The following is a 67,149-nucleotide window of genomic DNA, read 5'->3' as shown; positions in this document are numbered from 1 at the left end:
TAAAAGAGAATCATACCATGGATTACAGAAAAGTATGCCAGCTTTAATAAGGTGCTGTAAAAAGATGCAAGCCTTACAATTACTCCCAGCTGGCAACTTTCAGTTTGTCAAAAAACGTTTATCATTCTCCACTTGCCATTCTAAATTCCCAGTCACACATTGTCAGTGTTCTCATTCATCTCTTTGTTTAGCAATTATCCAGATTAGCAATTTGACCTGTTATAATTTCTCTGAAAGTTGTAACACATAAAATGTAGTCATTGAGTCAGATAGCATATGACTGTAATCTATTGCTGCCCTTATTCACTACAGAATCCTCAGGTCCACACTCTCTTCTTTTTCAGTTGATCTTAGTTGGCCACAGGATACCAAGGAATCCTTATGTGGTTATTTACTTAGTAGATATTACCAACTTTATGTCCACATGCCCAAATATAATTCCTTGACTCAAAACACCAAACTCTTCCAGAAGGTTTTATTAAATGCCATGTATGCATTTGGTCAACAGCCATATTTGTGAACAGCACCAATGATCTACTCATATATTTCTCTAATGCTGCTTTTTGAGAAATTAAGAGCACAGCTAGCCCAGTTTTAGGGTTTTCAATTTACAGGCAAAAAATGTTAAAAAAGGCACTGTCTTCCAGCTTCTTTGATATTTGTCTCAACACAAAACAACATTTTCGATTGAGCTGAACATTGTCATCTTAAAAACGCAGTTTAGGAACAAAGGGTGCTGCAAAATTTCACATGATGTACCAAATGTATTCAGGGAAATAGGGAACAAAAGTAGTAAAAGATTAGCAACTCACAAATCATGCTGTCAGCGCAGAGAGATGCTGCATTAGGGTTAGTAATCTGCCTATTTATATTTTTGCTCACATTTAACTGAATAGGTGTACAAAATCTGGATTTTTGACAGAATATTCTTACATTAAACAAGTTTAAAAAAAAAAAAAACAACAGAAAATATTGTATTTCTTAACTGCACCACTATGCCTGGAGTGAGTATATCCCTGACTGGAGGCTTGGCAATTTGTTCACCTCAAATACAGTTTATTATGCAACAAAATACTCTCTCATTAACCTCTCAGCCTCATTCTCTATTTATATTTCTGCCAGTAGACCTTTCCCCAGCTCATGCCACCACTCTGACCAGAGCAGATAATTAACAGTAACCGACCTTTAAACCACACCTAGGAGACTTAGCAATCCCAAGAATCATTTCTGGCCTCAGGAATAACCATGGGGTTACTTTGACCATCCTACCTGACCTCCTCAAGCATCTCTTCCTGCAATTCATTCTTCATGGCTGCTAGACGTCCTGCTCTCTGTAACATGCAAGGTTCTTCTTCATTTAGGCAACAAACATTTGAAGAGTTAGATTGTTTTGTCTGTACCTCTCTCTTAATATAACACCTAAATAGAAATTACTTCCTGAACATCATTTTCCCACTGAGTTGTAGAGGGTAAAGTGTAAATACCTTGAATTTTATTTTATGTTTTGGAGATATTGTGTGAGTTTAGACAGTATAGCCTCAGTAACAGAAATCAGTAAAAAGTGCAGGACATTGGGTAAATAGTTTTTTGCAAATTTTGTTAAAAAAAACAAACTTACAATATTCCATGAACATGTTTTTTATTCCTTTGTTCTCCCTAATTGTATTTCCTGCTGCATCATTAATCTTTATTATTACAATGAGAAAGATCTTGCCTGAAGAAAGGGCCTGAGCTGCTTTGAAAGCTTGCATACTGTAATCTTTTTAGTTAGCCAATAAAAGGTGTCATTTTGCTTGACTCTTCATAAAAAGTCCTTCTGTGAAAGAAAGGATTTTAGTTTAGAAATTTGCCTCAGTTGGTAAAAACCAGACTTTACTTAGTGATGACTTGAAGATGATACCTAGGTTTCTGATATCATTATGAATCATTGCTGTAAAGGAGCCTAACTGCGTGCCAATTTCAACTGCAGATGTGGAAGGACCGAAAATAATGACCTCTGTTTTATTTTCGTGTAACTGTAAGAAATTTTGTGCCATCCGATATTTAATATCCTCAAAGCATTTAAACTGCTTTTTTACAAATTAAGTGATGTCAGGACTAACTTTGAGGTACAGCTGCATATCATTAGCATAACAATGATATGCAACATCATGTTTGTAAAAGATGGCCCTCAAGGGGAGCAGATAAAGGGAAAATAGAAGGGTAGCCAGGATAAAGCCTTGTGGGAGAGGAGCTGGCTGAGAGAAATTCCCATCTATGTTAACTGACATAGATCTACCTTTAAGCTCCAAATAGGGAAAGCTTGGCGGAGTGGTGGCTCTGAGGCTAAGGATCTGCGCTGGTATCCAAAAGGTTGCCGGTTCGAATCCCCGTCACTGCCAAAAGAGATCCTACTCTGCTGGGCCCTTGAGCAAGGCCCTTAACCTGTAATTGCTCCAGGGGCGCTGTACAATGGCTGACCCTGCGCTCTGACCCCAAGGGGTATGCGAAAACTAACAAATTCCTAATACAAGAAATTGTAAAAGGCGAAATAAAGAACAAAAAAAAAAATATGACAGCTGCATCAGAGAGTAGTAAATTACTATCCATATAAAAGTAGTTGATTCTTGAGTAACTATGATGAACTGATGAAAAGAAAAGTATAGTTTCTCCAACTTGAGTACACAAATCTTCATTGGTCAAACAGACTGTGATCAAAAATAAATTGGATTATTGTCATCCCAGTTTTAGATGTTGTAGTTTCAATTGTCATAGACCTATTTAAGTCTGACTAAAAATATAATTAAAGTTTCCAGCCATTATAAGTTTTTAAGTGTTCATACTAGGAACTAATGCAAATACCTAAAACATTAATTCTCTGTTGTCTGAATTCTGTGCATATATGTCAGCCAGAATTACCTTAGATACATACAGGTTCCACAATGATTTTCTCTTTACTAAATAGTCAGTTGAAGCTCAGAATGATTTGAAGGTTCATTTATTTACACAGTTATCTTAAGAAGGTTAAAAGCTGAATTGAACAGTACTGAAGTGCATGAGCATTTATAATTCTTTGACATCCTATGGAACTACATACAATATGTAGTGTAGATCACAGTCAGTAAAACTTTTAGCTGTCATCTTCATTTTTTCATTTCATATTTATGTCATGTGTTGAAAAGCAGTAATAACAAAGAAAGCAGCAGACAATTTAAACATCTTCCACATTTAGCTATTGTGTTAGCCGCCCTAACCCGACACAGACAGACAGACACAAGTTCCAGTAGATAGATAGATAGATAGATACTTTATTAATCCCAAGGGGAAATTCACATACTCCAGAATTACCTGGAATCACTCCCACTTGTGGTGTAAGTCCACTATAGGTCTCTGCAGCTCCCCATGGTACCCACCAAGGAATCCAACAGGATTGTACCAAACTCCAGCTCCCGGTGTGCCCTGCGGGAATCCGTGGTGCCACAGCCACCCAGGAGGGCTGCCCTCGCACAGGGGAGGTATTGCCTCATCAATGCTCTTTCCCCTGGTCCTTCCATTCCATTGGCACCCCGGCCAGGTAATGGCTGTGGCCCTCCGCCACACTATGTTTTTAGAGAAGACCCGGAATATGAACTATGAAACCAAATGAGTTGTACATTAAATTAAAAAAAATGCTGACTCTAAACTAGCTGTTTCAGTTCATATCATTTAATATGGTTGCTCAATGTTTGAAATAATTATTGGCTTAAGAATGATAGAGCGCATCTGGAGCGCATTTCCTGAAAACAATGAATCTCATAGATTAATGAGCAACATTTTTACACATGTACATAACGATTAAGCTATGTTTTCTTGCATTTCCCTAAATATTTCTTAATCTATCTCTTTATGGGTGACTGCAAAGTAGTACTTTATGAAATCCTCAGCTAATGCTGTGTACAAAAAAACATCTCAGACCAATTGAAAAATGATTAACAATAGTTTGCTTATATCATGATGTTTTTGGTACTTCAGTGGGATGAAATAAAGTTGCAAAAACTAATATGAAGTAAGCATGACATCATAGTCTAATAAACAAAACAATATAAAAAGGCAGCGGCACGGTGGCACAGCAGTATTGTTGCTGCCTCGCAGTAAGGAGACCCGGGTTCACTTCCTGGATCCTCCCTGTGTGGAGTTTGCATGTTCTTCCCGTGTTTGCATGGGTTTCCTCCGGGTGCTCCAGTTTCCTCCTACAGTCCAAAGACATGCAGGTTAGGTGCATTGGAGATTCTAAATTGTCCCTAGTGCATGCTTGGTTTGTATGTGTGAGTGTGTGTGTGTGCACGCCCTGCGGTGGGCTGGTGCCCTGCCCTGGGTTTGTTTCCTGCCTTGTGCCCTGTGTTGGCTGGGATTGGCTCCAGCAGACCCCCGTGACCCTGTGTTCGGATTCAGCGGGTTGGAAGATGGATGGATGGATGGATATTGGATGGATGGATATAAATAGGCAGAATATTGGACACCTGTTGTTCTAAGATGAACACAAATTAAACGATTGGACACATGCTGTATAAGAAAATTACACATTTCTAAAGAAGAGCTTTTTCTTCTTTTAGATGACAACAGCATGTTATTGTTGAATAAGGGACATGGCAGCCTTTGTAGCAGTGTGAGGAAACAGAAGTGGAAAGAGGTAGCAAACAGAAGAAATGCCAACACATCACAAGCAAACTTTCTTCTCAGAAACACAGATGGCACCTGGAAATCCTAGAGGCAGTTGGCAAATGGTGTATATATTTAATTTATATAATCTTTTTCTTCTTCCACAATTTTTAATTGAAGATGAGTAAATAAATTCCATTATGTGTTAAAAATCTTTAAACTTCTTTGGACTATGTATGGACTATGTATGTGTTTATTTCTCAAATATATAATATACAGTATCTCAAGTACAATGAAAAGCAAACTGATGAATAAAACAATATAACAATACATAACATAATATATACAGTATATAATTAAATAAAAAAAGTAGTGATGATGTCCTGCCAAGCCTATCTTACAATCTCTACACAAAGATCAGAAATGTTGATGTTTTCGACCTGTAGCCCATCTTCGTTTATTCCATTTATCTTCTGACACACTGCTGTACTGGCCTAGATGACAGCAACATTGGTTTTTCCAGGCTGCTACAAAATAAATAAAAGTCACCTGTATATTCAAGGCTGAGAATCTTTACATCAAGTGTAAATAAACTCAAAGAGGCTAGGAAAATGAATGGGTGTAAGTTATAATCCATTGTTTTAATTTAGGGGTTTGGTGCTTTCTGGTGGTTGTAGACAGAGACAGAGAACACAACGGGTATTATTCTGAATAAGTTTTCTTCATTGCAGACATACTATCCTTCCCCAAATATACTAACCCCCAATATTTGTTTTCCCTTCTAACTTCCAATTTGTGTCCTTCCCTTTTGTTTCTTCCCTCTCCTTTGCATAACCAATTATAATGCAAAAATTACTTTTGCCACAGTAAAGCTAGCTACAATTTTATAATACAGCTTCAAGATTTTTAAATATATTATCAATTTCTAAATACCTAATTAATAATAATCACAATCATTTAAATGAACTTGACAGTTTCTAGAGTATGAGTCTACAAGTGCATTACTGCATTTCATCATGGAAATGACATATATCATATAGTTAAGTATGAATCTTAGTATTTAAAACTTTCAGGGGATTGTCATGAAGTGATTTTAAGGTGCTTTGGCTGACAGCCACTGTCTATGGCCACTGTTGATATGAGATTTAGCTGCTTTAACAAACACATACCAATTGACTAGTGAGTCAAGGATCACATAGTTTACAAAGGATTTACTTTTGTACTTTATTAATGATAGGTTTTGAGAAACACTTGTGAAATAACAAATTAATGCTAAGGTGGAGTTTATGATCTTCTCAGTGTTAAAATGATTTCAGACATGGCACGCCTAATTTCAAGTCTTTGGAATACCATACCACACCACACCATTTTCCCAACCCACTGAATCCTAACACAGGGTCACGGGGGTCTACTGGAGCCAATCCCTGCCAACACAGGGCACAAGGCAGAAACAAACCCTGGGCAGGGTGCCAGCCCACAGCAAAGCACACACAACAATTTAGAACCGCCAATACACCTAAGATGCATGTGTTTGGACTGTGGGAGGAAACCCACAAAGACATGTGGAGAACATGCAAACTCCACGCTGGGAGGACCCGGGAAGCGAACCCGGGTCTCCTAACTGCGAGGCAACAGTGCTACCACTGCACCACCGTGCCGTCCTTCTTTGGAATATGGAATGTTAATTTAGTTTTATCTAAAAACAAGCAAACTAAACACCCTTCACAGCAATCATTAAGCAAGCTCAGCTGCCATAAGCCCTTTAACCGCATAATTTTTTACTACTACTTTTAAATATACTCTTTTCCACTTTAGCTCCTTTTCTCCTGTTTATGGGGGAAGGAGTGATTAAATATGGTTGTTGCATGATGTTGATGCACTGAATTGTAATACATGTTGTGAGAGATTGCCGGCCATATATTCCGGCCAACACCTCCAGGCCGCCAGGTGGAGCTCTTCCAACAGCATGGAGGTTCCCCGAATTCCAGCAGGGCCTTATAGACCTTGTAGTTTGTATGCGCAGCCATGCTGGTTACCATGGGGACCACCGGGAGTCGCTGTGGGGAGGCTCTCAGACTGCTATGTGCCCTATAACCCGGAAGTCCGTCATGAACACATGACCGGAAGGAACGACGTGCTTCTGGGGTGAAGAAATGGAGTTGTTATATGACCTGAAAGTGTTCCTAGTCACGTGGACAGAGAGGGCGAAACACTTCCAGGTCAAGGACTATAAAAGGACTATGGGAAATCCCAGACGTCGAGCTGAGCTGGGTTGAAGGGTGGCAACGCGTCTGGGCAAGGAGGATTGGTGAATTGATTATTGTATTGATTAGAGAGTATTGTATGTGTAGTGTGCACGTTATTATTATAAAATAAAGAAGTCTTGGACTTTTACCCGGTGTTTGGAGTGGTACCTGAGGGTTCAAGGGAGCTCTAGCGCCCCCTACTGCTACAATGTATAGCATTAATATATTACAATTAATAAAAAAGTCATCAATTAATTTAGTCATATGTTTGAAATGTGAAAGAAACTGCAGTTCATACTTTAAATAAAGAAAAAATCTAACACAAAGCTCACATTCCATCCAACCGCTCTTTCTGTACAGTGGATTACTATTAATATTATTCATTTTTATTTTTTTTTCTTGAGCTTTACTGTGGTGCCCTAGTCAATGTGTAATGTGGACTTTGCATATTCTTCAACACATACATGTGGGTTTTCCCTAAGTACCCTTTCCCAACCACATTCGAAATGTGTACTTATTAGGTTACTTGGTGTCTTGACAATAAGGCTGGTTATATTGACTTTGTAATTGTGTGTTAAGTATGTTCTGTGATCATCTGGGCATCCACCCTAGAAGCATCAGAGGACAGCTAGATGGACATTATTGACATTAAGAAGTCTCTGTTTTCCCAAGAAAAAAATAACTAATGTCAAATCATTTGAAATAATTGTTTAACACAGATTTTTTATTTAAATAGTAGTAAACCCTTTGTCATCCTAATTACATTATAATGATGTTCACTTTTGGAAAGTTGATTTTTATAAGCTGCTGATACTATACTGGAAAATGTTATCTTTTCATAAGGGCTTTTTTGGTATTCTTCTCGGGCTTAAATATAATAATGTAAAATTTTGGAGCAAATATTGCAATAAGAAGACCAAAACTAGATGCTAAGATGGCAAACACTTCTACAGCCACTGTGTGTTTTCCAGGAGAGCTGACATAGGCAGGGACAAAAGTTATCCAAACTGCACAGAAGATAAGCATGCTGAATGTGATGAATTTGGCTTCATTAAATGTGTCTGGCAATTTTCTAGCGAGAAAAGCCAACACAAAGCAAATGGAAGCCAATAGTCCAATATATCCAAGAAGAGAGCTAAATCCAATTACTGATCCAACGTCACACTCTAATATGATTTTTTCATTTTGATCTTTTGTGTTTTTAGTTGGATTTGGTGGAGCTGTGGACAACCATAAAATACATATTATGAACTGAATCAAGGTGAAAAGGACAACAGTGCCTCTTTGATGGGAAACACCAAACCATTTCATCATGTTATTAGTGGGCTGTCTGGCTTTAAATGCCATTATTACCACAATGGTTTTCACAAGAATGCAAGAAATGCATAGCACAAAGCTAACACCAAACACTAGGTGTCTGAGCATGCATGTTGCATAGGATGGCTGCCCAATGAAACACAATGAGCAAAGGAAACATAAAGTAAGGGATACTAGCAAAATGAAACTCAGCTCAGAATTGTTGGCTTTAACTACTGGGGTGTTTCTGTGATAAATAAACACTGCTAATGCCACGACTGAAAGGCATGCCCCAAATGATGCTATTGTTACTAAGGTAATTCCCATCGCATCCATGTATGACAAAAACTCAGTTTCTTTCATTATACATTGGTTTCTTTCATGGTTGGACCAAAAGTCTTGAGGACACTTGACACATTCAACAGAATCTGTAAAAAAAAGAAAAAAAAAGAAAAGAAAAAAGTGAATGACAATTGCTTTTATAAGTAGGATTAAGAATTATTAAAAGACAAAAATAATACTTTATGCTTATTTCTGAACAAGCATGCAGGTCATTTTTTATCCTATATAAATAATTTTATTTAATGTGGCATGCAACATATAATAAACAGCAAATGCCTTGGAAAAATGAACAATTCTTCTGTATTTGTCTACTGCAAAGTATTATCAGGTGGATTTTTGAAAACATGACAAGGTGTCACCATACTGTAAACAGGCTTTGTTGGAGAATGCTTTCTCATCCACCATTTAATACCATCATACACCAATTGAAACCTAGGAGTCCAATGCAACACACTTTTCCCAGACACCAAGCTCTTTTGAAAGAAGTTGAGAAAAGAATGGTGCCGTTAGTGTAAAAGAAAAAAAAAGTTATCTCTTCATATTCCACAGCATACATCAATGTATACTTACACTTTAAGATGTTAGACAAAATTCAGTCAGTTTAAAGCACCTACCAATATGACTGCTGATTTCCCCATCTGCACATGGCACACAATCAAAACAACAGATTGGCTCTCCTTTCCTTGTGGCTTTCCTTGTCCCGAGCATACAGCTTTTAGTGCAGATGGATATAGGAACCTAAAAATGATTACAATATTTCAAAAAGTAAGGAGTGCGATTTTGTCTAGAAGTCTGATCCAAGTATTCTAATAACATTTTACTTCCACAGTTCTAAGCAAAAAAAAAAAAAACAAAATCTGTAGATGAAACCAAAATGAAGGAAACCTTATGGTGAAGATGTTATCTTAGTTTGTAATGTGCAGACAGTGGTGGACTGGAGTCCAGTGCAATGTTGATTACTTTCAATGGTCTAGCACCCCGTGTAGGGTTAGTCCCTGACTTGTGTCCTGTTATTGGTACAGCTCTGTGCCCTTGGAACTATGAATTAAATTAAGAGGGCTTGGGAATTTCATGATTAGAGCCAGCTAAATCATTTAAATGAAAAAAAGAATACAAGTACAGTAAAAAAGAGACATTATTTAGAGACTCACAATTAAAGAAAAAAAAAACATGACAGGTAATATACATTTTTTAATTTTGAAGATAGAGCAATAAATCATTTGCTAAAATGTCCATTTTCCATGTACATTGTATTTACTCATCAAGTAATCTGTGTTCTTGCTTCTGAAAAAAAAATGTGATCTAACATCTTTCATGCTGAAATCTGTATCAAAAATCTTAAAGTGAAAATTAAAAAAAAAAGCTAAAACATAGAATGTATTAGGGATGCACAAATTGCTTATTAGTTTTTGCATTGCAATTTATAGTGGATAGTACTGAAGATTGTTTGGTTTTGCACTATTACAAATATTTGTATAACTGTTCATTTTATGATATATAAATTGTTTTTTATATTAGTTATTTTCAGAATGTATAAATGCAAATGCTGTTTTTCTCCATCTATAAATTGGAATTAGGCATCTGCTTTTCATGAGGCTAAAGTTTTGTATTAGAATTTTAAAGGAAACATAGTCCTTGAAATTCCTTATTAACCCTAAATGAATAAAACATGTGTACTAAACAGACGGCAGTTCCTACAAATTCTAGTGTTGAGCTTCGTGGGGGAAGTGTCCTGATTGCTTAATTTTTGGAGTTTAAATTATTAGACTGACCTATCCCAACCACAAATACTAACCTTAAAGTTAGTGGGGGTGGAGCATAGTTGCCTTTAGGTCCCTAATGTTAATGTCCCCTTTGGGTGCCTAATCTTAAAAATGAAAATCCAATTTGCGTCACGATAATAGAAAAGGGTACTAGCTGTCCATGCTGTCCGTTTAGTACACAAGTACCAAAACATGTTTCCTTTAGGAAGGGTCATTGTCTCCTTATTTTATGAATGTAAACAATTTGATATACAGTAATTATATTTGAAATATTTTCCTTACAGCTCCTGATTTAAAATTCCAAAAGATTTCATCTTCATTAATTTTAACTTCTTCTCCAGCTGCTGCTGATTCATCAAAAAAGCCAATGGTTTTGATTGTCACACCTCCGTCATCTGATTTTTGCCAGTTGACAATGTCATAGATTCCAAGAGCATCCCCATTTTCATTAAAAGCCACTCTTTCTCCCAACTTGTTTGTGAAATTCACGTTCTTCAGATAATGCAAGAGCTTTAAGAAGAGAAAATTTGTAATATATACTGTATTTTATTAAATGACAGTGAACTTTTTTCTGAGGACAGTTTTTAAAACTAAAAAGGCAACTACAAAAGGTGTCTACTATTAAACATCTTTAGAGCTCAACTAGATTATGATCACTGGGAAAAGAGTCATATATATAATATACATTTCTATTAATCAGAAATTTTACATTTTTATAATAATTTTGCTAAAAACCTTAAAGCAAATCATATATTTTGCTTCTCACAGAAGTTAAAAACAGTCATAATTTTAAAAATATTTTCATATGAGAACATGCTTACTTGCCAAGGCTGTAAAAGTGTTATGTTAGCACAAGTATTGTTTATAAATGGCCCTTTTCCACTTTCACAGAATATTAAGTTATGCAGGGCATGTGCAATGGCGTAAACTGCTTTGTAAACGTTGTATGATGACCTCAATTTTGTTACATCACTATATGCTGTTTTAGCAAGTTTAATATCTTCAGATCCTGTGCATAATCTAATGGCAGGTAAAACAGAAAGATTCTGCCTTTTTATTGTTTCTGGAAATTTGCAATTAAATAAGGTTTCCCAAAATTCTATTGCCAGGTTATTCTGGGGATTGTGATCTGGTTGCACTTGAAGAAGGAAATTTTGTAATCCAGGAATGTCTCCTCTGCGAATAGCAGTACCAATTGTTCCCCCAAAACAATCAAAGTTTTCTTTACTGGACAATAAATTAGAGGTACTCCAAGCTTCACTTGCAATCCACTGCCTGCCAGTAACATTTTGGAGAACAATTTCTTTAAATAAATTACTTAATTTTCCTTCCCCAGAAAAAGCAACAATGACCTTAGCAGTAGATTTCTCGATAATATTCACTATTTGAAAAATTCTGTTTTTAGAAGGAACAGCTGATATTGATTCACTAAAAGAAATGCAGCCAAATTTGTTAACCTCTTCAGTAAAGCTCTTGACAGCATTTTGTCCATAATCATCATCACTTGCTATTACACCTACCCAGAGCCAGCCAAAATGTTTAATGATATGAATAATAGCCTTTACTTGAAACGCATCACTTGGTATTGTCCTCAGGAATGATGGAAATTCTTGTTTATTACTTAAGCAGGAGCATGTTGCATAATGACTGACCTAGTAGGTAGGAGATAAGTAAAAATACTAATTTTTGCATTATCAAATGAAATACCTTTTGGTGTTAATTTTGTACTGAATTATAAAAGCAGCATTTAACAAAAGTATAAAAAAGGCAAATATATTTTGCTGATTAGTGTAGTTTTCAGAATATAATCAGAAGAAAATAATCTCATATTTCGGAACATTACCAGAATATGTTCTTTTATTAAGAAAAAAATAAAACAAGGGCAGCAACAAAGAAGAAATCAATGAATGAGTGGATAAATTAATGAGAATTCACTGCATAAGGATTTAAATGCTAAAACACTGAAATTCTATAAAATACATGCTCCTTGACATAGTAGAGCTATTTGATCAAATGTTTCTTAAACAGTTTTTCCTTACCATAGGAATGAGAAAAAGACTCATGATCCTTGACATGGCAATTGAATGTGAGGATAAAGGATTGCCCACAATGGCAAGAAGAGGTGGACGCCCTTTGCAGTCATCATTAAATAGAACACTATCAAGTCCACTTAACAGGGTGACTGCAGCTCTTAGGGCTATTGGAAGATTAACACAACTGTCAAAAATCCTGTAGCCAAGGGTTATGTTAGGAAGAATGTGTTGATCATTGTTTATTTCATGAATTGCAAAAATCATTGTTTGAACCCTCTGATATTCTGAAACTTCAAAGCTGTCAGAAAATACATTTTACATTAGCAAGAGATGTTATTGAAAGTCTGCATAAATTTAACATGATTATTGTCTTTGTAAAATAATTTGAAAGGCATTAAACTGCATCCTGTAGAAAGTATGTTTGTGAAGAGAAAAATGTATACCACTCCTGCTATAATATTAAAAAATTTCCATTCATACACTAGGTAAAAATCATTATAGAATCCATTCAATAAAGTAAGGGGTAATAACGTTAGTAGCGTTTACTCACCCATCACATTTCCATTGTCCTGGATCATGTGTAAAAGACAGGTCTGGTGCTGTTGTTTTGTAATTCAATGCAAAAATGCCTCCTAAAATAATGTCTCCACTTTGGTATAACCCATTGAGTTGAAATGTTTGCTGAATTCTGCACATTAGCTCAGAAGGTTTTGAAACTACAAAACTCTGGAGAACAAGAATACATATGATTAACTTCATTGCTACACATCACACAGACAGTTGCAGGTTATCCAGCAGTAAATCATTTTTTTATAGTGAAAATACTCTCTCTCGAGACTTCTGTGGTAAACAGAATGCAATCATTGTATATTTGCAGCAAATCCCTTAACTGGATCATTTGACCCAAGTGAATTAAAAGCTATTTCATCTTGCATAATGCAGCAATATGCAAAACTGACTGCAGTATACAACTTTTCCTTAAATCTTATTTGTCAGTCTGTCCTAAACAGACTATTGTTCTGTCATCCTTGGGTGCATTTCCCACAAGCATCTAAACACTACGTACCTCATTATCTCATTTTTACGATCATTGCTTAATTAGAGAGTATTTATTGAAACCATTCGTAACTAAAGTAGTATTTAATTTTGTTTGTAAATTAATACCCCATTTGTTAAATTTAATGTTGTTCTTTATTTGGGCTTTTGCCTGCAAGTTCGCCTTAAGTAGATCACAAAAAACACTGGCACTCTTATTTGGACAAATATCACAACAACAATAACAATAATAATAACAATATGTTGATGTTGCAACATAAATATAAAATTATAATGTTTAGAAAATGGATGGGTGGGTAATGTAGGCTGTAGATTAGTGTAAAATGACTTTTTGTAGATTTAACACCTGAACATAATTTGTGTGCGAGTTAAAAGGTCAAACTCGCTATCAGTCACTTCCTTCAAAGTTGGAAGGCAAATCACCATTTAGTACCAGCAACAACAATGGCATCTGTCCATTAGAATCATGCCAACTCAACCAGAAATGCCTTTTGAGGCAGTTCTGTCCAAGAAGTCAAGTCCTAGGTCTCAGTCTCTCCTGTGGGCAGACCTGAATCCTGTTGTTCCACCTCAGTAACCAGGTACCTGTAAATTAAAGCTCCCCAGGACTGAAATACTAAACCTTCTTAGTCAGGTCCACGATGATTTGGAATGAGGAACCCACTGGTATTTTCCTCAGTCCTACCTGCAGTTGCTAAACATTCTCCATTAAAATGCATGATCTGGCAGATCACTACTGATGCACATGGCTTCAGCAAGACTGCTGTGTCCAAATCTGGGTATGCAGGAACCAGATTACTATTACAATATGCACACAACAAAACCTGATGTTGTGGGCTTAAACAACAATTTATTAGCACTATGTGACTATGACGAAGTCACTTCACTGTCCTGAGCTTCAAATATAAAAGCAAATGAAATGTAATCAACTGTGGGTTAATAATAATAATACTAATAATAAGTTTTATTTATGCAGTGCCTTTCATACACTCAAGGACACTTTACAATTCAATAAAAACATTGACAAGACAGTAGAAATTACATACAAGAAAAACAATAATACTCATTGAAAAGATTTTTAACAGGAGTTTGAAATGAATAATAGATATTTCCTAGTGATGGCTGAGAGTAAGAGCATTCCAAATTTTAGGGGCTATCACACTGAAAGCTCTGCTCCCCATAGTTACTAACCTGTGTTTAGGTACAGTAAGTAAGTTAGTGTCCGCTGATCGTAATGCATGGGCAGGAGTGTAAGGAAGCAGCAGCTCAGACAGATAATGAGGGGCTAACCCATGAAGGGCTTTAAAGGTGAGAAGAATAATTTTAAATTGGATTCTTGAAGAAACTGGTAACCAATGCAAATCATAAAGGACGAGACTGATGTGAGCAGATTTTTTAGTGTGTGTAAGTAAAAGAGCAGCAGAATTCTGAACATACTGTAATCTATTGATATATTTAGTCGGGAGGCCATAAAACAATGCATTGCAATAGTCCAGACGGGTAGTGATGAAAGCGTGAATGAGTGTTTCAGTATCTTTCACACTGAGGAAAGAATGCAAATGAGCAATATTGCGAAGATGAAAAAAAGCTGTCTATACCATTGAGTAAATGTGTGGTTGAAAAGTAAGAAGTTGACCAAACATGACACCCAAATTATTTACTGATGCTGAATGTTCAACCAAAATCCAATCAACATAAATATTTAAGGCATGAAGGGTAGATAGGAAAGATTTGGTATCAACTAAAAAGATTTCTGTTTTATCAGGATTAAGTCGTAAAAAATTATCTGTCATCCAATTATTGATTTCAATCAATCAATCAATCCATCAATCAATCAATCAATCAATCAGTGCAACAGGTGAAGATGTTGCAGTTGCATCAACACTTATACAAAGTTGTGTGTCATCAGCATAGCAGTGGAAGCTTAAACCATTCCGACGAATTATCTCACCTAATGGGAGCATATAGATGTTAAAGACAATTGGACTTAGAACTGACCTTTGAGGGATAACTTGTGTAAGTGAAGTAGTGGCATATTTGTATTCCCTAATGAAGACATAACACTGATGATAATTGAAGATTTTTTAATGTTCAATTCATGTATACTAGGAATACATTTAACCTACACAATCTCCATCAAAAGCAAAGGTATACAAGTTTATGAATACAACATATGGAAAACTGCTGTTCCAAATTGGAGGGAAAAAGAACTTAAACCTTATCAGAAGACAGATTGAAAAGAAAAACAGAGGAACAGGAAATAAAAGGACAGAAATGGAAGTTGCTTAGGTAAACCAGAAGTAATCTTGCCATATCCTCTCATACTTACCAAAGCAACGAAAAAGATAAAGAGCATTGGTCTGCAGCGAAAAAAGAAAAGCAATTCCACACTGGCTTCACTGCAGCCGCTGCTGCGTCGAAAAACCCTTCTAAGTAACAAATATGAACGGTAAAGGAGGAAGTGTCATCCTTCTCTTCCCTGTGAATGTGCACCTGTCATTTACTGTTAAAAAATCGTTTCAAATGAGCCTCTTAACCTAAAAAAACGCATGAAAATTGGGTATTTTTAATTTTCAATTCATGTATACTAGGAATATATCTAAGCTACACAATCTCCATGAAAGGCGAACGTTTCGCAGTTTATGAATACCACGTATTGACAACTGCTGTTTTAAATTGGAGGAAAAAAGAATTTAAACCTTATCAGCAGACCAGATTGAAAAGAAAAACAGGGTAACATGAATTAAAAGGACAGAAATGGAAAAAAAAAGCAAAACATTTTCGAAAAAAAAAAATTGGCGACAATATTGAACAAACTTAATTTGAAAACAGCCTAATTACCCCCCGGGAAGGCAAAAGTTCTATCTAACTTTAGAAAAAGCATTTCAATCTTTCGCAATGGCTTTTACTTCTGTGGTAGCCATTTTGCTCAGAAAACAATACCAAAAAACACAACACATCAAAACATACTTGCTGTAAGACAACATCTAACAGCTGCATTCATAGTTTAAAATACTTTGATTTTGACACAGTTACAAAATTTAACCCAAAACAATTGACCATGAATATCGAGCACAAGCGACACACCACTCAGAACATGTTTTCTTCTTTCTGCTACTCAAGAACAGAAACGATCATCAATCGTAGAAAGCAGTCTTAGAAACAAACACTTACTACTGATCATCACGCTCAGAAGAAAACAAAGTAAATCTTCATCGTGGGTAGCGAGACCAATCACTTTAGAAACACATTTCTCTAGGAACAAACTATAGAAATGATCCCTAAAAGTATAACCTTAACCCAAGCCTGTTGGAAGTCATGACCCATATGATCTACCTGTTCCTGAAGAACACGGGACCCAATTGGCCGATTCAAATTTACACCTTCTCACATATTCGCGTTACGGTCTTTCTTAAAAAGTTTCGCTAAAGATATTATTATAATCTGCCTAGTTTTTCATATGTTTTAGTTGACGCACTTTTAAGCACACATTTCCACATTACCCAGGTTGCATCATGCATAAGATTACAACAATTATACCACCACCACAACCACCACCACCGCCAGGTGTTACAATGGGGCCTTTTCTTCTCATACAAAAACTGTCAGAAAAATGAAAGTAGGAGTAGTAGATAGGATCTAGGCTTAGTATTTGCAATCACTAAATAAATCAGAGAGTTGCGTAGGTAAACCAGAAGTAATCTCGCCGTATCCTCTCATACTTACCAAAGCAACGAAAAAGATAAAGAGCATTGGTCTGCAGCGAAAAAAGAAAAGCAATTCCACACTGGCTTCACTGCAGCCGCTGCTGCGTCGAGAAACCCTTCTAAGTAACAAATATGAACGGTAAAGGAGGAAGTGTCATCCTTCTCTTCCCTGTGAATGTGCACCTGTCATTTACTGTTAAAAAATCGTTTCAAATGAGCCTCTTAACCTAAAAAAACGCATGAAAATTGGGTATTTTTAATTTTCAATTCATGTATACTAGGAATATATCTAAGCTACACAATCTCCATGAAAGGCGAACGTTTCGCAGTTTATGAATACCACGTATTGACAACTGCTGTTTTAAATTGGAGGAAAAAAGAATTTAAACCTTATCAGCAGACCAGATTGAAAAGAAAAACAGGGTAACATGAATTAAAAGGACAGAAATGGAAAAAAAAAGCAAAACATTTTCGAAAAAAAAAATTGGCGACAATATTGAACAAACTTAATTTGAAAACAGCCTAATTACCCCCCGGGAAGGCAAAAGTTCTATCTAACTTTAGAAAAAGCATTTCAATCTTTCGCAATGGCTTTTACTTCTGTGGTAGCCATTTTGCTCAGAAAACAATACCAAAATACACAACACATCAAAAGATACTTTCTGTAAGACAACATCTAACAGCTGTATTCATAGTTTAAAATACTTTGATTTTGACACAGTTACAAAATTAAACCCAAAACAATTGACCATGAATATCGAGCACAAGCGACACACCACTCAGAACATGTTTTCTTCTTTCTGCTACTCAAGAACAGAAACGATCATCAATCGTAGAAAGCAGTCTTAGAAACAAACACTTACTACTGATCATCACGCTCAGAAGAAAACAAAGTAAATCTTCATCGTGGGTAGCGAGACCAATCACTTTAGAAACACATTTCTCTAGGAACAAACTATAGAAATGATCCCTAAAAGTATAGCCTTAACCCAAGCCTGTTGGAAGTCAGGACCCATATGATCTACCTGTTCCTGAAGAACACGGGACCCAATTGGCCGATTCAAATTTACACCTTCTCGCATATTCGCGTTACGGTCTTTCTTAAAAAGTTTCGCTAAAGATATTATTATAATCTGCCTAGTTTTTCATATGTTTTAGTTGACGCACTTTTAAGCACACATTTCCACATTACCCAGGTTGCATCATGCATAAGATTACAACAATTATACCACCACCACAACCACCACCACCGCCAGGTGTTACAATGGGGCCTTTTCTTCTCATACAAAAACTGTCAGAAAAATTAAAGTAGGAGTAGTAGATAGGATCTAGGCTTAGTATTTGCAATCACTAAATAAATCAGAGAGTTGCGTAGGTAAACCAGAAGTAATCTCGCCGTATCCTCTCATACTTACCAAAGCAACGAAAAAGATAAAGAGCATTGGTCTGCAGCAAAAAAAGAAAAGCAATTCCACACTGGCTTCACTGCAGCCGCTGCTGCGTCGAGAAACCCTTCTAAGTAACAAATATGAACGGTAAAGGAGGAAGTGTCATCCTTCTCTTCCCTGTGAATGTGCACCTGTCATTTACTGTTAAAAAATCGTTTCAAATGAGCCTCTTAACCTAAAAAAACGCATGAAAATTGGGTATTTTTAATTTTCAATTCATGTATACTAGGAATATATCTAAGCTACACAATCTCCATGAAAGGCGAACGTTTCGCAGTTTATGAATACCACGTATTGACAACTGCTGTTTTAAATTGGAGGAAAAAAGAATTTAAACCTTATCAGCAGACCAGATTGAAAAGAAAAACAGGGCAACATGAATTAAAAGGACAGAAATAGAAAAAAAAAGCAAAACATTTTCGAAAAAAAAAATTGGCGACAATATTGAACAAACTTAATTTGAAAACAGCCTAATTACCCCCCGGGAAGGCAAAAGTTCTATCTAACTTTAGAAAAAGCATTTCAATCTTTCGCAATAGCTTTTACTTCTGTGGTAGCCATTTTGCTCAGAAAACAATACCAAAATACACAACACATCAAAAGATACTTTCTGTAAGACAACATCTAACAGCTGCATTCATAGTTTAAAATACTTTGATTTTGACACAGTTACAAAATTAAACCCAAAACAATTGACCATGAATATCGAGCACAAGCGACACACCACTCAGAACATGTTTTCTTCTTTCTGCTACTCAAGAACAGAAACGATCATCAATCGTAGAAAGCAGTCTTAGAAACAAACACTTACTACTGATCATCACGCTCAGAAGAAAACAAAGTAAATCTTCATCGTGGATAGCGAGACCAATCACTTTAGAAACACATTTCTCTAGGAACAAACTATAGAAATGATCCCTAAAAGTATAGCCTTAACCCAAGCCTGTTGGAAGTCAGGACCCATATGATCTACCTGTTCCTGAAGAACACGGGACCCAATTGGCCGATTCAAATTTACACCTTCTCGCATATTCGCGTTACGGTCTTTCTTAAAAAGTTTCGCTAAAGATATTATTATAGTCTGCCTAGTTTTTCATATGTTTTAGTTGACGCACTTTTAAGCACACATTTCCACATTACCCAGGTTGCATCATGCATAAGATTACAACAATTATACCACCACCACAACCACCACCACCGCCAGGTGTTACAATGGGGCCTTTTCTTCTCATACAAAAACTGTCAGAAAAATGAAAGTAGGAGTAGTAGATAGGATCTAGGCTTAGTATTTGCAATCACTAAATAAATCAGAGAGTTGCGTAGGTAAACCAGAAGTAATCTCGCCGTATCCTCTCATACTTACCAAAGCAACGAAAAAGATAAAGAGCATTGGTCTGCAGCGAAAAAAGAAAAGCAATTCCACACTGGCTTCACTGTATCCGCTGCTGCGTCGAGAAACCCTTCTAAGTAACAAATATGAACGGTAAAGGAGGAAGTGTCATCCTTCTCTTCCCTGTGAATGTGCACCTGTCATTTACTGTTAAAAAATCGTTTCAAATGAGCCTCTTAACCTAAAAAAACGCATGAAAATTGGGTATTTTTAATTTTCAATTCATGTATACTAGGAATATATCTAAGCTACACAATCTCCATGAAAGGCGAACGTTTCGCAGTTTATGAATACCACGTATTGACAACTGCTGTTTTAAATTGGAGGAAAAAAGAATTTAAACCTTATCAGCAGACCAGATTGAAAAGAAAAACAGGGTAACATGAATTAAAAGGACAGAAATGGAAAAAAAAAGCAAAACATTTTCGAAAAAAAAAAATTGGCGACAATATTGAACAAACTTAATTTGAAAACAGCCTAATTACCCCCCGGGAAGGCAAAAGTTCTATCTAACTTTAGAAAAAGCATTTCAATCTTTCGCAATGGCTTTTACTTCTGTGGTAGCCATTTTGCTCAGAAAACAATACCAAAAAACACAACACATCAAAAGATTCTTTCTGTAAGACAACATCTAACAGCTGTATTCATAGTTTAAAATACTTTGATTTTGACACAGTTACAAAATTAAACCCAAAACAATTGACCATGAATATCGAGCACAAGCGACACACCACTCAGAACATGTTTTCTTCTTTCTGCTACTCAAGAACAGAAACGATCATCAATCGTAGAAAGCAGTCTTAGAAACAAACACTTACTACTGATCATCACGCTCAGAAGAAAACAAAGTAAATCTTCATCGTGGGTAGCGAGACCAATCACTTTAGAAACACATTTCTCTAGGAACAAACTATAGAAATGATCCCTAAAAGTATAGCCTTAACCCAAGCCTGTTGGAAGTCAGGACCCATATGATCTACCTGTTCCTGAAGAACACGGGACCCAATTGGCCGATTCAAATTTACACCTTCTCGCATATTCGCGTTACGGTCTTTCTTAAAAAGTTTCGCTAAAGATATTATTATAGTCTGCCTAGTTTTTCATATGTTTTAGTTGACGCACTTTTAAGCACACATTTCCACATTACCCAGGTTGCATCATGCATAAGATTACAACAATTATACCACCACCACAACCACCACCACCGCCAGGTGTTACAATGGGGCCTTTTCTTCTCATACAAAAACTGTCAGAAAAATGAAAGTAGGAGTAGTAGATAGGATCTAGGCTTAGTATTTGCAATCACTAAATAAATCAGAGAGTTGCGTAGGTAAACCAGAAGTAATCTCGCCGTATCCTCTCATACTTACCAAAGCAACGAAAAAGATAAAGAGCATTGGTCTGCAGCGAAAAAAGAAAAGCAATTCCACACTGGCTTCACTGCAGCCGCTGCTGCGTCGAGAAACCCTTCTAAGTAACAAATATGAATGGTAAAGGAGGAAGTGTCATCCTTCTCTTCCCTGTGAATGTGCACCTGTCATTTACTGTTAAAAAATCGTTTCAAATGAGCCTCTTAACCTAAAAAGACGCATGAAAATTGGGTATTTTTAATTTTCAATTCATGTATACTAGGAATATATCTAAGCTACACAATCTCCATGAAAGGCGAACGTTTCGCAGTTTATGAATACCACGTATTGACAACTGCTGTTTTAAATTGGAGGAAAAAAGAATTTAAACCTTATCAGCAGACCAGATTGAAAAGAAAAACAGGGCAACATGAATTAAAAGGACAGAAATAGAAAAAAAAAGCAAAACATTTTCGAAAAAAAAAAATTGGCGACAATATTGAACAAACTTAATTTGAAAACAGCCTAATTACCCCCCGGGAAGGCAAAAGTTCTATCTAACTTTAGAAAAAGCATTTCAATCTTTCGCAATAGCTTTTACTTCTGTGGTAGCCATTTTGCTCAGAAAACAATACCAAAATACACAACACATCAAAAGATACTTTCTGTAAGACAACATCTAACAGCTGCATTCATAGTTTAAAATACTTTGATTTTGACACAGTTACAAAATTAAACCCAAAACAATTGACCATGAATATCGAGCACAAGCGACACACCACTCAGAACATGTTTTCTTCTTTCTGCTACTCAAGAACAGAAACGATCATCAATCGTAGAAAGCAGTCTTAGAAACAAACACTTACTAATGATCATCACGCTCAGAAGAAAACAAAGTAAATCTTCATCGTGGGTAGCGAGACCAATCACTTTAGAAACACATTTCTCTAGGAACAAACTATAGAAATGATCCCTAAAAGTATAACCTTAACCCAAGCCTGTTGGAAGTCAGGACCCATATGATCTACCTGTTCCTGAAGAACACGGGACCCAATTGGCCGATTCAAATTTACACCTTCTCGCATATTCGCGTTACGGTCTTTCTTAAAAAGTTTCGCTAAAGATATTATTATAGTCTGCCTAGTTTTTCATATGTTTTAGTTGACGCACTTTTAAGCACACATTTCCACATTACCCAGGTTGCATCATGCATAAGATTACAACAATTATACCACCACCACAACCACCACCACCGCCAGGTGTTACAATGGGGCCTTTTCTTCTCATACAAAAACTGTCAGAAAAATTAAAGTAGGAGTAGTAGATAGGATCTAGGCTTAGTATTTGCAATCACTAAATAAATCAGAGAGTTGCGTAGGTAAACCAGAAGTAATCTCGCCGTATCCTCTCATACTTACCAAAGCAACGAAAAAGATAAAGAGCATTGGTCTGCAGCGAAAAAAGAAAAGCAATTCCACACTGGCTTCACTGTATCCGCTGCTGCGTCGAGAAACCCTTCTAAGTAACAAATATGAACGGTAAAGGAGGAAGTGTCATCCTTCTCTTCCCTGTGAATGTGCACCTGTCATTTACTGTTAAAAAATCGTTTCAAATGAGCCTCTTAACCTAAAAAGACGCATGAAAATTGGGTATTTTTAATTTTCAATTCATGTATACTAGGAATATATCTAAGCTACACAATCTCCATGAAAGGCGAACGTTTCGCAGTTTATGAATACCACGTATTGACAACTGCTGTTTTAAATTGGAGGAAAAAAGAATTTAAACCTTATCAGCAGACCAGATTGAAAAGAAAAACAGGGCAACATGAATTAAAAGGACAGAAATAGAAAAAAAAAGCAAAACATTTTCGAAAAAAAAAAATTGGCGACAATATTGAACAAACTTAATTTGAAAACAGCCTAATTACCCCACGGGAAGGCAAAAGTTCTATCTAACTTTAGAAAAAGCATTTCAATCTTTCGCAATAGCTTTTACTTCTGTGGTAGCCATTTTGCTCAGAAAACAATACCAAAAAACACAACACATCAAAAGATACTTTCTGTAAGACAACATCTAACAGCTGCATTCATAGTTTAAAATACTTTGATTTTGACACAGTTACAAAATTAAACCCAAAACAATTGACCATGAATATCGAGCACAAGCGACACACCACTCAGAACATGTTTTCTTCTTTCTGCTACTCAAGAACAGAAACGATCATCAATCGTAGAAAGCAGTCTGAGAAACAAACACTTACTACTGATCATCACGCTCAGAAGAAAACAAAGTAAATCTTCATCGTGGGTAGCGAGACCAATCACTTTAGAAACACATTTCTCTAGGAACAAACTATAGAAATGATCCCTAAAAGTATAGCCTTAACCCAAGCCTGTTGGAAGTCAGGACCCATATGATCTACCTGTTCCTGAAGAACACGGGACCCAATTGGCCGATTCAAATTTACACCTTCTCGCATATTCGCGTTACGGTCTTTCTTAAAAAGTTTCGCTAAAGATATTATTATAGTCTGCCTAGTTTTTCATATGTTTTAGTTGACGCACTTTTAAGCACACATTTCCACATTACCCAGGTTGCATCATGCATAAGATTACAACAATTATACCACCACCACAACCACCACCACCGCCAGGTGTTACAATGGGGCCTTTTCTTCTCATACAAAAACTGTCAGAAAAATGAAAGTAGGAGTAGTAGATAGGATCTAGGCTTAGTATTTGCAATCACTAAATAAATCAGAGAGTTGCGTAGGTAAACCAGAAGTAATCTCGCCGTATCCTCTCATACTTACCAAAGCAACGAAAAAGATAAAGAGCATTGGTCTGCAGCGAAAAAAGAAAAGCAATTCCACACTGGCTTCACTGCAGCCGCTGCTGCGTCGAGAAACCCTTCTAAGTAACAAATATGAACGGTAAAGGAGGAAGTGTCATCCTTCTCTTCCCTGTGAATGTGCACCTGTCATTTACTGTTAAAAAATCGTTTCAAATGAGCCTCTTAACCTAAAAAGACGCATGAAAATTGGGTATTTTTAATTTTCAATTCATGTATACTAGGAATATATCTAAGCTACACAATCTCCATGAAAGGCGAACGTTTCGCAGTTTATGAATACCACGTATTGACAACTGCTGTTTTAAATTGGAGGAAAAAAGAATTTAAACCTTATCAGCAGACCAGATTGAAAAGAAAAACAGGGCAACATGAATTAAAAGGACAGAAATAGAAAAAAAAAGCAAAACATTTTCGAAAAAAAAAATTGGCGACAATATTGAACAAACTTAATTTGAAAACAGCCTAATTACCCCACGGGAAGGCAAAAGTTCTATCTAACTTTAGAAAAAGCATTTCAATCTTTCGCAATAGCTTTTACTTCTGTGGTAGCCATTTTGCTCAGAAAACAATACCAAAATACACAACACATCAAAAGATACTTTCTGTAAGACAACATCTAACAGCTGCATTCATAGTTTAAAATACTTTGACTTTGACACAGTTACAAAATTAAACCCAAAACAATTGACCATGAATATCGAGCACAAGCGACACACCACTCAGAACATGTTTTCTTCTTTCTGCTACTCAAGAACAGAAACGATCATCAATCGTAGAAAGCAGTCTTAGAAACAAACACTTACTAATGATCATCACGCTCAGAAGAAAACAAAGTAAATCTTCATCGTGGGTAGCGAGACCAATCACTTTAGAAACACATTTCTCTAGGAACAAACTATAGAAATGATCCCTAAAAGTATAGCCTTAACCCAAGCCTGTTGGAAGTCAGGACCCATATGATCTACCTGTTCCTGAAGAATATGGGACCCAATTGGCCGATTCAAATTTACACCTTCTCGCATATTCGCGTTATGGTCTTTCTTAAAAAGTTTCGCTAAAGATATTATTATAGTCTGCCTAGTTTTTCATATGTTTTAGAGACGCACTTTTAAGCACGCATTTCCACATTACCCAGGTTGCATCATGCATAAGATGACAACAATTATACCACCACCACAACCACCATCACCGCCAGGTGTTACAATGGGGCCTTTTCTTCTCATACAAAAACTGTCAGAAAAATGAAAGTAGGAGTAGTAGATAGGATCTAGGCTTAGTATTTGCAATCACTAAATAAATCAGAGAGTTGCGTAGGTAAACCAGAAGTAATCTCGCCGTATCCTCTCATACTTACCAAAGCAACGAAAAAGATAAAGAGCATTGGTCTGCAGCGAAAAAAGAAAAGCAATTCCACACTGGCTTCACTGCAGCCGCTGCTGCGTCGAGAAACCCTTCTAAGTAACAAATATGAACGGTAAAGGAGGAAGTGTCATCCTTCTCTTCCCTGTGAATGTGCACCTGTCATTTACTGTTAAAAAATCGTTTCAAATGAGCCTCTTAACCTAAAAAGACGCATGAAAATTGGGTATTTTTAATTTTCAATTCATGTATACTAGGAATATATCTAAGCTACACAATCTCCATGAAAGGCGAACGTTTCGCAGTTTATGAATACCACGTATTGACAACTGCTGTTTTAAATTGGAGGAAAAAAGAATTTAAACCTTATCAGCAGACCAGATTGAAAAGAAAAACAGGGCAACATGAATTAAAAGGACAGAAATAGAAAAAAAAAGCAAAACATTTTCGAAAAAAAAAATTGGCGACAATATTGAACAAACTTAATTTGAAAACAGCCTAATTACCCCCCGGGAAGGCAAAAGTTCTATCTAACTTTAGAAAAAGCATTTCAATCTTTCGCAATAGCTTTTACTTCTGTGGTAGCCATTTTGCTCAGAAAACAATACCAAAATACACAACACATCAAAAGATACTTTCTGTAAGACAACATCTAACAGCTGCATTCATAGTTTAAAATACTTTGATTTTGACACAGTTACAAAATTAAACCCAAAACAATTGACCATGAATATCGAGCACAAGCGACACACCACTCAGAACATGTTTTCTTCTTTCTGCTACTCAAGAACAGAAACGATCATCAATCGTAGAAAGCAGTCTTAGAAACAAACACTTACTACTGATCATCACGCTCAGAAGAAAACAAAGTAAATCTTCATCGTGGGTAGCGAGACCAATCACTTTAGAAACACATTTCTCTAGGAACAAACTATAGAAATGATCCCTAAAAGTATAGCCTTAACCCAAGCCTGTTGGAAGTCAGGACCCATATGATCTACCTGTTCCTGAAGAACACGGGACCCAATTGGCCGATTCAAATTTACACCTTCTCGCATATTCGCGTTACGGTCTTTCTTAAAAAGTTTCGCTAAAGATATTATTATAGTCTGCCTAGTTTTTCATATGTTTTAGAGACGCACTTTTAAGCACGCATTTCCACATTACCCAGGTTGCATCATGCATAAGATGACAACAATTATACCACCACCACAACCACCACCACCGCCAGGTGTTACAATGGGGCCTTTTCTTCTCATACAAAAACTGTCAGAAAAATGAAAGTAGGAGTAGTAGATAGGATCTAGGCTTAGTATTTGCAATCACTAAATAAATCAGAGAGTTGCGTAGGTAAACCAGAAGTAATCTCGCCGTATCCTCTCATACTTACCAAAGCAACGAAAAAGATAAAGAGCATTGGTCTGCAGCGAAAAAAGAAAAGCAATTCCACACTGGCTTCACTGCAGCCGCTGCTGCGTCGAGAAACCCTAAGTAACAAATATGAACGGTAAAGGAGGAAGTGTCATCCTTCTCTTCCCTGTGAATGTGCACCTGTCATTTACTGTTAAAAAATCGTTTCAAATGAGCCTCTTAACCTAAAAAGACGCATGAAAATTGGGTATTTTTAATTTTCAATTCATGTATACTAGGAATATATCTAAGCTACACAATCTCCATGAAAGGCGAACGTTTCGCAGTTTATGAATACCACGTATTGACAACTGCTGTTTTAAATTGGAGGAAAAAAGAATTTAAACCTTATCAGCAGACCAGATTGAAAAGAAAAACAGGGCAACATGAATTAAAAGGACAGAAATGGAAAAAAAAAGCAAAACATTTTCGAAAAAAAAAATTGGCGACAATATTGAACAAACTTAATTTGAAAACAGCCTAATTACCCCCCGGGAACGCAAAAGTTCTATCTAACTTTAGAAAAAGCATTTCAATCTTTCGCAATGGCTTTTACTTCTGTGGTAGCCATTTTGCTCAGAAAACAATACCAAAAAACACAACACATCAAAAGATACTTTCTGTAAGACAACATCTAACAGCTGCATTCATAGTTTAAAATACTTTGACTTTGACACAGTTACAAAATTAAACCCAAAACAATTGACCATGAATATCGAGCACAAGCGACACACCACTCAGAACATGTTTTCTTCTTTCTGCTACTCAAGAAAAGAAACGATCATCAATCGTAGAAAGCAGTCTTAGAAACAAACACTTACTACTGATCATCACGCTCAGAAGAAAACAAAGTAAATCTTCATCGTGGGTAGCGAGACCAATCACTTTAGAAACACATTTCTCTAGAAACAAACTATAGAAATGATCCCTAAAAGTATAGCCTTAACCCAAGCCTGTTGGAAGTCAGGACCCATATGATCTACCTGTTCCTGAAGAACACGGGACCCAATTGGCCGATTCAAATTTACACCTTCTCGCATATTCGCGTTACGGTCTTTCTTAAAAAGTTTCGCTAAAGATATTATTATAGTCTGCCTAGTTTTTCATATGTTTTAGAGACGCACTTTTAAGCACGCATTTCCACATTACCCAGGTTGCATCATGCATAAGATGACAACAATTATACCACCACCACAACCACCACCACCGCCAGGTGTTACAATGGGGCCTTTTCTTCTCATACAAAAACTGTCAGAAAAATTAAAGTAGGAGTAGTAGATAGGATCTAGGCTTAGTATTTGCAATCACTAAATAAATCAGAGAGTTGCGTAGGTAAACCAGAAGTAATCTCGCCGTATCCTCTCATACTTACCAAAGCAACGAAAAAGATAAAGAGCATTGGTCTGCAGCAAAAAAAGAAAAGCAATTCCACACTGGCTTCACTGCAGCCGCTGCTGCGTCGAGAAACCCTTCTAAGTAACAAATATTAACGGTAAAGGAGGAAGTGTCATCCTTCTCTTCCCTGTGAATGTGCACCTGTCATTTACTGTTAAAAAATCGTTTCAAATGAGCCTCTTAACCTAAAAAGACGCATGAAAATTGGGTATTTTTAATTTTCAATTCATGTATACTAGGAATATATCTAAGCTACACAATCTCCATGAAAGGCGAACGTTTCGCAGTTTATGAATACCACGTATTGACAACTGCTGTTTTAAATTGGAGGAAAAAAGAATTTAAACCTTATCAGCAGACCAGATTGAAAAGAAAAACAGGGCAACATGAATTAAAAGGACAGAAATGGAAAAAAAAAGCAAAACATTTTCGAAAAAAAAAATTGGCGACAATATTGAACAAACTTAATTTGAAAACAGCCTAATTACCCCCCGGGAAGGCAAAAGTTCTATCTAACTTTAGAAAAAGCATTTCAATCTTTCACAATGGCTTTTACTTCTGTGGTAGCCATTTTGCTCAGAAAACAATACCAAAAAACACAACACATCAAAAGATACTTTCTGTAAGACAACATCTAACAGCTGCATTCATAGTTTAAAATACTTTGATTTTGACACAGTTACAAAATTAAACCCAAAACAATTGACCATGAATATTGACCACAAGCGACACACCACTAAACAACAACATTTATTTATATAGCACATTTTCATACAAAAAGTAGCTCAAAGTGCTTTACATAATGAAGAAAAGAAGAATAAATGACAAATAAGAAATTAAAATAAGACAACCTTAGTTAACATAAAAAGGAGTACGGTCCGATGGCCAGGGTGGACAGAAAAAAAAAAAAAAAAAACTCCAGAAGGCTGGAGAAAAAAAATAAAATCTGTAGGTGTTCCAGGCCACGAGACCGCCCAGTCCCCTTTGGGCATTCTACCTAACATAAATGAAATAGTCCTCTTTGTAGTTAGGGTTCTCACGGAGTCACTTGATGCTGATGGTTATACCGACTTCTGGCTTTTAATCCATCCATCATTGTTGGAACATCATGGTGCTTTGGGTAGATGGTGGTGGCACAAGCCACCACCAATAGGACACCGGAAAAGGAAACAGAAGAGAGAGTAGGGGTTAGTACAAATTTTGAATGAATAGTTATTATAATGAATTGGATATACAGAGTGTCAGGATTAAATTACAGTGAAGTTATGAGAAGGCCATGTTAAAGTAATGTGTTTTCAGCAGTTTTTTAAAGTGCTCCACTGTATTAGCCTGGCGAATTCCTACTGGCAGGCTATTCCAGATTTTAGGTGCATAACAGCAGAAGGCCGCCTCACCACTTCTTTTAAGTTTTGCTCTTGGAATTCTAAGGAGACACTCACTTGAGGATCTGAGGTTGCGATTTGGAATATAAGGTGTCAGACATTCCGATATATAAGACGGGGCGAGATTATTTAAAGCTTTATAAACCATAAGCAGAATTTTAAAGTCAATTCTGAATGACACAGGTAACCAGTGTAGTGACATCAAAACTGGAGAAATGTGTTCGGATTTTCTTTTCCTGGTAAGGATTCTAGCAGCTGCATTCTGCACTAATTGCAAACGATTGATGTCTTTTTTGGGTAGTCCTGAGAGGAGTGCATTACAGTAATCTAGCCGACTAAAGACAAACGCATGAACTAATTTCTCTGCATCTTTCGATGATATAAGAGGTCTAACTTTTGCTATGTTCCTTAGATGAAAAAATGCTGTCCTAGTGATCTTATTAATATGCGATTTAAAATTCAGATTACAATCAACGGTTACCCCTAAGCTTTTTACCTCCGATTTGACTTTTAATCCTAATGCATCCAGTTTATTTCTAATAGCCTCATTGTATCCATTATTGCCAATCACTAAGATTTCGGTTTTTTCTTTATTTAATTTGAGAAAGTTACTATTCATCCATTCTGAGATACAGGTTAGACATTGTGTTAGCGAATCAAGAGATTTGGGGTCATCGGGTGCTATTGATAAATACAGCTGTGTGTCATCAGCATAGCTGTGGTAGCGCACGTTATGTCCCGAGATAATCTGACCTAATGGAAGCATGTAGATTGAGAAGAGCAGCGAACCCAGGATAGAGCCTTGTGGAACACCATATAGAATATCATGTGTCTTTGAGTTATAATTACCACAACTAACAAAGAATTTTCTCCCTGCCAGGTAGGATTCAAACCAATTTAAGACACTGCCAGAGAGGCCCACCCATTGACTAAGGCGATTCTTAAGAATATTATGATCAATGGTGTCAAATGCGGCACTCAGATCTAAGAGAATGAGAACAGATAAATGGCCTCTGTCTGCATTTATCCGCAAGTCATTTACTACTTTAACGAGTGCAGTTTCTGTGCTGTGATTTGTTCTAAAACCTGACTGAAATTTATCAAGAATAGCATGTTTATTGAGGTGCTCATTTAACTGCATAATGACTGCCTTCTCTAGAACATGTTTTCTTCTTTCTGCTACTCAAGAACAGAAACGATCATCAATCGTAGAAAGCAGTATTAGAAACAAACACTTACTACTGATCATCACGCTCAGAAGAAAACAAAGTAAATCTTCATCGTGGGTAGCGAGACCAATCACTTTAGAAACACATTTCTCTAGGAACAAACTATAGAAATGATCCCTAAAAGTATAGCCTTAACCCAAGCCTGTTGGAAGTCAGGACCCATATGATCTACCTGTTCCTGAAGAACACGGGACCCAATTGGCCGATTCAAATTTACACCTTCTCGCATATTCGCGTTATGGTCTTTCTTAAAAAGTTTCGCTAAAGATATTATTATAGTCTGCCTAGTTTTTCATATGTTTTAGAGACGCACTTTTAAGCACGCATTTCCACATTACCCAGGTTGCATCATGCATAAGATGACAACAATTATACCACCACCACAACCACCACCACCGCCAGGTGTTACAATGGGGCCTTTTCTTCTCATACAAAAACTGTCAGAAAAATTAAAGTAGGAGTAGTAGATAGGATCTAGGCTTAGTATTTGCAATCACTAAATAAATCAGAGAGTTGCGTAGGTAAACCAGAAGTAATCTCGCCGTATCCTCTCATACTTACCAAAGCAACGAAAAAGATAAAGAGCATTGGTCTGCAGCGAAAAAAGAAAAGCAATTCCACACTGGCTTCACTGCAGCCGCTGCTGCGTCGAGAAACCCTAAGTAACAAATATGAACGGTAAAGGAAGAAGTGTCATCTTTCTCTTCCCTGTGAATGTGCACCTGTCATTTACTGTTAAAAAATCGTTTCAAATGAGCCTCTTAACCTAAAAAGACGCATGAAAATTGGGTATTTTTAATTTTCAATTCATGTATACTAGGAATATATCTAAGCTACACAATCTCCATGAAAGGCGAACGTTTCGCAGTTTATGAATACCACGTATTGACAACTGCTGTTTTAAATTGGAGGAAAAAAGAATTTAAACCTTATCAGCAGACCAGATTGAAAAGAAAAACAGGGCAACATGAATTAAAAGGACAGAAATGGAAAAAAAAAGCAAAACATTTTCGAAAAAAAAAATTGGCGACAATATTGAACAAACTTAATTTGAAAACAGCCTAATTACCCCCCGGGAACACAAAAGTTCTATCTAACTTTAGAAAAAGCATTTCAATCTTTCGCAATGGCTTTTACTTCTGTGGTAGCCATTTTGCTCAGAAAACAATACCAAAAAACACAACACATCAAAAGATACTTTCTGTAAGACAACATCTAACAGCTGCATTCATAGTTTAAAATACTTTGATTTTGACACAGTTACAAAATTAAACCCAAAACAATTGACCATGAATATCGAGCACAAGCGACACACCACTCAGAACATGTTTTCTTCTTTCTGCTACTCAAGAACAGAAACGATCATCAATCGTAGAAAGCAGTCTTAGAAACAAACACTTACTACTGATCATCACGCTCAGAAGAAAACAAAGTAAATCTTCATCGTGGGTAGCGAGACCAATCACTTTAGAAACACATTTCTCTAGGAACAAACTATAGAAATGATCCCTAAAAGTATAGCCTTAACCCAAGCCTGTTGGAAGTCAGGACCCATATTTTCTACCTGTTCCTGAAGAACACGGGACCCAAATGGCTGATTTAAATTGACACCTAATGACATATTCGTGTTACTGCTGCGTTGAGAAACCTTTCTAAGTAACAAATATGAAAGATAAAGGATGAAGTGGCGGCCTTCTCTTCCCTGTGAAAGAGCATGTTTCTTCCATTTTCTAACAAATCTTTTCAAATGAGTCTCTTATCCTTAAAATATGAACGAAAACTGGGTATTTTTTTTTTTAACTCTTTTGTATATTGGGAATAATTACAGTTTATAAATACTATGTATGCAATACTGTTGTTTCAAATTGGAGGTTAACAGATCTGAAAATTTTAAGTAGACAAGATTGAAAAGGAAAAAAGATCACCAGGATTTAAGGTATAAGGAAAGATATGGGTGAAGAAAAGGAAGAAAATATCAAGGAAATAGTTTTAGGCATTCATTTATTCTTTATCCAGTTTGCATTTTACATAATTTTTCAAGAACAACCATGTGTTTATATAGAGATGTATCTTTTTCATACATATTGTTCCTTGAAGTGCTGTACACAAAATAAAGAGAACTTAACAGAATTAGGCATAATTTCAGTTACTATTAACGTTGGGTATGTTTTCAATCTCGTATAGTCACATTGCAGAAATTATTGTTTGACTTGATTACATTTTGCATGGTGAGATTAAAAAGAGAGATGGAAAATAAAAAAAATGGAAACCTTCAGCCATCCGGGTACTTTAGAACAAACTTTTATTGGTTCCATATCCATAACACGAAACAGGCACCACACTCATATTACCGTACATGAATGTTGCAGAAAAGAACACATTAATATTCTCAACTTTCTTTATTATAGAGCTGAAGCAGTGAAATTACCACAACTGCAAACATTGTGGTACCAGATGAAAATACCTAAATGTCCAGTTGCAAGAAACTGACAAAGTAAAACCCAGATGCAAATATTCATCTGGGAATGTATTCCTACCATTAAATTCCAACTCTTTTGCCTCCATTCCTTGCATTAAGTAGGGAAATCTATGGATAGAGTTAGTGTACAGTATTACTAATGATCCTGGGTCATTTCCAGAAACAGATATTAGGTAAACTTACAGTAGATGTCAGAACGAATTTTGGCTTGCCATAGCATAATTTTACTGTAGTGTAAATTTAACGTATGCATTAATAAGCATAGAAGGTATAGGCATTCACGTTAGCGAAAAGTCTGTAGAGACAAGAAGCATTTCTTTAAAAGGTCAGGGCGGTCGCACAAGGACTTGTGTTGGGCGTATATTTCCTCCAGTGAGTCGATTATCAGTTATGTTATTAAACTGTAATTTTGAAATTAAATTCAAACTTGATAACTCTACCTGTGACTCTAGATTTCCTCTTTGATTTATTTCTGTGTCAGGAAGATGGCCTGTTCTTCTTTGTGTGTATGTGTGTGAGCAGAAGGTGTTTCAAAGTTAGGCACAGTTTTGCGGTCACTTTGTTAATATGTGTGGCATCTCCAGTCTTGTGAAGAAAATTGGCCTTCACCAAAAGTAAATAAATAATGATGGGAAATGTTCATGATTTGTGATACTGAACATGTCATGTTTCAGAAGTTTATTGAAATGAAATAATATTAAATCCTGAAATACAAATCATTAATGTTCATGCATAAACTTCTCTTTGCAAGGCATGTGATATTTTCAAGATTTGTTTTTTTCTTCTTGTTTTCAGCACCTTAAAAACTGTTTTCAGCATTTCTGACAGGATATTTATACATTCTGATGTAATGATTAGATGCTCCATTTCTTAAATCATTGAGACTGCAAACCTTTAAACCTTCCCATTAAACCTGCACTTTTGCAGGTTAATTTCAGAGCATTGGTTGCCCCATAACTGAGCTGTATTTCATCAGATCTTTCTTTCTGAAACAAGCAAATGTGTAACCCATTCCAAAATGTGATATTAGTGAGTTATCCACATCTTTGGCCTCAAGGATCATATAATTTTGGCATAATCTGTTCCAGAAAGCTAGTTAACAGGTTTGGCTAAATCCAGGTTTTGTGGAATGGAATTAACCCGCTTTCTTTGAATCCCAACTGGCTTAAATCTGATTTTGCACTAATCCTGCTTTAAGGAATAGACCCAAAGAAATATTTGATAATCTTGGATCTCAAAACAAAATCTGAAATGCTTTAGCACAATTTCACACCAATGATTAACTGGTTCCAGAACAACGAATTTCAGTTGGCTCACACATCCTCGGATAGGTTGTTCCAGATTAACACACATTCATGGCAAACATTAAAAGCTGTTTTGAGTCGTGCATTGAACTTTCGTTCTGCCATAAACTACAACTCAGAAAAAATACAGGGCAGCAACCTTCACACCAGCGGTGAAAGAAATGCTTATGTAGCACATGAAGATCACAAGCAAGTTTTTTAAATGAAGTTCAATATAGCAGCAGCTGCCAAAGGAGAGGAAATGGCATTGAAGACAATTGTAAATGCATAAGACAGTGAATCACTGAAATTCATTTTATCATTGTGTCTTCACTGAGTGTATTGTGCATTCCTCTGGCAATGTAACATTACTTGAAATGTAATATGCACTTAACAGTTGTATTTTATTTGGCAATATACCACAGATGCAATATTAAAAAAGTGTTAGATCAATTAATTGTTCTTTATGCATTGCTATATGCCACTTGTTATAGTTCTATAAAGTACTCCAGGGAGCTAAACATTGACATTTCCATTCGATTCTCAGTTATAGCAATTGTTGAGAGAGGCAGACATAATGGGTAACTGTTCATTATGTAACCCACAGGAAGAATGCAGAGGCCTATAAAACAGGTGGGGGTTCCAAGTCATTACCTTTCACCCTAGGTGACGAGCTGGCCCTCAGCCAGAGCAAAGACAGGCAATGTATTCAGAGGGTTACTTCTCTGAGCCACATATCTCCACAGTCATCACAAAGATGGAAATCCTTCCAGCAGTAGTGGGTGTCATTCTACTCTTACCATTGCATGGGGCAGTATTTCCAAGGAGCCACTGCCCCATTCACAAACAGCATTTGTGTTACAGGAGAATGATGAGGAGACCCACTTGGCCTCTGGCTCGGACTTGATGCTTAATTTTTTAAATCATTGAGGCTGCCCTTTTGCAGGTTAATTTCAGGGCATTGGTTGCCCCTGTAACTGAGCTGGATTTCATCAGGTCTTTTTTTCTGAAACAAGCAAATGTGTAACCCATTCCAAAAAGTGATATTAGCAAGTTATCCTTATCTCTGTCCTGGGGCCCCTCCTTTTCATTATTTACCTCCTTCCCCTTGGTTATATCTTTCGTAAATATAACATTAGCTTCCACTTTTATGCTGATGACACCCAGCTCTATCTCACTAGCAAACCCACTGCTTCCTTTCTACCCTCCTCGCTTATTGATTGCATAGCAGAAATCAAATCCTGGTTTTCTTCAAATTCTCTTAAATTAAATAATGACAAAACTGAGGTTCTCCTCATTGGTACAAAAGCAACATTATCCAAAACTAATTTTTCATTTGTTATTTAATTCCTCTTTCTCCCCTTCCCAAATGGGTTAAGAGTGTGGGTGTCATCCTTGACAGTACTTTATCCTTTCAGTCCCATATCAATAACATCTCCCGGTCTGCATATTTCCACTTGCGTAACAATAATCGTATTCACCCCTCTCTCACTCCCCGCACCACTGCTATCCTTGTTCATAGCCTTGTCACTTCTTGTCCAGATTATTTCAATTCCCTTTTCTTTGGTTTTTCTCACAAATCTCTTTATAAGCTTCAACTGGTCCAGAATTCAGCTGCCCGCATCATTACAAGAACCCCCTCTATTCACCATATCACTCCTGTTTTGCAACAGCTTAATTGGCTTCCAGTTAAGTTTCGCATTCAATTCAAAATTCGTCTGTTAACTTTTAAGGCTATCCACAACCTTGCCCCTCCATATCTGTCTGACCTCTTCCATGTTGCCATTCCCTCCCATACCCTTAGATCCTCTTCCTCCATCCACTTGACTGTCCTCTTCATCCGTCTTACCACTATGGGGAGCAGAGCATCCAGTTGCTCTGCTCCCCAGCTCTGGAACTCACTACCATCTGAGCTTAGAAATATTGAATCATTTTCACTTTTCAAATGTAAACTTAAAACTCATCTGTTTAAGACTGCTTTTTATCTTTGATTACAATTGCTCTGTCTGATTTTATTTTTTGTATTTTAGTTTTGTTTATAATCTGTGTTTTATCTATTGTTCAGTGTTCTTGAGTGGTTAGAAAGGCGCCTACAAATAAATAAAATGCATTATTATTATTATTTATCTTAGGCCTCAAGGATCATGTACCAGTGGTAAGCCACACATTAGGAGAGACATAACCCATCATCATACAGTTCCCCATTAACATCTTGCTTGTTGTCATTGTCCAGGACCCAACTTCCCATTGCATGTCCCCTTTAGAAGAGGCTCCATAAACCTTCAGACACCCTAGTACAGTCAGAACACAATTTCAGTTGTCTCCAAATTGCCTATTGGTTCAAGTGTAACACATTAAGAATTAGGGATGTCAAAAGAACCAGAATTTTAGTACTAATTTGGTACCAAACATAATGGTACCACTTTTTTACAGGTAGTACTAAAAAAGTTGGTACAGCACTCATGTTTGACAGAAAGCAGACAAATTACTTTGGAAGACAAAATGAATACATGAGAAAAATTTGAGTACAACTACATATAAAACTGTATCACAGGGATGATGCTACAGCACCACACATGACACATGACGAAAAGAAAAACAGCAGAGGACAAGTCTTGAAAGGGTATGAAAACACACAGATGCTTGTGTCATTGCCAGTTTTACCCTATTATGGAATTAGTTTAGAAACAGATTTGTCCTTTCTTTGAGAACTAAATAACATTACCAATCTAATGAGGTATAATTGTTTAATCTCACTTTCTTTTCATCTTCTCTTACAAATGCATGACAATACAAATTGATCACTTTCAACAGTGTCCTACACAGTCCTGTTAAATGAATAGAAGCTTTGTATTCATTCTCTGATTGTAACGAGCACATCCAGGTTTTGTACAGGTCAGGGTCATGGAAGATGTGTACCTCAAACACCTTCCCAGCTACTCATATCAAACAGAGAACTGGCAGTGCTAACAAGTAAACAATCAAGGCAAGACTTAACCTTCAATTTTTTTTTTGTATATTTCTCTTCATGGAGTGTAAGCACAGGAGTTCTGTGAACAGTTCTCATTACTAATACAAGTATAGATAATACTAATTCAAATGAAGTAACTGGTTTTTCCTACACCAGCAATCTTTTTCTTTCAGCTACTCCCTTTAGGGGTTGCCACAGTGGATCATCTTGTTCCATATCTTCCTGTACTCTGCATCTTGCGCTGACCCTCTAATGTACTCATTTCTAATCCCGTCCATCCTCGTCACACCCAATGCAAATCTTAACATCTTTAACTCTGCCACCTCCAGTTCTGTCTTCTGTTATTTGGTCAGTGCCATCGTCTTCAACCCATATAACATTGCTGGTCTCACTACCATCCTATAGACCTTCCCTTTCACTGTTGCTGATACCCATCTGTCACAAATCACTCCTGACTCTCTTCTCCACCCATTCCACCCTGCCTGCACTCTCTTTTTTACCTTTCTTCCACAATCCATTACTCTTTACTGTTGATGCCAAGTATTCCACATTCTCATCCACATTCGCCAACTTTACACCCTGCATCCTCAGTATTCCACTGACCTCCCTCTCATTCATACACATGTATTCTGACTTGTTCCTACTGACCTTCACTCCTCTCCTCTCTAGAGCATATCTGCAACTCTCCAAGGTCTCCTCAACCTGCTCCCTACTCTCACTACAGATCACAATGTCATCAGTAAACATCACAGTCCATGGGGACTCCTGGCTAATCTCGTCTGTCAACCTGTTCATCACCATTCCAAATATAATATAGGGCTCAGAGCTAATCCCTAATGTAATCCCACCTCCACTTTGAATGCATTTGTCACTCCTACCGCAGACCTCACCACTGTCACGTTTCCCTCGTACATATCCTGCACAACTCTTACATACTTCTCTGCCATGCCCAACTTCCTCATACAATGCCACAACTCCTCTCAAAGCACCCTGTCATATGCTTCTACTAGGTCCACAAAGATGCAATGCAGCTCCTTCTGGTCTTCTCTATACTTTTTCATCAACACCCTCAGAGCAAACATCGCATCTGTGGTGCTCTTTACTGGCATGCAATCATACTGCTGCTCACTAATCATCACCTCCCTTCTTAACCTAGCTTCCACTACTCTTTCCCATAACTTCATGCTGTGGCTCATCAGTTTTATCCCCCTGTAGTTACTACAATACTACAAATCCCCCTTATTCTTAAAAATCGGTACCAGTACACATCTTCTCCACTACTCAGGCGCCCTCTCACTTTCCAAGATTCCATTAAACAATCTGGTTAAAAACTCCACTGCCATCTCTCCTAAACACCTCCATGCTTCAACAGGTATGTCATCTTGACCAACTTCATCTGACCTTCTCTTTCTCTCATCCCCTTCATTCATTAGCCTCTCAAAGTACTCTTTCCATCTGCTCAACACACTGTCCTCACTTGCGGGTACGTTTCCATTTTTATCCTTTATCACCCTAACCTGCTGCACATTCTCTATTTCCCAGCTCGGCCCCTCTGTCTAGACAATTGGTACAGGTTCTTTTCTCCCTCCTTAGTGTCCAACCTCTCATGCAACTCATCATACGCTTTTTCTTTAGCCTTCACCACTTTTCTCTTCACTTTACGCCTTATCTCCTGGTACTCTTGGTTACTTTCTGCATCTCTCGGTCTGTCCCACTTCTTCGCCAACCTCTTCCTCTGTATACTCTCCTGTACTTCCCCATTCCACCACCAGGTCTCCTTTTCCTCCCTCCTCTGTCCAGATGTCACCCCAAGCTCCCTTCTTCCTGTCACACTTACTACTTCTGCTGTAGTTGCCCAGTTATCTGGCAACTCTTTACTGCCACCCAGTGCATGTCTTATCTCCTCCCTGAACTCAACCTTGCAGTCTTCCTTTTTCAACTTCCACCATTTGATCCTTGGCTCTCCCCTCACTCTCCTCCTCTTCTTGATCTCTGTTGTCATCCTACAGATCACCATCCTATGCTGTCTAACTACACTTTCCCCTGCCACCAGTATGCAGTCTCCAATCTCCTTCAGATTAATCTACCTGTGTGCATCTTCCTCCACTACTTTACATCACCCTATGTTCCTCCCTCTTCTTAAAACACGTGTTCACCACAGCCATGTCCATCCCTTTTGCAAAATCCACTATCATCTGATCTTCATTCCTCTCCTTGACACCATATCTACTACCCATCACCTCCTCATCTCCTCTGTTCCCTTCACCAACATGTCTATTAAAATCCGGTCCAATCACCACTGTCTGTCACTTGGGTACACTGTCCATCACTTCATCCAATTCACTCTAGAAATCTTCTTTCTCATCCATCGCACACCCAGCTTGCGGGGCATATACACTAAGAACATTCATCATCACACCTTCAATTTCCAGCTTCATAATCATCACTCTGTCTGACAGTGTTTTCACTTCCAAAACACTCTTGACATACTATTCCTTAAGAATAACTCCTACCCCATTTCTCCTCCCATCCATACCATGATAGAACAATTTGAATCCACCTCTAATCCACCTGGCCTTACTCCCCTTCCATTTAGTCTCTTTCACGCACAATATATCAACTTTCTTTTGCTCCATCACATCAGCTAACTCTCGCCCCTTACCAGTCATACTGCCAGCATTCAAAGTTCCTACCCTCAGTTCCACTCTCTTTATCTTTCTCCTCTCCTCCTGCCTCCGGACATGTGTCCCCCATCTTCTTTTCCTTCTTCGGCCAACAGTAGCCCAATTTCTGCCAGCACCCTTTTGGCTAACAGTACTGGTGGTGGCCGTTGTTAACCCGTATTATTGTCCATATATTGATGTGGTAAAATTTTACAACGGTTGTCCTTCCTGACGTAACCCTCCCCATTTATCCAGGCTTGAGACCAGCGCGAAGAAACATACTGGTTTGTACATCCCCTGTAGCTGGATTTTTTTCTTACACCAGCACTGACATGAGTTAATACGAAAATAAAATATAAACTGCCTAAAAACCATCACTGACCCACCACCAAACATAATGTTCTCCATGGCTTCTCCAGACGCTTTCTCGTCTGTCACATGTGCTCAGGGTGAACCTGCTCTTATATGTGAAAAGCACAGGGTGCCAGTGGTGGACCTGCCAATTCTGGTATTCTATGGCAAAAAGGCAATCACACTCCATAGTGCTGGGCAGTGAGCACAGGGCCCACTAGAGGATGTTTGGTCAGAGACTTTCACACCAGTGGCCTGCTGGAGGTAATTTTCTAGGGCTGTGGCAGTGCTCATCCTGTTCCTCCTTGCCCAAAGGAGCAGATACCGGTCCCACTGCTGGGTTAAGGACCTTTTACGGCCCTGTTCAGCTCTCCTAGAGTAACTGCCTGTCTCCTGGAATCTCCTCCATGCCCTTCTGACTGTGCTGGGAGACACAGAAAACCTGTGCCATTCTGGAGAGGTTGGACTACCTGTGCAACCTCTGTAGGGTCCAGGTATCGCCTCATGCTACCAGTAGTAACACTGACCGTAGTCAAATGCAAAACTAGTGAAAAAATAGTCAGAAAAGATGGAGGGAAAAATGGCAGTGGCCTCCACCTATTAAACCATTCCTGTTTTGGGGGTCTTCTCATTGTTGCCCCTCTAGTGCACCTGTTGTTAATTTCATTAACACCAAAGCAGTCGAAACTGATTAACAACCCCCTCTGATACTTGACTGACCAGATCAATATCCCAGAAGTTTCACTGACTTGATGCAATTCTCTGATTTAAAAAGTGTTTCCTTGATTCATCCATAAATCACTCTTTGGTAATATTTTCTTAACCAGCTAATGATGCAAATATACAATCTTACAATAGCAAATGTTAAAACCTTGGCACAGTGGTTCACTTTGTTTAAAAAACAGCTTTAATGAATTTATTTAAACGGAAATATCAGGAGTCATTTATATATACTGTATACTGTATATATAAATGACTCCTGATATAAATATATAATGTTTTCTTTTTATATCTGTATGGATTTTATACAGTAGTTTTCAGTTATTAGACAGATAATGTCAGACAATAAATGTCAAAGGTACACTTGTTAAAATAAATCAGGTAGTTCATGACAATATCATTTTGATCTAATCATATACTGACCCACCCAGGTTATAAAACCCCCATTTATTATTACACTGGAGGGGACTCCATCTTTGCCACACCTTAAATTCAATTCTTTTTTAATTTTGATATTTATGAATTCCAATGCTTTTTTGCTTAAATGATAGTGGGGTAACTACTTGATTGATATACCACTATTTTAAAGCTGTTACTGTAGTATTTATATATTTTGTTTTATTACAGAAAAATGGCACAATATTGTTTACTTAAATAGATGCACTTTAATAAAAAGCCATGAAATGGGACTTCTGTTTTTGCCTTGGCGTCAACAGGTGTTGACTATCTTAAAATTTCACTGGCATTGGTATGTAATACAAAAATTCTGTTATCATGACATCCTTATTAAGAATACCTGTGCCATCTCTTTGCAGAGAATTATACAAGGAAAAAAAACACATCCAAAAATGTGACACCAAGATGTAACATTTACCTAAAAGTCAAAAGAACAAAATATGAAAATAAACTGGTGCAGCACTAGTTAAATGTGAGGCCATCAATACTCCTATTTGTTTCCTTATTGTGAATCATGTCAAATAACAAAAGCTATTTCTTCCTCACTTTATCTTTGGCAGGATAACGAGGACTAGTGAAAAGGAGAACAGACCTAAACTGACCAATCTTATTCAATCCAAAATAAAAAAAAGACCAAAATACCGTGTGGGCTCAATTAACATGACTATGGCAAATTAGATATCTCTGTGTCCTGGCATCTCTGTCAGGTGGAGGGAGGAGAGAGGGTGGTCATCATCTTGGTTTGAATATGACAAGTAGTCTTCTCTCTCTCCTGTCATTGTTGTGTAATACAACACATGCTACAATCATATCACAGGCTGTTTCTGGAGTGACCCACAGAGTATGAAGGCACAGGAAGCAGGTCTTGAGGAGAGCTATGGTAACTGCCTTGCAGTATGCATAGTTGTAACGCCTCTGTACTCTGGGCTCTGGTTGAAGGAAGAGTCATTAGGTATGGTAGATATCAGTAGTTTCCATCTAAAAGAAGCATACTATCATATTGTCCTGTACTAATATGACAGAACAAAAACCAAGTGCTTATAACAAAATCTGCAATAGGCAAACTTCGAAGATAACTCACTCAACTGTATGATTACTTACTCTGTTCAAACTTGTGATATAAGGTTGACTCACAGAACTCCACTGATTCATGCGCAGACCCTGGGTATTTTGCCTCAATGTTTGTAATGAGGTGTGTGGCATCACATTATCTAAAGAATAAAGAAGAGAACACATGGATCTTTGTATCAGGCATTTGACATACACACTGGGGTCTTCAGTCTGTACCTGCACATTGACACTCTGGAATGATTTCATGTTGACAGTCTCCTTTGTTTACACTTGATGTCTTGATACCAATGTATGTTCCATCCACACATCCAGTGACTTTAGAAAACCCTGTAATACATTTAGCAGATTTATTTTTTCCCCCAAAGCAACTTATAACTTTTAAATTATTGTTGACTGACTGTAATATGTGAAGTATTTACAGCACAATCATTAGAGTTCATTAAAAACATGTCTAAACGGGCTCACTCTTTCCACATATATATAAAAATAAAAAAACATATACACACACTTGAAGCTTTAATTTCACACTGGTTATTTTACTATATGTGTCTACAAGCACCACACAGCAAAGCAAGCTACAGTAAGTTAATGGCTAGAACTGCTACAGGCAATTGTAAAAGTAATCAACCAAAGAGACTACACAATGCAGTAACATCGTTGCCTTTTACCTTTATGAAAACCCTGAATCATAACCTTTGTAATAAACAAATAAGCACCCATGGAATTGGAGAGCCTACAGACACATTATTTTAAAAGAAGGGATGAGAATGGGGATGGGCATGTCATTACATCAGCAGGTCTATCCTAGTAATTATTTTTCACAAATTCCACAAATGTTTAATGTAAATTGTCTTACCTATGTTTCTATGGAACTCCTCTATAATGGTGTTTCCTGATTCATCTCCCAGAAAGATGGCGAGTACAGTAGCTACTTCAAAGCCAGGCATACTTTTCTGAGTACCACACGTCGTTGCTTTGTCAATTATGTTCAACTTGTTCAATTTTGTACAATAAGCTTCAATTGGTGAACAAACAAATGCAATGCACAGGATTTGCGTTGATGTTAGAGCAAAGCCGCAATTTGTCACATTGAAGATGTCATGCTGTACTGGATCATTGTGAAGTATGAGATTCTCTGATGTGAAGCCGTAATACATGTAGAAGCACTCTTCTGGCCATGCCAAGATGGCTATTCTGGGCCTGGTATTCCCCTCTTGCTGAGGTATTTGGCAAAGCAGCTGCACTTTAAAATCAATTGGTTCTTCCAGGAAGAGGCACAATATTTTCAAAAGCTATCGGACCTATTAAAGACTTTCTCTGCTTATTCTTAAATAGGGCAGATAGGATCAGCATTTTAGACATGACAGTTTCAACTTTTGATTCTATGATTGGATTCTTTGCTTCTTAATTATTGAGGTGGCAAATTGGTAATCCTTCACGTTAATGCTGCTCAGGGAATTGGTTACCTCATTAACTGAGCTGGATTTCATCAAATCCTTCTTTCTGGAACAAGCAAAGCCTGAACCCATTCCAGGATGAGGATTTGTCAGTTATCATTATTGCACTCAAGAATCACGTAATTCTGACTTAATCTGTTCTTGAAACAAATGTTTGGCTAAATCCAGGTTTTCTGGAATGGAATTAACCCAGTTTCCATAAATCCTGACCTACTTGTACATTAACCAGACATACTAATTCTACTTTCAGGAACAGACGACAGGTATCCTGGCCATTATTTAGAAAAGAGCATACTAGTGGGTCTGATACTCAAACGGCTGCATCTTATCACCATTCTGTGTTTTCTGTCCTTGTGCCTACTTTATTCATTATTAATTGTCATTATTAAAAGACAATTAAGGAAGCAAAAAAGGTGAAGTAATAGGAAAACGACAAATGAAAGATAAGTGCTATGGGAAAAATGTTGATGTTTCTAAATTTATTGTAACTGTAAATCTCACACTACTGTGCTTTTTTAAGTACAGAATAGAAGAGGAAAAGTATTAAAGACTAGCTAATTAAACAATGAGATCAATTCAAGGTAAAATTACTAGCTGATTATGAAACAGGTTGGGACAAAAACCTGTAGTAACAGTGGTCCACCTGAATCATTGATGAATATAACCATTTTTTTATTTCTCCAATATGCTCTTGCATTACAAAAAATTGAAATTTGCTCTTCTTCCTGTGATCTGTTGTCTTATGAATGGTATTAAAATAAAATGCATTTATGAGGATAACACTAAATTTGCACTAAATTAAATGTTAAATGAAGATATTTGTTAATCAGAGCAATTACAATAAGCACCCCCATATAAGCAGCCCAGTAAATCAATACTCCTGATCACAACTTTATAAAACATGCTTTCTGACTAGGTGTACCTAGCAGTCTACATTATTATTTATTTTGGGCAAAGTTAATGTCAATGTCAATTTATTTATATAGCACATTTAAAACAACATATTAATGCTGTGGCCAAAGTGCTTTACAATTATAGAATAAAAGAAGAACAAAACAATTAACATAAAAACATAAATAGAAATAAAATATATGAACATGAAATAAGATACATAATAAATAGAAGTAATGTTATATAATCACAAAGAGAAAACCATCAGTATTACTGAAGGTCACAGAATGCAAGTGAATAGAAATGAGTCTTTAGTCGTGTTTTGAACAGTTCAATTGTAGACGACTCCTTTATGTGATGAGGTAAAGAGTTCCACAGGTGAGGCGCAGCAACTGCAAAGGCCCTGTCCCCCTTGGTTTTACACTTGGTACGAGGGACAACAAGAGACAACTGATCAGAAGATCTAAGCACTCTGGATGGCTGGTGTAAAACACACAGATCAGATAAATAGGCAGGAGCAAGCCCATGTAAAGATTTAAAAACTAGCAGCAAGATTTTAAAAACAATTTGAAAACTGACAGGCAGCCAGTGTAAAGAAGCTAAAATAGGAGAAACAGAGTCATACTTTCTTGCCCCAATCAGAAAGCGGCCGGCAGCATTTTGGACCAGCTGTAACCTGTGTATCAGGGATTTTTTAATCCCAGAATACAGCGAGTTGCAGTAATCGAGGCGAGAAAAAACAAAAGCATGAGTAGCTTTCTCAAGATCCCTAGAAGATAAAAAAGGCTTGATCTTACCTAATAGACAAAGTTGGAAAAAGCAACTCTTGACTACAGAATTTACTTCTTTCTCAAAAGTGAGGTTACTATCAAAGGTAACACCAAGATTGCGGACTTGAGGTTTGGAAAAGACAGAGTAAAAGAGCCGAGAAGTCCAAGACCAATTTGGGCTTTAGCTGATGGACCCACTATAAGCACTTCCGTTTTATTTTGATTCAGATCAAGAAAATTATTAGCCATCCAGGATCTTAGTTCAGACAGACAGTTGTGGAGTTGATTTGTTGTAGAGTTGCAGACAGGAATATAAACCTGAGTATCATCAGCATAGCAGTGAAAAGAAATGTTAAATTTCCTAAAAATAGCTCCAATAGGGTGAAGGTATATAGAGAATAAGATAGGACCCAAAATGGATCCCTGAGGAACACCATATTTAAGAGGAGCAGTAGATGAAGAAGAGGAATTAAAAGTCACTGAAAGTGTCTACCAGTTAAACATGACCTGAACCAGTTAAGAGCAGCCCCTTTAACCCCAACAAGATGTTCAAGCCGCATCAGCAATATTTCATGGTCAATGGTGTCAAAGGCAGCAGACAGGTCAAGGAGGAGAAGGACTGCCGCATCACCTGTGTCAGTAATAAGAGAGATGTTGTTGAACACTTTCAGGAGTGCCGTTTCAACACTATGATAACACCTAAAGCCAGATTGGTAGATCTAAAATAAATTATTGGAGTTAAGGTGATCGACCAATTGATTATAAATAATTCTTTCTAGAATTTTAGCCAGAAATTGGCTAAAACTCCAGGATCTAATTCTGCCTTTTTTAGACGGGGATGGACTGCAGCATGTTTAAAAAATGAGGGCACAAGCCCCGAACTAATAGAATCATTTATAATGGCTAGTAAGGATGGGCCCAACACATCAAAGGCTTCCACTAAGAGACGTGGTGGTACTAAATCGAGGTGGCTGGAGGCTGGTTTAAGGGTGTCAATAGTTCTTTTCAGCTGTGAAAGTGAGACTAGATCAAAGGATTCTAAGACAATGTCATGTTGAATTGGCACTCTGAAATGTTATGTGCTTGAGAATAGCTAAAATAATTCATGATGTCAGTAGAAGAAAAAAATCATAGCCATATGTTTTACTTGATATTCCTTCTTCATAAAACAAAACAGTCTGCATGCTGTATGACTGTATTACTTTAATAGCCAATCAGAGTGAGCAGGACGTGAAGGCACAGACTGCAGTGTTTTTACTTTTACACTGTCACAAGGGTCATCCAGCGGGCACATAAACTTTAAATAGTTTTTTGTGTTGTTGTTTTAAATCCCTTCTCTTTGTCATCCTTAAAGATTTAGTCCATTATTCTAACATAATCTGCCACCACTCTCATCCAAGTATTCCTTAACTTTCATGTTGAACCCTAACTCTTTTCTTTTCACAGTTTAAAAAAAAAATTGTAACCTTTGACTCTTAAAAATTAATCTTTATGAGAAATTTCAGTCTGTCTTTTGCCCTGGTGATATAGCATAAAATACTCTGGCTTTGTAAATGGAATTTTAATCTCCAATGTTGCAGGACCATCATTATTAAGATTTTAAATTTAAAGTTCTCCTTTTAATATTATGGATCATAGCATTTACTACACAAACTGGAAAACTGAGTTGGTTAATTAGGGTATGTTCATAGTTGATTTACAACATGTACAGTAATTATCAGGGCGGCACGGTGGCGCAGTGGTAGCACTGCTGCCTCGCAGTAAGGAGACCTGGGAACCCTCCCGGATCCTCCCTGCGTGGAGTTTGCATGTTCTCCCCGTGTCTGCGTGGGTTTCCTCCCACAGTCCAAAGACATGTAGGTTAGGTGCATTGGTGGTCCTAAATTGTCCCTAGTGTGTGCTTGGTGTGTGTGTGTGCCCTGCGGTAGGCTGGCTCCCTGCCTGGGGCTTTGTTCCTGCCTTGTGCCCTGTGCTGGCTGGGTTTGGCTCCAGCAGACCCCCATGACCCTGTGACTGACTGACAGTAATTATCAAGCCATTTTCAGCAAATGTGCAACTTTGAAGGCATTCCTTCCTATCCACAATTAGGCATGATGTCCCTCAGGATTCAGTGCTGGGACCAATTTTTTTATGTAATATTAATTTAGATTCTTATATTCACAAGCTGTGGTTACTGTTTATGACTCTGTAATATTTATTACATTTTGTCAATAATGAAAAAAAAATAATTTAAAACCATGAATGGATGATCATTATTTAGGTTTGAATACAGGAAAAAGCAAAAATTCTTTTGGTAGCTCATAACTTTGAAAAGTAAGGCAACAACAAAAACTTAATTCAAAAGGTGTGAATTTTGATTTAGCTGAATTGTATACAATAAGTTATCTTTGACAAGGATTTTTTTCTTCACACATTACATTTCAGATTTGCTTTCCCCAGCGATATTACAAAGTTAAAGGTGGTTTCTAATGCTGCAACATCCTTAAAAACTAGCTCCATCAGTTGTATCATGCACAATGCTTTTGTGGTAAAGTCTATTAGGAGTCCATGGTGGTGCAAGGTTTTATAAAATAGTTATAAAAAGAAAGTTATAAATCAGTGTACCACAGGCTCAGTAGGACTGGGTGCACACTGCTGCAAAGCTGTGTTGCTATAGGGTGAGCAATGGGGAGGCTAGCTGATTGCACATTAACATGCAGGCAAAATCGACACAGGTGTTCCTCATTGACACTGTATGGGTCTTTAGACAAATCACCCAAACCCACATGATATAAAAGTGGCTGAGTAGGACAAAGAGGGAGAGTGAAAGAAAGAGAAATAAGAAAAATGGAGAAAGAATAGAGAAAGAAAGGAGTGAGAGAAAGACATAGTGGAAAAAAAAATCAAAAAAGAGAGTTGAGTTGGAGAAAGAGGAGTAAGATTAGGGGCCTCATCTATAAGCAGTGCGTACACTCACTTCGAGATGTATAAAAACTAAACTTGGTGTAAAGCTACGCACATTTTCACAGAAGCCTCACACCTTGCGTACGCAATTTTCTGCTCGGTTTTGCAAACTGGTGGCAACTAGCGACAAAGCATTACTACTGTTTCTGTGTTGTTTACGTTTCTTTCTCATATTCGCTTCCATGTCGATGGTATAATCAAATACACCGAAGTTAATTGCATATCATTTTCAAATTTAATTCACTTGATTGTAATCATTCTGCAACAATATAATGGTGCACAGAACGGACAAACTATTCCAACTACCATATCTGCTTTAGCATTGTTAGAAGACATTGCAAATGAAAGAATTAGAAGAGAACGCATATTTATAGACGATGATTGATGACTGGCTTCTAATTTGATTTAGATTTCTAAGACCTATTCTCTTGGAGCTGTGTACAGAGCTGGTTCAGACTTTGAGGAATCGTGCTCTGCCTGCTGCTTTGCAAGGTCTGTCCACTCTCAGGTTTTTAGCCAAAGGAGCTTTTCAATGTGAACTTGCTGAACTTTCACAAACATCACTGAATCACACCATGCCAGCTGTTTGGGATGGTATTATCCGCTTGTCATCCAGACAGATTAAATTTCCTTACACTGTGGTTGAATTGGGAAAGCACAATTCACAGCAACATCCGCTTTTCCAAATGAAATCGGAGCAGTCAACTGCACACACATTGCTATAGCAACAGCATTGGGCAAGTTACATCAGCCAGGGGTGAATCACCAAAAGAATGAGCTGGCATTACATCATCTATAGCAGAGGAGCCTATAAAAATGGAAACTTCACACAGTTGCAGGTACTTTTTCCAACTAGTGCGGCAAAAGGCAAGCAGTGCTTTTAAGCATAGCGAGTCACCTCAAAGAGCTATGTAAAGAGCACAGGTCCTAACAAATACCTGAATCATTAAAACAATTTTTGTCATTTTTATTACAAAAAAATACCTGTGCATCTGTTTATTTATTTCAAACTATGATGCTTCACATAGCAGAAAAGGCAGCATCTGAACTTATCATTACTGACAAACCAGAGTGCATATTGAGATTTTACGATGCATAAAATTCTAAGAATGAAATAACAGTAGGAGGTCAAACTTTTAGCTACAGGCCTTCTAAGCTGTAATGATCTCAATGCTGTAGAATTTTTTATGATTATTAATCAATAAGACACCTACCCAGGAGGATGCCATAACAATGTGGGATTTGAAAAAGCAAATTTTAAGTTGGTTAATTAATTATTAGTTTTGCTTTCACTATATTGGTAATCAATCAGATAATCCATTAAGGCTTCTATTTACCTTTCTCTGTTGTAGGAGGCAGTGGTCTCTGGATTTTAGACTTATATCAAGGTAACTGAAGCATACTTGATTTAAGGAAGAGAATAATAGAATTTATTATAAAACACAAGAATTATAGAAGTATGATAAATTAATACATATATTGACGTATAAGACTGGACACAGACACACTAGACAGACAAATATGTAACATATAGGCTTGCTATTTACTGCTATTTAGAATGCTACTTTCTTGTTACAGATAAATAGTTTTACAATACCAAGTATGGATGATGTCCGATGTTGTGTGGAGTTGTTGCTTTGTTATTGCTTTGAGTGTCAGTGGAAGATTCTTCATGTGTTGGAGTGCACTCTTTCTCTTTGCTGCATGATACTTGTCAGTGATGTTCTACTGCTTGCCTTCTGCTGTATTTTGCTCATTCTCACCTAAGCGTTTTCCAAGAAGTTCTCTTCTTGAAGTCATGGTTTCTCAGCCTCACCTGACACACAGCTTTGGTTTGACTAACAGGACCTCAGCTTCTGGTCCACAAAGAGAAAAGCTTGTTGGCTTTGGCTCTCCAAGGAAGAGCAGCTCATAGTTTTTAGCTTGAGAGAAGATTTCAGATAATTGTTTTGGAGAATGTACACAGAGGGGCCCTGAGAAGAGTCCCAGAGCTTTCTAGGATTTACTAGAAAATTTTAGTGAGTGTGTTCAGTTCACAATCCTCAAAGCTTCTCATTTGCTCTCCCCATTCTCTTTGGTTCTTTTTCGTAGATGGCGTGCATGTGGTTTTAAAGGAAGGTTGAACTTTCTCTTGATTAGGTAAAAGTCACTTCCAGTTACAAAATCAGTTTGTCGTCATAGACAAGTTATTCTGTCCATTTCAAGTTGTCATCCCTTGAATTATAGGTTATTGTCCTTGCTTAAGTCCAATTCATGTCTCCTGGCTCAATAGGTCTGCAGAGAGGCCTCTGGAGAGATGTCCATGCAACTCTGATTTAAACCTTTGTTATCAGATGAAGTCCAGCCAGATCCTGGTACACGCTGGAGTTCAGTCACTTAGTTTGAAATGCAAGTGGGAGCAAGCGTAGCTGAATGCCTGCATTCCTGTTATATCTGCTTTTTTAGTAAGCCTGGCATGCTACTAAAGCCTAGCAGAATGAGCCATGCCCACTTTGTCCTACACTGCTAATATAAGAAGCGCCACTTCAGTCTCAGCTTTTAAATCCTGGCCATTGCTAATCCTCCTATATTGTTTCTCTTTTCAGTATCTAGATGTGGCTTTTGGTGACACTTCTGTACTGTCAGGCTGCTTTCCTGCACATTGAAAAGTTATCTCGGGTAAAGGAACATTGGACTCATTAGATGGAAAGATTATCTCATCAGATTGGATGGCCAGCACAGACACCACTATAGAAAACCCAGAAGGAGTAGGAGGTGAGTTCTCAGAAGTCTCCAAGACTGTCACTTTGTTTTCGGTATCCTTTTTTACAATTATATTCTCCTCTGTTGTCAACTGTTCATAGTTCATCACTTAATTAATGGACAGATATTGTTTAATGGACAGATATTGTTGGTTTCCATTTTTCTTTAATCAGTTTCTTCCTTGTTCTCTCCTTGTTCTCTTTTCAAATCTATACAGTGGAACCTCGGTTCACGACCATAATTCGTTCCAAACCTCTGGTCGTAAACCGAATTGGTCGTGAACTGAAGCAATTTCCCCCATAGGATTGTATGTAAATACAATTAATCCGTTCCAGACCGTATGAACTGTATGTAAATATATTTTTTAAAATATTTTTAAGCACAAATATAGTTAATTACACCATAGAATGCACAGTGTAATAGTAAACTAATGTAAAACATTGAATAACACTGACAAACACCCAGGCTCCCTGCTCAGCTGCACGTACAGGCTCGCTCTCAGCTGCATGCGCTCTCTCTCTCTCTCTCTAACACACGAGCCTGCCTGCTCTCTCTCTCTCTCTCTCTCTCTCTCTCTCTCTCTCTCTCTCTCTCTCTCTCTCTCTCTCTCTCTCTCTCTCATCAGCACACGAGCCTGCCTGCTCTCTCTCTCTCTCATCAGCACATGAGCCTGCCTGCTCTCTCTCTCTCTCATCAGCACACGAGCCTGCCTGCCTGCTCTCTCTCTCTCTCTCTCTCTCATCAGCACACGAGCCTGCCTGCTCTCTCTCTCTCTCTCTCTCTCTCTCTCTCTCTCTCTCTCTCTCTCTCTCTCTCTCTCTCTCTCTCTCTCTCTCATCAGCACATGAGCCTGCCTGCTCTCTCTCTCTCTCTCTCTCTCTCTCTCATCAGCACACGAGCCTGCCTGCTCTCTTTCTCTCTCTCTCATCAGCACACAAGCCTGCCTGCTCTCTCTCTCTCTCATCAGCACATGAGCCTGCCTGCTCTCTCTCTCTCTCTCTCTCTCTCTCTCTCTCATCAGCACATGAGCCTGCCTGCTCTCTCTCTCTCTCTCTCTCATCAGCACACAAGCCTGCCTGCTCACTCTCTCTCTCTCTCATCAGCACACGAGCCTGCCTGCTCTCTCTCTCTCTCTCTCTCATCAGCACACAAGCCTGCCTGCTCTCTCTCTCTCTCTCATCAGCACACGAGCCTGCCTGCTCTCTCTCTCTCTCTCTCATCAGCACATGAGCCTGCCTGCTCTCTCTCTCTCTCTCTCTCTCTCTCATCAGCACACGAGCCTGCCTGCTCTCTCTCTCTCTCTCTCTCATCAGCACACAAGCCTGCCTGCTCTCTCTCTCTCTCTCTCTCTCTCATCAGCACATGAGCCTGCCTGCTCTCTCTCTCTCTCTCTCTCTCTCATCAGCACACAAGCCTGCCTGCTCTCTCTCTCTCTCTCATCAGCACACAAGCCTGCCTGCTCTCTCTCTCATCAGCACACAAGCCTGCCTGCTGTCTCTTTCTCTCTCACATTGCAGCAGTTCAGCAGTTCACGTCTGACCGAGAACAATGCAACGCGTGCGGAAATCATCAGCGCGCACAAACCGAAAGGGAAACTGGCTTGTTCGTATACCGAGTGTGTGGTGGTGAACTGAGGCAAAAGTTTGGCGAACTTTTTGGTCGTAAACCGAGTTGTACGTGTACCGAGGTGTTCGTGAACCGAGGTTCCACTGTATTTATATGTGTACCAGATATGTATTTAGTTGTCAGTATAATTCATACCTGTATTTTAATTGAGAATTGTTACCAGCACTTTGCACCTGCCCAGTGAAAAGCATGATACAAAAAATAAATTATATTGTAATAAGTGATGGTTTCAGAGATACATTTTTTCCTCAGCTCATAATGATGTACAGTAATTAATATGTCATGTTTTCATTGTCTTTGGGCAAATTCTTGTTCAATGTACAATGTACAGTTGCAGTAAATGCACTATACATATTAAAAGATACAGAGTATCTCCTCTCATGTACGATAGTCTGGTGTAGCTTGTATGAGAACTGATTTCCCGGGTGTACTGGGGAAAGATTTCAATCTGGAACAGCAATTTATATGACTTCCATCTCCGGAAAAGAGGACAAAGACCAAGAAGATAAACAACAACCAAGCCTCTGAACCCGTCTGTCTCCAACATATCTGAGCAGTTAAAATAAAGGAAAATGTAAATGGGAGTTTTGGGATTAACAGCTGTCAGAAGCACTTGAAACAAGGTAAGATATCATTCTGATGCCAGTGTCTTTAATTCTTCAACAACCACTGTACTGTGTTCTTCTTTTTACTCCTCTTGATCTCTTCCTACTTCTATGTGGGGTCAATGTGCCTGATTAACCTTCATCATGTAGTTCTGTCCTGCACCCCCCAATCAGACTCATTTCCTTCCAATCATCTTTTACTTTATCCATCCATTTCTGCTTTGGCATGTCCTCCTTTATTTTCCCTGTACTTCCATTACCATCATTCTTTTGTCCACATATTCATCATTTCTCCTAGTTCTGTTGTACCTCTAATTGTCTCACTTCTTTTCTATCCTTTGTAAGTCCACACATCCATCTCAACATTCTCATTTTTTCCACATACACTTTTTTCTCTTGCATTCCTCATATTGTCCATGTCTCAGTTCCATATTTCATTGATGATCATATCATTGTCTTAAAGACCTTAATCTTTGCCTTAAGTCTTCTATCACACAATACTCCTGATACCTTCGCCCAACGTTTCCTTCTACACTACACTTTAATTTTCCCTCTTGGGATGCCATTGATCCTAGAAAAATTTATTGGGTCCTTTCAATAGTTCATGATATAAGATAACCTCTGAATCCTGATCATTAATAGACCTAAAATATTCTGTCTTCCTTCCTTCTTCCTTTTTATCTTCAGTTCACTATCTTCCAAAGCCCTTCTTCATTTTTTCAAGATCCTCTCCACTTCCTCCTTTCTGGCGCTTCACAACACAGTGTTATCAGCTAAAAGCATGCACCAGGGGGATTGGCCTTTTACCTTTACTCTACTGCTGTCTATTGAAACACCTGTTAAATCAGAATTCCATTTAGCTCTCCAAATGTTTTCATGTTTTTTGTTTTGTTACTTTACATAATATAATTAAGCTTATTAAAGTAAAATAAGATAGGAAACACAAGTATGTAAAATTGCAACAAGCTCATGTTATTTTGTCCTCGATTTCAACCCACACCTAAACAAATCCCAGTCCTTTATGCCTCAGAAGCTAGATGAGATGACAGCCTTGCATTCTTTTTTTTGGGTTCCCGCCTCAACTATTGTGAAACCCAATATAAAATAACAGTTTTGTAATAACTGTTAAAATAAGTGATGCTCTAATGTATTAACACATTTTATTTACAGTTTCAATAATACAGTAAAAAATACAGTAATTTGCTTTGGACGTGTGGAGTATAAGTACATGCATACAGATTATACTTTTTGATTTGAAAAATATGAATGAAAAATAACTTAATTTTTTTTTATTTTTCATGTTATTTTTTTTTACTCTGCGTGTTCACTTGTGCCCAATAGGGGTGCATATTTGGTTTACTGGTGACTGTAAATTTACCCGCTATGAAAGAATATGGGTGTAACTATGACTAGTTCCTGCTTTGTACCCCGAACTGCCTTGATAGCAACAACAACCTGTGACGTTAAACTGAATAAGGTCCTCAAAAATGAATATTATTTTTACAAGTGTATCAGATTTATTTTGCATGAGGTGGTTATTTATGATTTCTAATCTGCGTGGACCACAGATGAAGTTGCTTGTCAGTTTAATGCATCATTTTTCATATGTTAATAAACCAATCCATGCTGCACACCTACATTCAAGAATAACACATATTTTGTGACCTACTTAGGTGTTCTTATATGTGCAGGTAGGATCAGATGTGTCACTAGTATAGATTAGATATAGAATAAGACAACGCTTATAAACATCATTTACATATTCACAATATGTGACTTGAAATAGCCATCTGTCATCATACTACCTGACCACTAGTGGTCTTTTTATGTTCCTCTCAGGTTTAAGTATAATAATGTAGCACTTTGGTGCAAATATTGCCAAAAGAATGCCAAAGCTTGATGCCAGTATTGCAAAAACTTCCACAGCAACTGTGTGTTTGCCAGGGGAGCTAATATAAGCAGGAATGAAAGTGATCCAGACGGCACAGAAAACCAGCATGCTGAAAGTAATGAATTTAGCTTCATTGAATGTGTCTGGCAGATTTCTCGAAAAGAAAGCTAAGAGGAAACAAATGCATGCCAGCAATCCAATATATCCGAGTAAGAAGCTAAATCCAATAAGAGATCCTACATCACACTCCAATATAATTTTTGCATTTTGATATTTTGTGTTTTTAGCTGGAACAGGAGGAGCTGTGCTTAACCATATAATACATATTAAGGACTGAATAAAAGTAAAACAGAAAACCGTTCCTCTTTGCTGGGCAACACCAAACCATTTCATCATGTTGTTTCCTGGCAGTGTTGCTCTGAATGCCATTATCACCACAATAGTTTTGACTAGGATGCAAGAAATACACAAAACAAAGCTGATGCCGAACATCACATGCCTCAGCATGCAGGTTGTGGTAGATGGCTGTCCAATGAAACTCAATGAGCAAATGAAGCAGAGAGTCAGTGAAATCAGTAACAGGAAGCTGAGCTCAGAATTATTAGCTTTTACAACTGGAGTGCTCCTGTAATGAATGAACACTGCCAGCACAGCGACTGAAAGACAAGCACCAAATGAAGCCATTGTGGTCAATGTGATTCCCATTACATCTTCATATGAAAGAAACTCCACTTCTTTTAGCACACACTTGTTTCTAAAATGATTTGACCAAAAATCATTTTGACATTTGAGGCATTCAATGGAATCTAAAGAAAAGAGATTTTTCTTTTGTTCATTTACACTTAATGTAACTACAGGTTACTACACTACAGGTTAATGGAATCTGATAAATATTCTTGGTAGCGCTAACATGGATGGAGCAAATAAGCAAATAAATGTATAATAACCCTCACTTATTCTGTTTTTCTTCTTGGTACTCAAATGTGGCACTTGGTGCCACGGCCCATCTGCCAAGTTGTTTTGCCTGCCTAAGGAAAAGTCATCCCAGATGGAGGATTGCAGGAATCATGGGAAAGAGGGGTCCTTTCATCGGATTGGCTGGCCCAGCACTGTTTCAGCCGTGGAATGGCCAAATGGGGGAGGCAGCTTGAAGGATGAGGTCTCCAGGACTCTACACATATCCAAATCTTATTATGGGATATATCATCTACTGTTAAATTCTGCTCTGTACTTCTAAAATGTATATTTTTTATTTCTTACTATATTGAGGAATTGTTCTGTTCTGTGTACTGCATTGTATTGTATTGACCCCCTTCTTTTGACACCCACTGCACGCCCATCCTACCTGGAAAGGGGTCTCTCTTTGAACTGCCTTTCCCAAGGTTTCTTCCATTTTTTCCCTTCAAGGTTTTTTTTTGGAAGTTTTTCCTTGTCTTCTTAGAGAGTCAAGGCTGGGGGGCTGTCAAGAGGCAGGGCCTGTTAAAGCCCATTGCGGCACTTCCTGTGTGATTTTGGGCTATACAAAAATAAACTGTATTGTATTGTATTGTATTGTAAATGCATACTGTCACTGAAGGACTCTGCAATGCTATTATCAAATTTTGCTAACATTTACAATCAGGCTGAGTGGAATATAGTGTTTGTCACCTCATGGATCCTGTGTTTAAATCCGGTCTCTGTCTGTGTGGAGTTTGCAGGTTTTCCTCTTGTTTCTGTACCCAGATTTTCTTCCTACATCCACAAAGATATGCCCGTTAGGCTCATTGTTCCTTTATGAGTATGCATGAATAAGGCCTGCATTTGACTGGCATGCTGTGCAGGACTTTTTCCAGCCTTGTGCTCAGTTCTGCAAGGATAAACTCTGCCCATCTCTGGTGCGGAATTGGGTAAAGCAAGTTTGAAAATATTTTTCCAAACTATCTGAGGGTAGATGTTAACAAAATTAAGATTTTCTTTGATAATAGCTATGCTGGCATCCTTCAGTGACACTATGCATTGATTGATTTGTTACACCTATGTTAAGACTATGAGGTTATGCATTCCTCCAGTATTATGGATTAGAGGTGTGTTTTTTCCCGCTTAAAAAAAAAAAGATACCATATTTAAAAATGTGTCAAAGCTATTCAATTAAATAGTTACATTTATTCCAAAATGTCAGGTGAGGTGATCCAAAATTTTAAATACATATGAACTTCTTCATTTAATCTTATTCTGAAATTAAACTTTATCTACCGGTTTATATCTGGATTTGTTAGATCCACATGGGACTAAAATTACTGAGATGACCTCATAATAAACTAATGAAACTAGATATGTTCCAGTAATACTATTGTTGCTCTCTGAGAATTGCAATTATATCATCGATTACAGCAGAAAACACCTTTTCACTTAGTGCTTATTACTCTTTGCGTATCCGTGTGTTTCATATAAAATTGTTCTACAGTAACTAATTATTGCAGGAAAGCAAAGATCTGACTCATATGCAAAAATGGGGCAGCTAATGTTTATATAGTATGCTGATTTAACTAACATGATTTCAATAAAAATAGTTAATACATATTTACTGTATATACTGCCTGTCTGTAGATGAACATCACTACTCAAGAGGTAAACTTCAGTTTTTACAAATATACTTTTCCCACTGTACTATAGACAGATTAATTACAGTAAGTACTTTTCTTAAAATAAACCATTTTATCTGAATAATGCAGAGGTGCAGATTGCAGTTTTGTTAGGTTTAAAGTCAAATTCTGTAATGAGTCTGTTTAATAAAATAATATATTTTATCTGTGTATTTTTAAGATGGCTTTAAGTTGCAAGCATGTTTAGGAATAATGGACATACTATTAAAGACTTACATTGTTTTGTTCTTCTAATTACAGATTAACCTTTGCGATGCACTCTGATTTTGCACCTTTCATGCCCAAGTGTTTAATTTTTTTATAGTGGCTAATGATTTTGAATCATTTGTCTTTTTAGCATTGTCAAAAATACAATAATGTGAACAGTGCTAAACAAAAAAAGAATAGTAATAATAAAGAATTACTGTATATTTTTATTTTGATACTTACCAATTTTACTGCTAACCTCTCCATCGGCACAAGGGACGCAGTCGAAACAACAGACGGGCTCCCCTTTCCTGGTGGCTTTCCTTGTGCCAGGCTGACAGCTTTTACTGCAGACTGACTCAGGAGGCTAGAATTTCAAAATTCATTTCAGTGTTTAGACTGCACTTTATGGTAGTAATATTACCATCTGAAAGCCTTATAAATCCACGTCTATAGAAGATATTTAATTAATATTAAATAACGTTAATCGATTAAGTACACCATTTAGTGATGTTCTATGTGACTGTTCTGTAGTAACCTTTAAAAAACATCTTGCTTTTAACAGGGGTTTACAAACCATTACAGAACAGTGGCACGCCTTTTCACTAACTACCCCAGAATAAAACAATGGTTTATTGTTCAATAATTAGAGATTGTTGATTAAGCAGACCAATCTGAATAATTCAGATGACTATTAAGTGCTGTATTGGGAAAGTAAATATCAAATTTCCCACTGTAATGTTTTGATCAGAATCTATTCTGAAAGGAACAATTTATATCTAGCTTTCATTTTCCTCATGTTTTTAAAGGCATTGTATTGGTATTTTATCTAATTAGAAAACTGGAAGGTTATTTCCAGTTCAGAAGTGCACAAACTGTGCATGTCACCGCTTGATCAGAACTCTTCTGTGGCATGACATACAGGCGAGATGGTGCTCAGATGAATGTATCCATATGTGTCAGGTCTGAATCATTACAAACAATATTTCTTCAGTAATTAATAGACATAACCCACACTGCTTCACATCACCTTCACTACAGGAAAAAAAAACATAAAATCAATGCATTAGTCATTAATTTGGCCTTCTGTTGCCCACAGGGATCGTCCTACTACAAATTGTCATTATTATTATTGCAACTTCTACAGCTGAATAAATTATCCATAACTAACTGGAAAACTGCATCAGACTCAAAAGCCCAGCTGGCTTGTTCCTGTCTAATATGAAACCTATTATACTTGTTGATTACAATACCCAGATTCTGAGTGTGGATGGTAACAGACGAGATATATTCTTCCGGTCAAACTTTCCAGTTTGCTGGCTTTCCAACTGCCATGAAAAAAGAACACTTTCCCAAGTGGAGTGGACGTGGCTATGCAGGTCTGGTCTTTTTCAGCAGCAGACTTTTATAACGGAGGATTTCTGGTAAGTAACCCTGTTTCTCAACTGTTAATTTTAAGTATAAGAACTCATAATAAAACATACTTTCAAGAAAACTTTAGAAACTTTTAATTATTTTTTGCTGTGTATTTAAGATTTACACTGCAAAATGCTTGTGTATTTGCACTAGATTTTTAAATAAATATAAAAAGTACAGCATTGGAATGTGTTATGTTCATAATATTTCTAATAGCATAAAAACAGGTTATGACCAATAAACCATTTTAAATTGTAACAACTTAAAAAATAGATTTACTTCAGTATAAAACAAGTGAATTGCACCCAATCACTCTAAATGATTTGCCTCAACTTAAAAATTGTGGGTTCATACTATAGAAATGATCCCTAAAAGTATATAGAACCAATGTAGGAAACATTTTAAAATGGAGAATCTTTTATCAGTGGCACCTCTGCATGAGAACCACCTTTTTCAACCATCACAAACATATGCAGTTTTTAATGTCTGAAAAACATTTGGGATTAAATCACTTAGAGATCTGTACATAGACAACGTCTTTGCATCCTATGAACAATTACATTCTAAATTTAACTTTCCAGCAACACATTTCTTTCACTATCTTCAAATTAGAAACTTTGTTAAACAGAACCTACCCAATTTTCCTCATCTCCCACCTCCCTCTATACTGGAAAATATAGTCATCAGTTTCAAGGACTTAGGCAGCATCTCTGCAATATATAAAACCATTTTAAAGTCCCTCCCTTCCAAAGATCCAAGAGGACAGTAGGAAAAGGATCTCTCCCTCAACATATCAGAAAAGGAGTGTAAGGTAGCAATGCAGAGAATTCACTCGAGCTCCATATGTGCAAAGCATACAATTAATCAACTAAAAATTATATCTCGAGCACATCTGTCTCGCTTAAAATTGTCCAAAATGTTTCCAGGGCAAGATCCAAACTGCGAACACTGCAATCAAGTTCAAGCCTCACAGGGTCACATGTTTTGGGCCTGCACCAAATGAACATCATTTTGGAACAAGATTTTTAAATGCCTTTCAGACAGCCTTGGTGTCACAATCCCTCCTAATCCACTAACAGCTGTGTTTGGTGTACTTCCAGATGGGCTTAATGTGGAGAAGGACAAACAAACTGTAATTGCCTTTACTACACTATTGGCACGTAGACTTATCTTGCTCAACTAGAAGACTCCTAACTCTCCCCTTTTAAGTCAGTGGGTAACTGATGTTATATATTATTTGAAATAGGAAAAAATAAAATTCTCACTTAGAGGATCTCTGCAGAAATTTTTCCAAACCTGGCAGGATCTAATCAATAACATTTTAGAATAAGCTTTTAAAGCACTGAGGAAGCAGATTCTGTCCCTATTCTCTCTTTTTTTTCTTTTTCTTCTCCATTTATCTATATTCACTTATTAATTTATCTACTTGCTTATTTTTACTAGGTTTAAGTTTTATTCTGCTGCCCTTGCTCTCTTTCTCAGGGGTGGGGGTTGATTTGTTTTCAATCCTATTCTTGTATTTGTATGGAATGTTGTGTGATTTCAATAAAATCAATAAAAAATTATTAAAAAAAACTTGTGGGTTCAATAAGATAAAAAGAATTATATTATTTCAGAATGAAAATATTAAGTTTTAATCATTACCTTAATTATTTTAAGTTGAATGGAGGTTATACTTTTTTCAGTGTACAGTATGATCCATCCATTTTCCAACCCGTTGAATCTGAACACAGGGTCACGGGGGTCTGCTGGAGCCAATCCCAGCCAACACAGGGCACAAGGCAGGAACCAATCCCGGGCAGGGTGCCAACCCACCGCAGGACACACACAAACACCAAGCACACATTAGGGCCAATTTAGAATCGCCAATCCACCTAACCAGCATGTCTTTGGACTGTGGGAGGAAACCAGAGCGCCCGGAGGAAACCCACGCAGACACGGGGAGAACATGCAAACTCCACACAGGGACGACCCAGGAAGCGAGCCCAGGTCCCCAGGTATCCCAACTGCGAGGCAGCAGCGCTACCCACTGCGCCCCATACAGTATGAGCATATTTGTTTTAGTTGACTGTTTTTTGTATATAATTTTTGAGTCCGCACCAGCCTGTTGGTAATGGCTATATTGACAGAATGTAAGCATAACTTGCCAATGAATAATATCACTTAAATTGATTTTTGATCAGTTAATTTATTTTCCAGTATGTTAATCATTTCATAACGCAGCAGTAGTCGAATGAAAATCTTTTGGATTAGTTACTCTGTCTTAGCACTTGCATTGCTCTTTGAAATTCAAATTATTAACCTGACAAAAAATATTTTTTTCCTACAGATACTTTGTTAGCAGTACATATTACTTATAAACATTTTATTTTGTAACAGAGTTCATTTTACCAATTGCTAAATACTCTATAGTATATATACTGAGACTGCGGTGGGTTGGCACCCTGCCCAGGATTGTTTCCTGCCTTGTGCCCTGTGTTGGCTGGGATTGGCTCCAGCAGACCCCCGTGACCCTGTGTTCAGATTCAGCGGGTTGGAAAATGGATGGATGGATGGATATATACTGAGAATACAGCTTAACTAGTATGGTGTAATCTGCAGGGCAAATTGTGTTTAGAGTAACAAAGTTGCAAGGTGAAAGCCCAATACTTCTTTGCTATGCAGAATAGTACTACAACAAGTTTTCTACCTATATGTAAAACAGGGACATTTCTTATATCTGATTACATTTTTTGGGATTGTGAGTATTCTAGTGTTTTAATAGAAACAACAGATTTTATAGTATCAAACTGCAGCCTAAACCACGCAATGTTAAGAGAATATAGAGAAGCAAATTCTGACAATGGCCACTAACATACAGTGCCCTTCTTCTCTGAATATCATATTTTTTGTTTTTCTTTTCATATGTCTATGTTTTTCTGAGTAGCAGCTACAAAATATAAAATTACAAATAGCTGAATGCCTTTTGAGTTGTTTTTAGATTATTACCTTTAAAGTAAAAACACACAGATGGACACAAAGTGAATTTCAAATGCCACAGCACAAGTACTGAATGTTCCTATCCCATCAACTTTAGTCATGCCCTAACTACATCAGAAGAAAATGTTATGTTTAATTTGCCCAACTGCACTCTTGTTTAATTTAAAAGTCAAATGACATTAAAAGACTTTAGCAAAATAAACATCCATAATAAAACAAGTATGAGTTTTAACCTTTCTAGGCTAGAGTAGGCTCTGTGTCTTTCGCTATAGGGTGTGCTCTCTTCACAAGACATGCCAAAGACCAGCCTCATCAGACTTACCTTATTTTCATAGTTTAAAAAACAAATCTTTTAAAAAACTTTTAAACACTGGGTTTTAGGCTCTCTCAAAACCTGTAAAAAATTAAAAACTGATAAAGAAGATTAGTTAAACCATAGCTGTATTACATGAGCAAACTACTGTATATTACCTCTCATAAGTGCAACTTACTTCTCTAGATTCAAAATTCCAAAAAATGTCTTCTTCAGTTAGTAAGACTTGTTTGCCCTCAGTAGCCGTTTCATCAAAAAGACCAATAGTTTTAATCAGAACACCACCATCCTTAGAAGGTTGCCAGTTCACAATATTATAAACTGCAATGGCATCTCCATTTTCATCAAATGCAACTCTTTCTCCTAAATGGCTTGTGAAATTGACTTCCTTAAGATAATGCAGCACCTTAACATAGAAACACATAGTTTTTTTTCTTATAACAAAAATTAGCAAAACTTAAATCATTTTAAAAAGGCATATGAATTAACAGGGCACAGAATCTCATTGATAAGAAATGACAAATTAATGAAGCATGGACTAATACAGAAATATTGTGATTACCAGTTTTTGCCTGGGTTATATTTTAAGTTGTAAAAAAAATGTACATTTTGTTAATTAGCTGAACCTGCTTTAAGGGCGTTGGTTATCATCAGATGTTTTTTTCCTGTTTCCTTGGGTTACTACAACTTCCCTCCATCAGCCAAACACATGCACTTTGAGATAAACGTTATCCCTAAACTCCCACAATGTGAGTGTGTCCATGAGTGTACTCTGCAATGACTCTTGTCCGATGTTCTTCCTACTTATATTCTGATGAATCTGTATTAGACCAAGCAAGTTTCAAAAATTGATAGTTGAAGCAGTTTTCTTTACATTTACAATATTTAATATATCTTGTATGAGTTACAATAGTCTTGCATGTTTTATTTGTGCTGATTTAGGAAAAGTAATGCTTTTGTAGTTTTAGTCCAGACTCTAACTACTCATAATTATCCTTACCTGCCAAGGCTGAACATACTTGATGTCAGCACAGGATTTCTTTTCAAAAGGTCCATTTCCATTTTCACAAGACATCAGATTATGCAGGGCATGAGCTATGGCATATACAGCCTTGTAAATATTATAGGACGATCTTAAATTTGATACGTCGCTATAAGCCGTTTTAATGGCATGGATATCTTCAAATCCTGTACATGTTCTGCTGTAAAATTCTGATGATGAATTTAGCTCACTTTTTTTCTGTGAGAATTTGCATTCAAACAATGCTTCCCAAAACTCACTGATAAGATTTTTATCGGGATTAAAGTCAGGAAGAATCTGAAGTAAAAAATCCTCCAGACCAGGAATACTTCCTCTGCGTATTGCAACTCCAATTGTTCCTCCAAATGAATTAAAGTTTTCTGCGATGGCCATTGCAGTAGATGTGCTCCATGCTTCACTTGCAATCCACTGTCTGCCAGTGATGTTCTGCTTAACAATTTCTTTAGCCAAAATATTAAATTCAACTTCTGATGAAAACACAACAATAACTTTAGCAGTAGATTGCTTCACAGTGTTGACAATCTGAATAATTTTCTCTCTTTTGTAGACTGTGGGGACTGTTTCTGTGAAAGCGATACAACCAAATGTATTAACTTCCTCCATAAAAACTTTTATTGCATTCTGTCCGTAGTCATCATCACTTGCTATTGCACCTATCCATACCCATCCATAATGCTTAATAATCTGAATCATAGCTTTAACCTGAAAAGCATCACTTGGGATTGTTCGAAAGAATGAAGGGAACTCCCGCTTGTTACTCAAGCAGGAACATGTTGCAAAATAGCTGACCTAAAATTAAAAAAACAAAAAAAGGTTTATATGCATGCAGTGTGTTTCTGTGGAACAGTTTCTATCCCTCTGATTTTGAGTGAAATACAGTATATGCTAGAAAATTTTTAATACACTGTATAATACAGTATGCTTAAAATACAAATTAAAAATGATAAAAAATTAATTATTATTAAAAAATGAACATTTTTTCAAAAATTAATTATTATTACAAAATTTAAAATTAATTATTATTAAATACAAATTAAAATACATTAAAATATTTAAGAAAAGTATATTTGTTTACATGCAGCACAAAATGGCAAAAATAATATTTAAAAATATTTTTCAACATACCATAGGCATGCGAAACAGACTTATTATCCTCAAAGCTGCAATTGAATGTGAAGACAAAGGATCTCCAACAATTGCAATTACAGGAGGAGGACCATTACAGCTGTAATCGGGAATGACATCGTCCATCCCAGCAAATAGAGCTGTTGTAGCTCTGAGTGCTACTGGCAAATTCACACAGTTGTCATACAGTCTGTAGCCAAGAGTTATATTAGGAAGGAGCGTTTGATCTTTGTTTATTTCTTCTATTGCAAAGATCATTGTCTGAACTCTTTGGAAGACAGACACTTCAAACCTGCAAGATAGTGAAAATATAAGGAACACATAATCCACTTTAAATGTTATCTGAAGCAAATGGCACAGCATTAAATTTTGTTAATAAAATACAGCCTCCATAAGGTAAATACCAATGTTAAAATACTGCATGTAATGTGGAGTGATGAAATATGTTATGTGACATTTTCTGATTATAATTTTAAGGCTATTCAAAGATTATTGACTATTATGTTTAATGTTTAATATGTGAATATTTTCAGTATGCACATGGATTAACTGCAGGTAATTACAAAGGCACTTACCCTTCACATTTCCATTGACCAGGCTTTGAAGTAAATGACAATTCTGGACTGATTGTTTTAAAGTTTAATACAAATAAACCCCCTAATATAATATCCCCATTTTTTGATAGCTGATTTAGCTCAAAGTGTTCTCGTATTCTGCATTTGTTTTGTTCAATGGCGCATATTAGAATAATGGAGCTCCAAAAAAAGAACACATACAAAGAACAGATCATCATTACAAAACCTGTAAAATGTGACATTAAAGATTTTGAAGTTCATATTTATATCAGGGGGAAATGTAAATAACCTTGAGAGTCACGAGTGAACCTTTTGTGTATTTTGTTTAATTTAAATCCCATAGCATCTAACCTCCAAAGAATTGATGGGAACATTTACAGCCTGTGTAACACAAACAGATTGCTAACCTCATATATTCTTGGATTTTTAAAACAATACTGCTTTAACTGAATATATTATATTCTATTATATTAAGAGTGACATAGTGATGTAGGGTAATGCTGTTACCCCAGCAGCCTGGGTTTGAATCCCACTTAAGATTGTTATTTTGTGTGGTTTCTGAACATGTCTACTGTATGTTGTTTTTTCCACAGCTGAAAGATTTGTGTAAGGGTAACTGGTGATTCTAAATTGTAAAAGGGTAAATGTGTATGTGGGTGCATTCTACAATGAGCTCCAAGTTACTTCTTGCCCTCCACCCCAAAGCCAATAAGTAGACTAAAAGTTATTGAGAATTTTATGTTATGTTATTGTATGGGGATGGCACAGCAGCCTCAGAGCTTCAAAGTCTTGGGTACCAGTCCTGACTCGTTCACTTTCTGTGTGGAATTTGCTCATTCTGTCAATGTCTACGTAGGTTTTTGTCTAGGTACTATAATTTTTTTACTGTTATACCTTGCATTATACTGGAACTACATTTAGAGTTGCCCCTCCCTTACCACCCAATGATGGATCTATGTGACACTGAGCTGGAGAAGTGGGTTTGAAAATGGAAGGTTGGGTAGTATAATGTGATATATTGTAGGAGGTAAATTGAAGAAATCCTCAACTCCTGGCCCTGGCAATATCTGCCTG

At 37.2% G+C, this 67,149-nt stretch overlaps 2 protein-coding genes and 11 non-coding genes across 13 annotated transcripts in view; all 13 read right to left on the bottom strand.

Moving 5' to 3' along the window:
• Positions 1-7,612: 7,612 nt before the first annotated feature.
• LOC127526538 (extracellular calcium-sensing receptor-like) lies at positions 7,613-13,063 on the bottom strand. Its single transcript, XM_051922217.1, has 6 exons — positions 12,848-13,063; positions 12,304-12,595; positions 11,086-11,916; positions 10,547-10,774; positions 9,116-9,239; positions 7,613-8,587 (listed from the first exon to the last, which is right to left on the bottom strand). The coding sequence occupies exons 1-6, from the start codon at positions 13,054-13,056 to the stop codon at positions 7,692-7,694; spliced, it is 2,580 nt and encodes an 859-aa protein (XP_051778177.1). The 5' UTR covers positions 13,057-13,063; the 3' UTR covers positions 7,613-7,691.
• Positions 13,064-16,438: 3,375 nt separating this feature from the next.
• On the bottom strand, positions 16,439-16,650 carry LOC127526884 (small nucleolar RNA U3). The gene has a single exon (XR_007934303.1). It is a non-coding gene; the product is annotated as a small nucleolar RNA U3 (small nucleolar RNA).
• A 1,184-nt stretch (positions 16,651-17,834) lies between these two features.
• Positions 17,835-18,046, bottom strand: LOC127526882 (small nucleolar RNA U3). The gene has a single exon (XR_007934301.1). It is a non-coding gene; the product is annotated as a small nucleolar RNA U3 (small nucleolar RNA).
• Positions 18,047-19,230: 1,184 nt separating this feature from the next.
• LOC127526883 (small nucleolar RNA U3) lies at positions 19,231-19,442 on the bottom strand. Its single transcript, XR_007934302.1, has one exon. It is a non-coding gene; the product is annotated as a small nucleolar RNA U3 (small nucleolar RNA).
• A 1,185-nt stretch (positions 19,443-20,627) lies between these two features.
• On the bottom strand, positions 20,628-20,839 carry LOC127526881 (small nucleolar RNA U3). Its single transcript, XR_007934300.1, has one exon. It is a non-coding gene; the product is annotated as a small nucleolar RNA U3 (small nucleolar RNA).
• Positions 20,840-22,024: 1,185 nt separating this feature from the next.
• Positions 22,025-22,236, bottom strand: LOC127526886 (small nucleolar RNA U3). Its single transcript, XR_007934305.1, has one exon. It is a non-coding gene; the product is annotated as a small nucleolar RNA U3 (small nucleolar RNA).
• A 1,185-nt stretch (positions 22,237-23,421) lies between these two features.
• On the bottom strand, positions 23,422-23,633 carry LOC127526880 (small nucleolar RNA U3). Its single transcript, XR_007934299.1, has one exon. It is a non-coding gene; the product is annotated as a small nucleolar RNA U3 (small nucleolar RNA).
• A 1,184-nt stretch (positions 23,634-24,817) lies between these two features.
• LOC114647451 (small nucleolar RNA U3) lies at positions 24,818-25,029 on the bottom strand. The gene has a single exon (XR_003715514.2). It is a non-coding gene; the product is annotated as a small nucleolar RNA U3 (small nucleolar RNA).
• Positions 25,030-26,212: 1,183 nt separating this feature from the next.
• On the bottom strand, positions 26,213-26,424 carry LOC114647450 (small nucleolar RNA U3). The gene has a single exon (XR_003715513.1). It is a non-coding gene; the product is annotated as a small nucleolar RNA U3 (small nucleolar RNA).
• Positions 26,425-27,604: 1,180 nt separating this feature from the next.
• LOC127526885 (small nucleolar RNA U3) lies at positions 27,605-27,816 on the bottom strand. The gene has a single exon (XR_007934304.1). It is a non-coding gene; the product is annotated as a small nucleolar RNA U3 (small nucleolar RNA).
• Positions 27,817-30,798: 2,982 nt separating this feature from the next.
• LOC114647454 (small nucleolar RNA U3) lies at positions 30,799-31,011 on the bottom strand. Its single transcript, XR_003715516.2, has one exon. It is a non-coding gene; the product is annotated as a small nucleolar RNA U3 (small nucleolar RNA).
• A 1,180-nt stretch (positions 31,012-32,191) lies between these two features.
• Positions 32,192-32,403, bottom strand: LOC114647452 (small nucleolar RNA U3). Its single transcript, XR_003715515.2, has one exon. It is a non-coding gene; the product is annotated as a small nucleolar RNA U3 (small nucleolar RNA).
• A 22,876-nt stretch (positions 32,404-55,279) lies between these two features.
• Positions 55,280-67,149, bottom strand: part of LOC114645383 (extracellular calcium-sensing receptor-like) — a 19,782-nt gene continuing 7,912 nt past the window's right edge. The window contains exons 2-6 of the mRNA XM_051922526.1: positions 65,501-65,792; positions 64,334-65,164; positions 63,512-63,739; positions 58,869-58,992; positions 55,280-56,603 (exon numbers count right to left, since the gene is read on the bottom strand). Of these exons, the coding sequence (XP_051778486.1) occupies positions 55,708-56,603; positions 58,869-58,992; positions 63,512-63,739; positions 64,334-65,164; positions 65,501-65,792 (2,371 nt within the window). The 3' untranslated portion in view covers positions 55,280-55,707. The remainder of the gene's footprint in view (positions 56,604-58,868; positions 58,993-63,511; positions 63,740-64,333; positions 65,165-65,500; positions 65,793-67,149) is intronic.

This window comes from Erpetoichthys calabaricus, chromosome 2 (genome assembly GCF_900747795.2).
Source record: "Erpetoichthys calabaricus chromosome 2, fErpCal1.3, whole genome shotgun sequence".
NCBI lineage: Eukaryota > Metazoa > Chordata > Cladistia > Polypteriformes > Polypteridae > Erpetoichthys > Erpetoichthys calabaricus.
This window is presented reverse-complemented; position numbering and strand designations above follow the sequence as displayed.

Bases quoted from the DNA above. Each gene is read 5' to 3' on its own strand.
- LOC127526538 (XM_051922217.1), bottom strand. From the start codon at position 13,056: ATGAAGTTAATCATATGTATTCTTGTTCTCCAGAGTTTTGTAGTTTCA. The intron at 12,596-12,847 runs GTGAGTAAACGC...ATTTTCTGACAG, and splicing joins GGACAATGGAAATGTGATGG to CTTTGAAGTTTCAGAATATC. The intron at 9,240-10,546 runs GTAAGGAAAATA...AATCATTTTTAG, and splicing joins GGAATTTTAAATCAGGAGCT to GTTCCTATATCCATCTGCAC.